General features: G+C 39.8%; 1 protein-coding gene across 3 annotated transcripts; it reads right to left on the minus strand.

The window, feature by feature from the left end:
* Positions 1–33,898: 33,898 nt before the first annotated feature.
* Positions 33,899–51,618, minus strand: MPC1 (mitochondrial pyruvate carrier 1). 3 transcript variants are annotated; one of them, XM_072643857.1, is made up of 6 exons: positions 39,570–39,653; positions 38,155–38,310; positions 37,251–37,311; positions 36,607–36,703; positions 34,797–34,929; positions 33,899–34,443 (listed from the first exon to the last, which is right to left on the minus strand). In XM_072643857.1, exons 3-6 carry the CDS (start codon positions 37,257–37,259, stop codon positions 34,419–34,421), a joined length of 264 nt encoding a protein of 87 aa, XP_072499958.1. In that variant the 5' UTR covers positions 37,260–37,311; positions 38,155–38,310; positions 39,570–39,653; the 3' UTR covers positions 33,899–34,418. The 3 variants fall into 3 exon arrangements, with proteins under 3 accessions (XP_072499958.1, XP_072499959.1, XP_072499957.1); XM_072643858.1 differs by lacking the exons at positions 37,251–37,311; positions 38,155–38,310; positions 39,570–39,653 and adding exons at positions 46,688–46,691; positions 51,422–51,618; XM_072643856.1 differs by lacking the exons at positions 37,251–37,311; positions 39,570–39,653 and having other exon boundaries at positions 37,833–38,604.
* Positions 51,619–72,089: the final 20,471 nt, after the last annotated feature.

Consider the following 72,089-nt stretch of genomic DNA (forward strand, 5'->3'; position numbering starts at 1 on the left):
CACAATGTGGAAATATATACATATTGTACATATATGGCCTATATCAGATTGCCTGCTATCTTGCAGAGAGAAGAGGGAGGAAGGAAGAAAATAATTTTCGAATTCAAAATCTTATAAAAGTAATGTTGAAAACTATATTTAATTGGAAAAAATAAAATACTATTGGGGTGTGATAAAATGCCTGACAAAAGAAACAGTTTAAATTCCATTTCCTACAAGAGGCCACTCCTACCTACCCCACTTCCCCCCGCCATTACTTCCTATCTATAGATGTATCTTGTATTTACCTTGTTGTCTCCCAGATAAGAATGAGTTGTTTGAGAATCAGTATCGTTTTTTGGACACTATCACCCCCAAAGGACACAGCCCAGGGCTCTGAACCCAAAAGCCTTGGGAGCAGGAATACTCACAGCCCTGTGTGTTCACCCATCATCCTGGGAAGCAGACCCTGTGGAAAAGCAGCCTGGCCATGCTGCAGCCATAGCCATAAAAAACCCAGAAAAGAAAGTTTTTGCCAACAAAGTCCTAGGCACTGACAGACATCAGAAACTAATCTTATTTTGTCTGTGGAGATGACACATAAGAAGCATCACGGTCTACTTGGCTGCTGTGCCCGAAGCTCCATAGGACCTTTTCATTTTATTTGTAGCTCGAACCTTCCATATGTGTTGTTTCCCCATTACAATGTGAGCTTCTTCACAACAAGGCTGTTTTGTTTTTCTATTTGTACGCCTAACACATAACACAATGCTTTGCACATACTGAGTGTTCAATAAATGCTTTCCTGATGTCTTTGAATGCATGTATATGTAGACATATAAACATATGTATGTATATGTGTATATACATATATATGTGTGTGTATATGAATGTGTGAGTATGTATCTATACACACACAGATCTGCCTGGATAGGTTACATTTTATTCCTCCCCTGGGAAAAGCTGAGACTATCCTGACCTCTGAGGGGAGAGAGGAATTCCATCAAGCCATCAGTTTTTATCTTATTTGACAGTAACTGGAGGATTCACTACAGCAGTGAGTGCTGCAGCAATGGTACAATAGTAGTTGGGGAAGGAGATAGAAGCCCCTGACAGTGTTTTGTCATGTGAGTTCAGAGACTAGAGTCTAGGCATTGCAGGCTTTGCTCCAGTGGTCAGGCTTCCAGCTCACTAGAATAAAGAACACTGATGCATGACTATGGCTAGAATGGACAGAACTTATGATTTTGTGGTTAGAAGAGTAAAGCCAGTGGGTATTCATTATAATTTCTGCATAGTTCAGAGGCAGCTAGTAGATGGAGTGCTGAAGCTGCAGTCAGGAAGATCTTGCAGTTTGGAGAAGAACCAAGAAAGTAGTGTTGCCAAAGCTAATAGAGAAGAATATTGCAGGATCAACAGTGTCAAAAACTTCAGATACATCAAATTTAAATGAAGACTGAGAAAAAGATGTTAAATTTAGCAGTAAAGAAATCATGGATGATCTTGAAGAAAGACATTTCAGTTGAGTGCTAGGAACAGAAACTGGCAAGAGATTTAGAAATGAATGGAAGAGGAGGGAATGGAGCCAATAATTGGAGATTACCATTTCTCAGAAAGGGAGAAGAGATCAACGACTTGAGAGAAATAGAAATGTCAAATGAAAGCATTTTTGGTTAGTTTTGGTTTCTTTTAGGATGGTGGACACCTCAGAGTGTTTGGAAATATTGGAATAGGTACCAGGAGATAAGGAATTATTGAGATAAGAGGAGGTGTGATCAAAAGCACAGGTGGAAGGGTTAGACTTTACAAGTAGAATGCCCACGATTGCATCAGAGACTGAAATATTATGAGGAGGGAATTGGGGATGATGAAAACGGGTTTTGAGGTCTGGGATATGGGAGAAGAAGGAATTGCCAATGAATAGCCTCCATTTTCTCAGTAAAGTAGGAATTCAGATTATGGGAAGAAGAGAGATAGAAGGAGTCGGTGTTGGATATTAGAGGAGAGACAAAAAGATTTGGTATAGTCATTGTCGAGAATATGATATTAAGCAAGTTCCTACTATGTGCTAAGCTCTTGGGATACAAATATAAAAGTATGTCAATTCTTTTCCTCCAGTAGCTTATATTCTTTTAGGGGAGAAGGAATATAATATATCCAAAGATAAGAAAACATAGCATAAGTAAACATATGCAAAATAAAAACAGATAACTGAAAACTGCTAATAACTGGGGGAATCAGAAAATTTTTCTTAAAAGGAAGTGGTACAAACTGAGAATTGAAGGGAACTAGGGTTTACAGAGGTGGAGGAAGGGAGACACTATTCCCGGAATTCTAGACAGTTTGTGCCAAGGTGCAGAGGCAGAGTTGCTGCATAAAAGGAACAGTAATTAGATCAGCTTGACAAGATTCTACCGTGTGTGAAGCAAGTAAGATATAATTAGCTTGGGAAGATAGACCAGTTTTAAAAGGGCTTTAAATGCCAAACAGGTGAGTTCATATTTTTTCCTAAGAACAAAGGAGAGACTGGGATTTTCTTGAGCAGGGGACTGCCATGTTCAGAGCTATGCCTTTGAAATATCAATTTGGCAGCTGTGTGAAGGGTAGAATGAAGAAACCAGAGAATGGATACCAGGAGACCAATTAAGAGGTTGTTGTAACAGTCCAGGGAGGAAGGTGTTTTGCCTTGGGCTAGAATAATTGTAGTATGAATATAGTGAAAAGGGATAGTTATGGGAAAAATTGAGCAAGAAATCAAATATGGAAGAATAAAAGAATTTCAACACAACAATGAGGACATATTGAGATCAGATAACATAACTTGATGGTGAACCCATTACCACAGCTGCATGACTTCCTATGTGAATTCAGTAGCATGTGAGCAGGGAATGGAGAAGTTGAATGATGATGGCTAGGAGAGGAGAACCTGTGGCCTCAAGGCCACATATGGTTCTCTACGTCCTCAAGCTGGGTCCTTTTATTAGGAGGATTTGTTCTGTGAAATTTGGATTCTGTATAAGGACCATGCTTGAGGACCAAGAGAGCCATATGTGGCCTTGTGGCTGCAGGTTCTCCACCCCTGATAAAGGATATTCAGAGTTGGGATTTGGAATATACTTAGAGTATGCCATTCAGCAGTCTAATCACACACACAAATGGCATAATCAATATAATTGTTCTTTTCTGACTGGCATTTCAAAGCAGCCCGTAAATAATGGATACCAGAAAGGTAGTCCATCAAAGCAATCTGTGGTATACCTAGTAATACTAGAGCAGACTTTCAAGGGATATATAATAAATGCTTCAAGATAAAACTTTGTATTCTTGGTATAATAAACTCCATAAACCATAACTCTTAAACTTTCAGGACAGACAAATCATAACTTTTTGTGGCAAATTGTTTTATCTCTAGACAATGTTTCTAGACATAGCCATTAACTTGATAAACATAAAACTGATAATGCAGAATAATGTAATGATTTATTTTCATTAACTTTATACTTCTAACCTGCCCCAGTATAAAATCTAAAAAATGCTTAATAAAATGAAAGTATTATTAAGATATTCTTTAAGCAATATATCACTCATATGTGTGTGTGTATGTGTGTGTGTGTGTATGTGTGAGCAACAGCTCCTATATCCTTTACCCATTCATTTACTGGCCATCTGGTCATCTACATTCTTTGCCATGGTTTCCATCTTTTATTTGGGTCCTAAAACTTCCAGCTTGACTCAAGAACTTCTGACTACTCATCTAGTAACTACTATATGTAGATATAGATATAGATATACACATATCTGTATATATATACTATATAGTAGCTCATCTGTAGATAACTGATGAATTAATTTGATTGAATATGCAGATAACTGCAATATATAACCTGAGGGGAGGATTTTTTAAAAATCTACTTTGTTTTTCCTGTATTCGAATTTAGTCCAATCACTTTCTGTGACTATGGATTACATTAAAAAAACTTCATAGTATTCTCATGCTCTAAGAAATTTGCACATCACCTGTAGGGAAAAAAGGGTATGAAACACTTTCCAATTGAATGGAATTTATCTTTCCCCTCAAAGACACCCCTCTTCTAAAATTCCCTATTAAATGTACTACCATCCTTTAGTTACCTAGGTTCTCAACCTCTCAGCCATCCTTGATTCTTCTGTCTCTTTCGCCAGACCCATATCAGGGCTATTTCCTACTTTTGTCACACATCTATCTCTTTCTAATCTACTTACATAATCACCACTCTGATTCAGGTCCTTATCACCTCTTGCCTAGACTATTACAATTGCTTCCTTGATGAACTTCCTTGATGTCTCCCTTTTGTAAGCTGCCCTCCACATGACTGCCAAACTAACCTTCTTAAGAAATAGTTCTGACCGTTTTACTCTTCAGTTCATAAATCTTCTCTAGGATGACCTCCTCAGTCCAGAATTTAAAGCCCTTAACTATATGGTTCTCACTTACATTATGAGATATTTCAAATTATTCCCCCTTATACATTCTGTGTTCCATTAAAACAACCTAATAGCTATTCCCCCAATTGACATGACATTTGCCATCTCAGTGGCTTTGTAAAAAATGTCTCCCAAGCCTGAAATGAGCACCTTCCTTACCTCTGCTTCTTAGAAACAATTCTCAGCTTCCTTCACAGCACAAATCAAGCGCCATCTCTTTAATGGAACCTTTCATGATTTTCTCCAGTTGTCAGTATTATCTTTCTCTGCTTCAGATCAAATCCTACTGTCTTCAGGTGGCCTTGTTCCTGCTGCGATTGCCTTCCCTCTGAGGTTACATCCCATTTATATGGGGTATGTATGTGTGTGTGTCAGTGTTTGTGCATGTGTGTGTATACATGCATGTGTATATGCATATGTGTAGGTATTGTGATATATACCTGTATGTGTGTATATATTATGATATATGTACATACCTATATGTACATATGCATGTATGTACTTAGTTGTTTGAATATGGTCTCTGCCATATGAACTCCCTGAGGACTCTTTTGGCCTTCCCCTCCCCCATATCTCAGCACAGTTCCTGACACATAGTAAGTCCTTAATAAATGCTTGTTAATGATAGTAATGATAATCCCGCCTCCAATCACTTTGTATTTACTTCTTCATGTATGTTTTGAGTCTGCCCTTCCACTTCCCCCCACACCTTAATAGAGTCTCAGTGCTTGAAGTTGGAGACAGATTTTTTTTCCTTTTTTTTTATCCCTGGCACCTAGCATAGTATATTACATAAAGTGAATCCCTAATACATGTTGAATTATTGAATCCCTATTATATTTGGTCTTTACAGGTGTTCTCCATGACCTTTCAAATAAGTATATATCTTTTTTATACCTTAGTATATTATTGAACAAAGTTTATCTCCATGGACTCCTCTGACATAGAATTTTGTATGATCTTGACATTTATGTATATGAGACACCTGTGTGATACAAACTTTTTAAATTGCTTTTTTTCCTACTGACCAAAATGCTTTTTTTTAAGTCAACAAATGAACATGCCTATTTGCACATCTCAATTGGTAGACTTTTATAGATAATTGTTCTTAAAAGTGTGCTTGTTCTCTTCTCATATTTTCACTAAGAATATCCTCTGCATACATAGACCATTCTTATGAAGAATTTATAAAGATCAGGAAATAAACATGAGTTCATAGGTGCTGATAAATTCTTGGTCACCCTTTTTGGTAAAAGTATTGCATATTGTCCTTGCCATTTTTTGGACCCCTCCTCTATGTCAGGTACCTTGCAAACTAGGTACTGAGTGACTTTTAAATGGTGTCAATTACCGCATGGATTTATGATCAAACAAAAAAATATGACAAATATGTATTTAATGCTTATTGTATGCAAAGCATTTTGCTATGCATTGAATTTCTTCTGTGTTTATTTGGTCAGACTCTGGCAGTTTACCTGACTTCAGTCTCCTTAAGTACATACCCACTTCACCTAGCTTATCAGAGACAACAATGCAAGGATAAATATGTACCAGTTACACCACTCCCACTGATGAGAAGAGATCACCACAGAAATGCTGGCAAATTTATTCTATTTTTTTGTATTTATTATTCTCATTTCATTTATAAATACTGTGAGGATGAACTGGTTTAGGTAGGTCTCCTATTGCTTTATATCATTTCCTAGGTTTAGAACTGGATGTCAAGTTCCTTGCAGGCTCATTTTTTTCTCTTCCTCTTTTCCTGTTTTATCAGTTTATACATCTCATAGTGTTCAATCATCTTCTGTTTTGTTTTGCAAATATCTATGTCGTCCTTGGCTGTAGAGTATCTCTCTTTGTCAAGGAGTTTATTGTCCTACGGCTGGAGTGGTTTCTGGGTTCTTTTAGCCTCTTCATCATAGTGATTGCTTTGCATCAATTAAACTTCTCTAGGTAATGGTGATAGGGTCAATGTCTTTAGTTTTGTCTTTTTCCCATTTTTTTCAAAGCTCACAGTTTATTTAAATCAGCATTTAATCCTCACAACAGCCTTTGGAAGTCCATTCTTAAAATTAAACCCTTTGCAAGACGTTAATCAAAGCTCCTCATCATAGATGAGGAAATTGAGCCTCAAGTGCATTGGACTTTTTGACTAGACTCACTTTCCACGGCAAAAGGAAGAGGAGGAAGGAGAAGGGATTAGGATTTAGTTAAATTTGAGGAGCATAATAAATTCCTTTGTGAACACCTATTGCATTCTTTAGGACAGTCCTATTCTGATGCTTTGTCAAAGCAAGGAGTTGACTCTGAGTTAGCAAAGGCTATACCAATGGAGTACAAACTGTGGCACATGGTGCCAGGTTCTGGCTATGGACTGGTGAGACCTTGTATTTTCAGACTGAGACTATCCTAGTTAAATGAAGAGAGGAATTACCATAACAAAGCTGATCGTTTGTTTCAGATTCAGTAGATGAAAACTTGCTACTAAGGTTGAGAGCAATCGTGATCTTTACCAAAACCAGAAGGAGGGGAGAGAGTACTCTGGCCAATAAAATCATGGCTCTTCTAAAGTATTAATGTATTGCAGGGATCTGTGCTAAGTACTGGGGAGGAAGAAAGCAAGGGAATACGAAAATAAGTAAAACCAATCTGTGTCCTTGGGGATATTATGGGTTATTAGGCAAGACAAGATAGACACAGAATAAAATAGCAAGGACTATACATTTTTCTCTACTCCAAATTGTGGCAATTCTGAGAAATGATTGACTTCCCCTGTTCATTCCCCTATTCTGAAGGTTTCTCTTTAGGGGAAGATTCTGGAAAATTTTAATAACCATGCCCAGTTGGAGGTGGAAGAAGAACAAGGGATAACTGAGAGGAAATTGGGATATTTTGTCATGCAGTTTTTAGAGCTTAGCAGGAAACACCCCATGCAGGAACTTGGGAAGAGGACATCAGATTGTGAATCATATTGACTCAGTGTGGTGTCAATGATAGAGATCTATTCAAAGACAAGAGAGGAGTGAGTGGCTGTGCTCTTGACTGCTGGACAGTGTGAGGCCATGGGAGTGTGTGATTGGTGATCCAAGTAAGAAGCTTCCTTGGACAGCTCCCTAACGCTGGAATATGAAATGCCCCTCTCATTCACTTGAGTCAGGCACACAAGAAATGAGAGGCTTTTCTGGGAAAAGAGTACCTGTTGGAATTGTGGGAATCCGAAGATAGAGCTACTTAAAGGAGTTATTTAGTCAAATTATCACCAGAACCTGTGGGAGGTGCAGAGCTAATCTCTCACCTCCAAGCATTTCCACTGGCCATCCCTCATGCCTGGACTTTTGTCTTCTTCCTCATCTCCTCTTCCTGACTTACGTGCCTTCCTTCCACTCTCATCTACAAATCCCACTTTCTGCAAGAAATCTTTCCTGATCCTCTTTAATGCTAGTTCTTTCCCCACTGAGATTATCTCCAATTTAGTTTGTATTATAGTCGTTTACTGCTCTGTGCCCCATTAGACCATAAGCGTCTTGAGAGTAAGGACTGTTTTAGCCTTTATATTCCCAGTTCTCATTTAGCATAGGGCCAAGCACTTAGTAGGGGTATAATAAGTGCTTCTTGACTTGACTTCAGAGAATTGCTGCAATTATGACCCATACCTGCTGTGAGGTGTGAAAACCTGCAGACACTGTGAATCTACAAAAGGCAAAACCAATTGAAAATTCTCCCTAGTATGTGAATATAAACGATGGAAATCTCTGGGGAGGGTTTGGTCACTGTCAGTGACAGGTTTGTTTGTCTGTTTTTTAAATCTCTGAGCTCTGATTAAAAACTCTATCTTTTCTTTGACTGGCAAATGACTCATCTTTCCCCTTAGAGCTTTATGAACTCTGTGCTTGGAAAGGGAGTTGGTGGCAATACGTTGGCTGCTGTGATACATTAAAATTTCTAGATTGTCTGTGTGGTGGCAAGGAGTCAAAGATGTGAGAAATCCCTTAAAGTGTACCTAAGCTTTTGGTGACCTATGAGAATCTCTGACACTAATATTTTAAATAAAAAAATAACAGCTAATATTTATATCATACCTTAAGGTGTTAAAGTACTTTACATATTTATTGCCGTTTGATCACAAAATCTTTGTGAAGTAACATTGTTAGCCCCATTTACAGATGAGGAAAATGTGGCTGAGAGAGATTCCCTGACTTAGCTAGGGTTATAAATCTAGAAAGTGTCTGAGGAGAGATTCAAAATCAAACTTTCTTGAGTTTGCCACACTTGCCAACTGGAACATCATAAAGGCCGTATATACTAAAGATTTTATGCTTTATATTGCCTCAGGAGAAGAAATTGTGTAAAACCACGGGAATTTTGCAAAATCATCGAGTAAATTATTAACAAACAGAAATAGTTCCTTTTTCTTTGAGTTTGCATTATAAAAGATATTTACTCATTCTTTTATTTCAGTGCAATTCAATATACATTTAGTAAGCATAAAATTACATGCAAGTTAGTAAGCTAGTAACTACAAGATGAAAAATAACTTAATTTCTATGTGTTTTATGAAGAGGAATAAGACATGTATGTTAATAAGTTAGCACAACCACAATTAATAACTCACATTTAGGTCAAACAGGGACCTAGGTGGAATAATAGATAAGAGTGCTGCTGGACTTGGAGTCTTTCTGACCCTGAGTTCAAATCCTGCCTCAGACATTTACCACCTGTGTGATCCTGGGCAAATCATTTAATCTCTCTCAGTCTCAGATTCCTCATCTGTAAAATAAGGGTGGTTGGGAAAATCAAGTGAAATAATGTGTATAAATGTATGTAATCTAGGCTGCTGTTATTAGGGAGCAATTCTAGGTGAAGGGACAAAGGAAGGCCTCATAGAAAAATAGCTCCAGATATGAGCATTTAAGGAAGACAAGGTTTCAAAGGTGGAGATAGGGCAGAAGATATTTCAGGCAAGTGAGACAAGTGGAATTGTCAATCTGTTTGGTTTTCTCCTGTGTGAATTGTTTGAACAATGACTTATTTTGAGTCTTCATAGATCTCATGAAAGATACTATGGTAGTCCAGGAGTGCATACAGTCAATGAAATATCTTTTGCAAACAGATACATCTGGAGAACCCCAATATCTTTAGGTAATCTCTCTTCTATCCGGACCCTGTAAAGAATGTTTCATGACAGTGGAGTTAACCTTAGGTTCCCAGAGGCTATTCTATTAGAATACAAATTCTAGGTCTTTCCAAGCTGGGAATATTTAGAGAATAGGACCAATGATGGATTGTGTGTAATGTCTCAGAACCATCCCAGTTAACTTTAGAGAGACTCATTGCTAGAAGACTGGACACTAAGTGATGGATTTTGAGGGGCTGTACCAATTCTTAAGAAGTTTTAAATTGTGAAAGTACATGGAGTACCCCAATTCTCACTGCCCTTCCCCCCTACACTGTTGGAATGATAGCTTTTCTAAGTCATTCAAAGTAAAAACAAAATCGGTAGACCTCTGATAGCAGATTTTTTACATTTATTTTTCCAATCCCTATAATTTTATATTTACTTGTAGAGGGCTCTCTTAACTGACATATTTAAAGATAAGCCAAAGGTAAGGAATTATACAGGAACTTGGCTGTCACCTTGTACGACTAAAAATACAGAAGAATTGGTTTAGTATGAATTAGAGAATTTTCAACCCTTGTCCTAAACAGTTATTATTAGGTATAAGATTGTCCAAATTGCTTTGTTGGACATGATTACAAATCTTGATACAAGAGTACACAACCACTACCCTTACTTCAGTCCTATCTGCCCCAGATAGGCTCGTGAGTGAACAGAGGACCATTAGCAGATCTGTTGCCATAGTTACCAGACAGCTACCTTGGAAATAAGAGAGATGGGCTGGGGAGAGGAGGTAGAGATGGATTAGTTAGGTGAGGAAGAAGAAATCATGGATGCCTGCTCTGACAAAGTTGGAGACAAACAAGAAGACACAGATCAATAATTTTGGAAACCCACAACCTCCCACCTAATTGTAATCACTGCTATGCCAACGTCATCTAAATCCAGTCTACTTTTTGCAGCGTTTATAGGGCTTCTTTTATGGAAGTTATTTTTATGGATGGTTACTATAGAAACACAGTGAGGTACAATACCAAGTCTTACAGCATCTTCCAAGGTGGTGTGGGATGGAACTGGTGGCGGGTCCAGTGACAACAAGCATAAGCTATTGTTATTACAGAAGCCTGAGAAGTTCTGAGAAGTATCTGAGAAGTTCAGGGTATTGCATATTCTCTTATGCTCACCCCATTTCACTTACAGGGACCCTAAGATGTATCTTTTCTCCATTTACACATAGGGTCAGTTGCAAAGGTAGGATTAAAATGAGGCCTTCTGAGACTTGCTCCTTTTTCATTACTACTTGACAGACTCACAGAATTTCTTAGCTAGGGTGAAGGGAAAACATGATTTTTAAATGAGCAAAATCTAATATTTCATGTAATATTCCACAGCTTGAAGGAACCTGAAAAACTATCTATTCCAACTTTCTGTTTTTAAAGATAAGGACCCCTAGTGAATGAGTAACTTGTCCAATTACATATATGGCTAATAAAAGAGTTAGAACTAACCCCAGTGATTCTTGGGGTTCAATCCAGCCTTCTTGCCTAATATAACTCCCTCTGAAGGGAATATAGTACAATCTTTTCAGGTACTCACTTAAAGTGAGGCCTTAGGCTAAAAGGGCCAGGGTCTCCCATTGCCTCCTGGGCCATCTCTAGTCGTCCTGATAACTATCTGGCTATTGGAGGAGAAAGTGAAGCTGGTGAATTTGCACAGCCCTCCCTTACTCAAATCCATCAACTGCAAGTCAAGTCATCATTTCCCTGATGTCATGGTCCTCTTCAAAACAAAGGACAAACATCACCTGTGAGTACAGCAATGTTAGTTGAGGGTGGAAACTAGGGCAAAGGTCATCAACCCTAGCAGCTCCACACAGACCTTTTCAGTTTTCCTGGAGAGTTTATGTTCCTGGCAAGTAGGGGCATTATTGAGGGTGGGGTGGTGGTGTGTTCCGGAAGGGACCCTTTCGTCCCAGTTCCACCCAACTTCCTTGTAATGTTGCTAAATGGGATCTTTAGTATGATTTCAAAGAAACCCAGGGATAGGATAGGAATTAAAAGGAACTTTATAGACTGTCATTTACACAATAATATTATCTAAGGGGGTTCCCAACAGCTGCAAGAAGAAACGAGTTCAAAAGGCAGACTTTAAAATGCTTGAGTTTTTCTCTAGCAAGCTGGAGAGGGGCAGCTGGCAAGGATCATGAATATCATGAATGAGTCCAAAAAATGACCATTGTGCCTTATCAAGCTAAGGACCTGCCAGATCCCCTGCCATAATATTGTGGTTTCATGGTGTGTTGTGGGGTTGTTTTGAAAGAATTCACAGACTTTGGCACAGAAGCCAAAGACCAGAAGATATTAGCAGAAAGTACAGGCAGCAGAAGTACCCAGAAAATAGGAATGTGAGCAGGAAAACAGAATAAAGTAGAAGTCTAGCCACACAGAGAAAGCAGCTTTTCTGAGAATAGCACCTGAGGATGTTGGGCAGTTTTGTAGGGTCGGAAGCATGTGTTCACAGCTCTGTGCACAGATGGAGGGGAAATTGCAATAGTCCTTTGTGTGTTGTCTGACCAGACATAATATGTCTCCACTCTGAATTGTCTGGGTTCTTGGAAGATTCTGAAAAAAAATCAAACTTTCCATAGGTTACACAAAAATCAACAATAAATATTCACCCAGACTCCACTTGGAGATATCTGGTGACAAAGAACGGAAAACTGACTGATTCTGGAGGCAGCCCCATTCAATTTTTGAATAGTACGAATAGTGAGTGGGATTTAAAAAAAAAAAAATCAAAATCTGCCTCCCTCTAACTTCCACTCGTTGGTCCTAGTTCAATGCCTCCTAGGGCTGTGGCTGCTGCTGCTGCTGCTAGCTCACATTTATATAGTGCCTAATATTTGCCAGGTGCTATCTCATTTGAGACTCATAGTAACCTATTCTTTTCCCCATTTTACAGATGAGGAAATGGAAGCAGAGGGTAAGTGACTTATCACACAGCTGCTAAGTTTCTGAGGCCTGATTTGAACTTAGGTCTTCCTGACTCCAAGTTTGTGACATCTACCTGCCTACTTCCCTTTAGATATTTGAAAGCATCTATTATATCATTCCCTAAGAATTCTTCTTCAGGATAAGCATCTCTAGCTCCGTCAGTAGATCCTAGTAGGAAATGGTTTTGATTGGCCTTCCCATCTTAATCATCTTCCTCTGGAATCATTCTACATTGTGCTGAGATTGCCCTGAGGGACCATGGTGTTATCAATGGGGCACTGGACTTGGCCTGGCAAGACCTGGGTCTAAATCCCAGTTCAGATGCTTACTAGATACGTGACCCTGGGCAAGTCACTGAACTCCACTGTCTCCGAGGTCCCATTCAGCTCTCATTCTTCAATCCTGTGATCAAAACTCCTGTGCTACTTTTTGAAGCACAAAACATAATTTTCTCATGGAAAGATTATTTTATAAACATATAGGTGTATGTATGTATTCCCTGAAGGAATGATAAAATCAGAAAGTGCTATAGTAAGTCTTTAACATCAGCTCTCCAGAAAAACAAATATATACACATATTTTAAAATTTAATCTGAATTATTAACATTTTCTCCATTACTTTCTTAAGTCTAGATAATCAATGAAATAATAAAACAAGCCCTGGCTTGTCGTGTTTGCTGATTTCTGAGGTGTAAATGATCTAATTGAAAATTTGGCAGTTGGGCTTTCTTGGGCTGGTAGGAGCAGGTTCTAGCATACCTCTGGGTAAAATCCTAATTTATGGATTGACTGTAGTTTTATAACTTTTTTTTTTTAACCAGGAAGAAATTGGGTTATCTTGGTTGATCATGAACATCTATCTGTAAAAGAAGTTTGGTATAAATTCTGCACACCTGCATTCTCTGTCTCAATACTCTTTTATATTTTGCCACATGAATCACCTGCTGTCTCTTCTCCAGAACAATTTTAGAATCAGTAAACACTCTAGCAGCAGATGTATTCTACATTCTAGTGTAGGACACACCAAACACACATCACAATTATTAAGCCTCTTTTTTTTCATTTCCAGGAAAATGAGTGCAACTTTCAAAGCACTTTAAGAAGAACCTTTTTATGTTCTGTTATATATGATAAATTCTAATCAAATAGATTAGAAGAAATTGATGGGCATAAACATTTTTGAAGAGTCATTTGGTAAACTATCCTAGCTAAGTGAAGATGCATGTTTTCTATTTACCTTAGCTCTACAAGGAATGGAATAATTTATTACTTTGCATCTTGTTACAGAAATGAGCATCACCCAAGACTGGCTAGGATTATGTTCTAAATTGTTTTTTTTTTTAATCCTATAACAATAATATAATAATGCAAAGAGCACAAAGGACTTTGAATGAGATTAGGTTTTCTGTTTGTTTGTTTGCTTCTGAACTTTACCAGTCATTCTGTTGAGTATTTGTTTACAATGACTGGATGGACTTATTTATACCTTCCAAGAAAGACAAACAACACAACAAAGAATTTCTTCTCAAAAAAGAAAAACAAAAACAAAAAACACTCTCCTAGAAAGCACTTCAGTTGAGTCTTTAACCAGCAGTTACATAAATTAAAGCTACATAAAAGTCTTATAACAACTTAGCATATTGGTTTGTAAAGTCTCAGCTTTCTAAATTTCTGAAAGTATTGTCCATACTTAGCTGAAAATCATGAACATAGATCACAAAATATTAAAACTAGAAAGGACTTCAGAGTTCAAAGAATCCAAATTCCCCACTTCACAGATGAGAAAACCAAATCCAGGGGGTAAGTAGGCCATAGTTTCCTCAACTGTAAAATGAGAGGCTTAGATCAGATGGTCTCTGAAATCCACTCCAACTCTCAAGCTCTGAGCCTACAACTTGTCCAAGATCATACATGTGTAATTGTCAGAGAGAGGGCTCAAACTCAGGCCTTCTGTCTCTATAGTCTGGATTCTTTCTTCTACTTCATGTTTAACTGGAAATGCAGAATAATAAAATCAGAGGCCATCTGGTTCAACCCATTCATTTTACAGTTGAGGAAGCTTATTACCCAGGGAAATTAAATAACTTGCCAAGGGCCGCACAAGTAGTAAACATCAGGGGTAGGGTTTGAACCCAGGTCCTTTGACTTCAGAACCAGTATATATTCTCTTACACCATACTGTCTCTCCCATGAAACCTTTGAGCTGGGAAAAAACCTTTAGAAGTTATATAAGTCAACCTCCTACCCAGTGTGGGAATGTCCTCCATACTTTCCCTAAGAAGTGGTCATCCACTTTCTACTTGAACACTTTGAGTGACAAGAAACTCACTAAAAATTTTAGTGACTAGGGCAAGCTTCAGAAGTAACATAACCTGTTTGGGCAGCTCAAGTTGTTAGAAAGTTCTCCCTTGTGTTGAGTTATCATCTGCTTCCCTTAACATCAACTAGTCCTACTTCTGAGTTGTGTGTGTGTGTGTGTATGTCTAATTGACAGTCTGTTTAAAAATTTTTCTGCCCAAGGAGAACATCCCAAATTTCTATTGCCTTCATAAGACGTGACTTCAAGAGCCCTCATTATCTTTGTCATTGGGGCTGTATTTGTGTCGGGAGGGGATGTTTTTTTAACATTATAAATCTTCTCTCCCTATGACATAGGTGATTTACTTTTACCTTTATGAATGTGGCTATTATGTTCTTGTCAAATCTCTGATAATACATGAAGAAAAAGCCCTTAGAAAGAAACAAGAAGCTGGACAGTCTTTAGTTTGTCAATGTGTTTTACAGCAGGGTACTAGAAACTCAGGGCTATAGGGTGTGTTCAGGGAGGACCAGTACCTTTGGTATGATAGCGGCCGAGCTCTTTCCACCTTCTGTGTTCACCTGTTCCACCCAACTCTTACCTGTGGCTCCATGAAGCTGCAGCATGCGCAGCGGCCACACCCCAGCAAACCATTTTGGCAGACTGACCAAACCTCGTTGATGGTAACCAAGGGGTCTCAAACCCATTGGTGAGTTAGGGGAGCATCTACCTCAAGCATGTGAAGACTTCCCCTGATGGAATGAGCTGATGAGAACAATTTGTTCCAATGGCCATGAAGGCAGATGAAGTAGGCAATGTAGAGCACTCAGAGCTTGGTTAGACATCAAAGATGCCAAGGTCATGCACTGCAACCTGAGCCCTCACCAGACATCTTGACTCTGTTCTGCCACTGGACTATGATGCCTGTAGAAAAGAATGAGACTGATGACTTCGTGCAACTCTGCCTTGCTTAAATCCAATTTACGCATGAACCAAAAGACATCGCCCATACCATTTCACTATTATGCCTCAAAGTCCTGTGGTGACAGGCAAGTGATGAAGCAGTAGGTGCAGATACATTGAGAGCTGTAGTCACAACCCTGCACACAGGTTGCCCAGGCCATAGGGTCATTTCTCACTGGAAGCAGCAGTGGGACTCGGCAGCCCCCTGGGTGTCTGAGCAGCCTTTTAAGGATTGCACCGCTCACCTCTTGTTGTGAAGAAGGGAGCTAGAAAAGGTGCCCTAAACATTGTCTGCTTACCCAACCCTGGCCTGATTCCAGTGGCAGGCAGGGAATCCTACTATGAGGTCAAAACACAAAAAAAATGTACAAAGTGTATGAAAACATCTGCAAAGATGATTTCACACCATTGGCATGTGGAATGTGGGCACACTAATAGATGACACAAAATCCAATAGACCTGAAAGAAGAACTGCTCTTGTTGCAAGGGAACTCAATAGGTATCATATCCAAATAGCAGCCCTGAATGAAACAAGGTTGGCAAATGAAGGTCAGCTTAATGAAGTTGAAGCTGGATACACCTTTTTTCTGGAGTGGGTGCAGTGAAGGGAGTGCTGTAAAGCTGGCATGGGTTTTGCAATCAAACTAATCTAGTCAGCAAGATGGTATGCCTGCCAAAAGGAGTGAATGACAGACTCACAACAATGCGATTGCCACTCGCAGAAAAACACCATGCCATCATCATGAGTGCCTATGGCTCCCACCATGACAAACCCTGATTAAGTCAAAGAAAAATTTTATGAAGACCTAGAGATCCTTATTATCAGTGTGCCAAAAGAGGCCAAGCTTATAATTCTGGGTGACTTTAATACTAGAGTAGGCTCAGACTACCAGACTTGGCAGGGAGTCCTAGGGAGGAATGGAGTTGGAAACAGCAACAGCAGTGGTCATTTACTGCTGAAGACTTGTGCACCGCATGAGCTTGTCATCACCAACACTGTCTTCCATTTACCTAAACGCAATAAACTTCATGGATGCACCCTCTCAGCAAACATTGGCATCTAATAGACTATGTGATTATAAGGAGAAAAGACAGATAAGATGTGAGAGTGACAAAGGCAATGTGTGGTGCAGAGTGCTGGACTGATCACACACTTATCCTTTCCAAGCTAAATATTCGCATTCATCAAAAGCACCACCCCCAAAGCAAAATGACTACCAGAAGAATTAATGTCAGTAAATTAGAGCTCTTCTCTGAGCCTGAACAGTTTGTTGCTTTGAGGGAAAACTTTGAGGGAAAGTTGAGTCAACACACAGTTGGCAGCAGTGGAACAGAAAAGGAGTGGGCAGCTTTCAGAGATTTGGTGTACAGCACTGCATTTGCTCATCTGGGTCAGAACACTTGCAAACACCAAGACTGGTTTGATGAAAATGATGGGGAAATTCAGAAGCTGCTAAATGAAAAACGAGAACTCCACAGGATTTGCCAGCAGGATAGTTCATCCACCTCTAAGAAGGCAGCACATAATTCCATGAAAAGCAAAGTACAAGCAAAGCTCAGAGAGGTACAGGATTCCTGGCTCAATAAGAAGGCAGATGAAATTCAGTTTTCTGCTGATAGTAACAATCCAAAGCATTTTTATGATTTCCTGAAAGCTATTTATGGACCAAAAACCTATGTGATGCACAACTACTCAGTGCTGATGGAGCCACATTGATTAGTGATAAGGACATGATCCTAGAGATAGGTTGAACACTTCCACAGCGTTCTCAACAGACCATCATCAGTCAATGCTGAGCCCATTGACCATTTACCTCAGGTTGAGGTCAATCCCTCCTTAGCTGAACTTCCAACTGAAGAAGAGGTTTTGAGGGCCATTAGGCTCCTTGTATGTGGCAAAGCACCTGGTGCTGATTCTATTCCAGCTGAGATTTACAAGGTAGGGGGACCATTGCTCATACAAAAGCACACTGAAATTTTCCAGGTTATATGGCAAGAGTAGCTTATCCCTCAGGAGTTCAAGGATGCCTCCACTGTCCGTGTCTATAAAGGTAGAGGGAATAGATTGCCCTGCGACAATCACAGGCAATCTCTCTCTTAGTCATTGCTGGCAAAATTCTTGCTAGAGTCCTTCTTAATAGGTTGATCCTTCACTTGGAAGATGGTTATCTACCTGAGAGCCAGCGTGGCTTCAGAAAGGATCAAGAAACAGTCAATATGGTGTTTGCTGCCCGACAACTCCAGGAGAAATGCCAGGAGCAGAACAGAGGTCTGTAGACAACATTGGTGGATCTGACGAAGGCCTTTGATACCGTTAGTCATGAGGGCTTATGGAAAATTATGTCAAAATTTGGTTGCCCAGAGAAGTTCATCAGTATTGTACCTCAATTTCATGATGGCATGTTTGCCCGGGTTCTAGATAATGGACAACATTCTCGTACTTTCCCAGTCACCAGTGGAGGGCTGTGTGCTTGCTCCCATGCTTTTTAGCATGATGTTTTCAGCCACGTTGACAAATGCTTTCAATGATGATAAACAAGGCATCAAGGCCAACTACCATACTGATGGTAAGTTCTTCAATTTGAAAAGGCTGTACAAACCAAGACCAAAGTGGAGGGAGTGCTGGTGCATGATTTTCTGTTTGCAGATGATTGTGCACTCAGTGCAGCCTCTGAAGCTGAGATGCCACAAAGTATGGATCAATTTTCTGCTGCCTGTGCTAATTTTGGCCTAATAATTAACACCATGAAAACACAGGTGCTCCATTAGTCACCACCACACCATCCATACGTGGACCCATCGGTTACAACAAATGGAGAAGTTTTGAATGCTGTGGATAAGTTCACTTACCTTGGTAGTGTACTTTCCAGGGATGTACACATTGACAATGAGGTTGATGCATGCATTGCCAGAGCTAACTCGGTGTTTGGGAGACTCTGAAGAAAAGTTTGGGAGACAAGAGGTATTAGACTGACTACCAAACTGAAGGTCTACAGAGCTGTTGTGCTGACCTCATTATTATACGCTTGTGAAACATGGACAGTCTACCAGTGCCATGGCAGGAAACTGAATCACTTCCATTTGAACTATCTTAGGAAGATTCTGAGGATCACCTGGCAGGATAAGGTACCAGATACTGAAGGCCTTGCTCAAGTATTCAAACTATGCTTCAGAGAGCACAACTCTGATGGGCTGGCCACATTCTTCGAATGCAAAATGTATGCTTGCCAAAAAGCCTATTTTATGGAGAACTCGCATGGGGCAGGCAATCACATGGTGGCCAGAAGAAATGATACAAGGACACTCTCAAGGTCTCCCTCAAGAACTTTGGATTTGACTGTGCAACATGGGAGACACTGGCACAGGACTGTTCAGTATGGTGAGCCCACATCAAAAAGGGTGCTGTGTTCTCTGAGCAAAGCAGAATTAGACAGCACAAAATAAATGCAGGATGTGCAAATTTGAGATATCCACCCCAAATATTCACACAGACTATCTGTGCCCAACATGTGGTAGAGCATTCCAAGCTCATATTGGTCTGATCAGCCACAGTCGGCCACACTAAAATTTCACTTTATGATGGTGATGTCATTTTGGTCCTCTTTGAAGATGAAGGACAACAACCAACCATACCAGGAACTCAATATAATATCTCAGGTGTGACCTGTCCACTGAATAATACTGCATCACTATTACTCACCTCAGTATGGATCTTACTTGCATTAGACTTTGAGCCAACACTAGCAATTTTGGGGTCCATCACAAAAACGAACTTTAAAAAATAAATTCATGGGTAGTGAAAACTGGGCATAGACCAGTGCCTGACACCGTGCACAAGAATAAAGTCTAAATGCATACCTGATCTAGTATAAAGACTGATACTATAAACAAATTAGGGGAACAAGGAATAGTGTGTTTGTCAGATTTATGGAGAATGGAGAAATTTTTGACCAAACAAGAGACAGAGAACATTATGATATGAAAAATGGATAATTTTGATTACATTAAATTGAAAAGTTTTTGCACAAACAAACCCAATGCAACCAAGGTTAGGAGGAAAGTAGAAAACTGGGAAAGAATTTTTGCAACTAGTATCTGTGACAAAAGCCTCATTTCTAAAATATATAGAGAACTGAGTCAAATGTACAAGAATACAAGTAATTCCCCAATTGATAAATGGTCAAAGGATATGAACAGGCACTTTACAGAGTAAGAAATTAAAGCTATCTTACAGTCATATGAAAAAATGCTCTAAATCACTATTGATTAGAGAGATGTAAATCAAAACAACTCTGAGGTACCAAATCACACCTGTAAGATTGACTAACATGACAAAACAGGAAGATGATAAATGTTGGAGAAGACGTGGGAGAGTTGGAACACTAATTCATCATTGGTGGAGCCATGAGCTGATCCAACCATTCTGGAGAGCAATTTGGAACTATGCCCAAAGGACCACAAAAATGTGCATACCCTTTGACCCAGAAATATTGCTTCTAGGACTATATCCCAAAGAGATCATAAAAATGGGAAAGGGTCCTACATGTACAAAAATATTTATAGCAGCTCTCTTTGTGGTGGCCAAAAACTGGAAATTAAGGGGATGCCCACCAACTGGGGAATGGCTGAACAAGTTGTGGTATATGAATGTAATGGAATACTATTGTGCTATAAGAAATGATGAACAGGAAGACTTCAGAGAGACCTGGAAGGACTTATATGAACTGATGCTGAATGACAGGAGCAGAACCAGGGGAACTTTGTACATAGCAACAACTACAGAGTGTGAGGAATTTTTCTGGTAGACTTAGTCCTTTACAGCAATGCAAGGACCTAAAAAATTCCCAATGGACTCTTAAGGCAAAATGCCTTCCACATCCAGAGAAAGAACTATGGAATTGGACAGCAGGATGAAGCAGATCATTTTCTCTTGTGTTACGTTTTGTTTTGTTTTATGGTTACTCCCTCTCATTTTAATTCTTCTATGCAACATGACTAAGGTGAAAATGTATTTAATAGGAATGTATGTGTAGAACCTATATAAGACTGCATGCTCTTGTGGGAGGGAGGGGTAAAAAATGTAAGATACATGGAAGTGATTACAGAAAACTGAAAACAAAATAATTAATTTTAAAAAAGAAATAAAAAAATTAAATTCATGGGTAGCTAGGTGGCAAAATGGACAGAGTATCACCAGCCCTGGAGTCAGGAGGACCCAAGTTCAAATCTATTCTCAGATACTTGACATTTATTAGCTGTGTGACTGTGGGCAACTCACTTAACCTCAATTGCCTTGCCAAAAAATAATAATAAATCTTTCTTTGTGGAAATATGTTTAATATGATTGTACATGTACAACCTATATCAGATTGCATGTCATCTTGGGAAGTGGGGAGAGAGAAAAGAGGGCAAAATTTGGAACTCAAGATCTTATAAAAGTGAATGTTGAAAACTAAAGATAAGTAAATAAGTTACAGAGAAGAGAGACCCTGTGACAGAAGGCACCATAAGAGTAGTGGACTCTGGGATACCTAGAGACAGCTTAGGTTGGGGGAGCAGGTGGGACTGGACTAGGGAGAGCTCACCCAGGGTGTGGTCATGCTAGAGGAAAGAAGCATGATCTGGTAACTTCCTATTTTAACTAATTAATTGTTAATTCAGTACTAGGCTCATTTGTAGTTGAAGGAGCTAACTGCTATCAGAGTATAATAATCAATCACTGAATAAGAAACATTTATTAAATGTCTACTATATGTCAGGCACTGTTCTAGGAGTTGAGAATACAAATACAATGAATGAAACAATTCCTCTTCAAAAGGAGTTTATGTTCTTTGAGGGAAAAATTGCCTAAATTTTGGTGCCCTAGGAACCAAACTCCCCTGCCCTACTCATATCTATTATTTTTTCTTAGCCACATCACCTTTGGCTCATTGAGCTTGTAGTCAATTTAAAGTCTCCGTTCTTTTTCACAAAAAATTCTACTGTGCAATAGATTTTTTTCTGTTATGCTTCTTTTTTAAATTATACTTTAACAAAAATTTCCTTTTCTCCCTGCCACTTCCTTCTTTTGCCACTTAATAGTATTTTGCTTTTTTTCAATTACATGTAAAGATAGTTTCCAACATTCACTTTTATAAGATTTTGAGTTCCAAATTTTTCTTCCTTCTTCCCTTCCTTCCCTCCTCCCCAAGACAGCAAGCAATTTGATACAGGCTGTAAACGTACAATCATATTAAACATATTTCCACATTAGTCACGTTGTGAAAGAAGAATCAGAACAAAAGGGGAAAACCATGAGAAAGAAAAAACAAAAGAAAAAGAGAAAATAATGAGTCTTTTGGAATGGTCTTAGATCGTTGTGTTGCTGAGAACTAAGTCTATCAAAGTTGGATATCGCACCTTGTTGCCATCACTATATAGCATGTTCTTCTGACTGCTCACTTCACTCAGCATCAGTTCATGTAAGTCTTTGCAGGTTTTTCTGAAATTGCCCTGCTCATCATTTTTTATTAAGTGATATATTAAGTGATCTGAAATACTGTACTTGGAAAGCCTCTGGAGTTCTGACTTCCATTATGATTTTATAAAATGTGATTCTCTTCCTTGCAGGTCGCAGTCTGCACATGAATCCACAAGGTGGTGATATTTCCCCACAAACTGGGCCACGAAATTTGCACGTACCAAGGAGTAAAATCTAAGCCTGCATGGGAAGCTCATAGGAGCCCGTCAGCCAATAAATATGCGCCGATGTGCAGTAAAGATTAGACAAGGAGTTGTGGGTCTCAGCAAGTAAAACAGATATAAATAACACGAAGATGTTCAGACTCTTCAGTTCCATGTTCTTCACCCCTAGAGTTTACCAGACTGGTTGGCAAATGGATAAATACCATCACTGTTGCTTCATGTGGATGTCTCTGAATACTGCTAAGGAAGGAATTATGGTCACGTGTGGCCTTCTAGGTCCTTGGGTACAGCCTTTTGACAGTCTAAGTTTTACGAACAAATCCTTTTATTAAGGGGATTTGTTCTGTGAAGTCTGGATTCAGCTAAAGTTACTTAAAGACCTAGAGGACCACGTGGAGCCTTGGGGCTATAGGTTTCCCACCTCTGAGCTACGGTAGAGTAGATAGAAAGTTGGTCTCATAACTAAGAGGGCCTGGATTCAAGTCTTGTCTCTGACACATACTGGTTTGTATGACCTTGGGCAGTTCTAAGCTAAGAAATCTATCTGCCCTTCATATAGTTCTCCCCACAGGTGAAACCATGGGTCTGATTTTGCTCCGTTCACATCCTAACTCCCAGGAGTGTGCCCAAACTAGGTCAAACAGCTCATTAAATTTTCAGTATGAACATTTAGTTTGGAAATCAGCAAATGCTACAAATCAGGGCTTGATGTATTATTATTCTGTTGATTGTCTAGACTTTAAGAAAGTAATAGAGAAAAAATAATGCAGATTAAACTTAAAAGTGTGCCCTGTGGACAGGTGTTTTTTTTCCTGGACAGCTGATGGTTAAACATTTAGCAGAACACCCTTGTTCTATTCTCTCCTCAAAAAGGTTAGCAGAGACTCATACCCTATATATCAAAAGCAAAATGTCCCAAGTATTACTGGGAAGACTATATAGGCAATCATATAACCACACTCACTGAGTGCTCTTGGCCTACTTTTGGGAGGTTCCAGATCTGTGATTTAATTGATGTAGAGATTTACCAATGTAAATACTCCTTCTACTTTTATATCCCCCTATAACTTAAAGTCAAAGTTGGGGCTCTGAAAAGTTATATGACTTATAATTTGGTTACTTGGTCATACAGTTAATATGTGTTAGAGATGAGACCTGAACCTAGATCTTTCTGACTCCAAGCCAGGTCTTTTATTGTCAAGAACTGGCTACCTCTTATGCACATGAGCTATATGTTCAGAAAATTTCTTTCCAGAATCCAGGATCAAAATTCCTAAAACATTATCATCATGCTTCTAGCCATACTTGGGCTTTGAGTCACTTTAAATTACCATCATCACCTTCAAAAATCTTTTACTAAGGCTAAGCACTTATCTGTACATGGCACAGAGTTAAACTAGCAGGTCTGGTTTTCCACAGGCTTATAATAATCTAAGACAGCAACAGCATTCACAAATACACATGTACCTAGCCCTTTTCCAGCTTTGCTTCAATTTTACTCCTTCAGACAAAGGAATTTAGTCAAATTCACTTAACATTTATTAATTAAGCACTTACTATGGCTAAGTAATTGTGCAGGGTGATGGAAATGTGTTACATTAATCTAAATTATAAAGTTTTTCCTTTTGTGTTGAAGTACTTTTTGGAACTTGGATCCTAAAAGTCACTCTTGGTTTTTGTTTTTGTTTTGAAATTTCAGTCTTTTTCTTCATATGATCAGGTTTCAAACCTTGGCCTTCAGATATTAAGGGTCATTTGACTTAGGTTCATGGACCCTAAATTATTAAAAAATTACTTTCTGCCCTAATGGCTTCAAATTGAAAATCACAATAAAGATATTTAAGTGGAAAAAAATAAACTTGGACTCTTGTAATCCTGGATTAGGCGGCCTATCAGGAAGGACAGAGTGGGAATTGATTTTGTTCAAATCAAAGGAAATCTAGTGTGCACTGGCAGCTGAGCATAACATGATGTTTTCCATGCTTCTATTTGTTTATAAAACAACCACTGTGCCAGACACAGTTAGGAAAGCACTCAGTATGCCCAAGAGGAATGTTACCGGATGCTTTTTTTGTGTATTCTACCAAGTTCAGTGCTGCCATTACCGCCTTCTGAGACAGGCCACACAGTAGGGGCCTGATGCTGCACACTTCTGAATTTCAGTTATCTCTTTAACCTTCTTTTCTTTTGTATCAATGATACCTTAAAGAAGATGGTAACCTGGGGGACTGACAAATTTGAATTTTCTTATTTCTTCATAACTATCATCTGCTTTTCTACCTGTCACCTTTATCTACTAAATCCACGTAAAGCTGGTCCTTTGAAAAGAATTATCACTCTCGTTAACAAAAAAAAATGAACACATTTCAATAGCCATGTAAGTTGCCCAGGACCATAGAAATAAGGAGAAAAACACACAGGAGGTTTATTACTCCTGCGTACAGTGGATGCTTCTAGTTTCTATGACAACTCTGCTTTATTTTCAAAAAGGAAAAGATATTACTATCACATTACCAACTAGTTTCCTTTTTTATCATTTTTTTCTCAATTACATGTAAAAAAAATCTAGCTTTTTTTAAGTTTTAGTTCCAAATTCTCTTCCTCCCCTCCCTCCTCCTTGATAAATAATTTGATATAAATTAAACATGTTCATTCAGACAAAACATTTCCATATTACTCATATAATAAAAAAGATCAAAAAAGGACAAAGAGAGTAAAAAAATATGCTTCAACCTGCATTGACTCCATCAGTTCTTTCTCTGGAGGCGGATAAAAATTGTCTTACTACCAACAAGTTTCTAAGGATTTTAATAAACCTTTAGGATGTCATAGCTTTTGGATTTTTCACCAATTCTCACTTTACTTCTTATAAATTCTCCATATAAAATATTCAAGTTTGAGAGGCGCAGAGAAATTTGCAAGGAAAATAAGGAAGCACCTACAACCTGTGCTTTGTACATACTAGGAATAAAGATTTGTTTCACTGAATTAAAAAGCAAATAACCTTACCAATTTGAAAGTGAAGCAGGATAGATTGCCTTTATAGATCAGGTGGGAAAAGTGCTAGAAGGAGGCAATCTGTTCCCACAGAAAGAACACTAGCTTTGAAGCCAGAGAACCAGGGTTCAAATCCTGGCTCTGACATTTACTACGTCTATGACCTTGGACAATTAACTTAGATCTCTCTGGGCTTTGCTTTTCTCATTTGTTAAAAATGAGAAAGTTGGACCAGCATGGTGGAGCATCCCTGTAATCCCCTACTGCTGGGGAGGCTGAGGCTGGGTAATCACTTGAGCTAGAGATTTGAGCAACACTAGTCAAAGCTGATGGGATGTTCATACTAAGTTGGACTTCAACATGGTGCACTCCAGGGAACAGAGAGCCATGCATAAGGAGGGCTGAATTGGCTGGGATCAGAATTGGAGCAGGTCAGAGGATCTGTGCCAGTCAGCAGTGGACTTGGGCTGTAAGCAGCTGCTGCCCTTGCAGTCTGGGTCAGATAAGGAGACCCAATCTCAGTGACCAACAAAATGTGAAGGTTGTAATAGATGACCTCTAAAGTTCTGTTTCCCTACACCAGTTCTAAAGATAAGATTATCTAACCCTAATCCAGTGAGATAAAATGCTGGACAAAAGTCAATCAACGCGCATCTAAGCAAAAGAAGATGACAAAACAAAGTTCATTCATTTCACAACTCTTTGCTTAATTCTGGCCATGCAGGAAGCCTGAGGCCTTGTAGCCCAGAGTTCAGAGATCTAGGCAGGCACACTTTTTAGCTGTGTAGGAAGTCATACACAATTGGCACCAATTTCACAAAGTCCTCTTTCATGGATCTTGTGACATTACAGGGAAAGGAAACTACCTTTATAGGTGAAATCAAACTCCAGTGTTGAATAATTATCATACATCTTGTTTTGGAAACGACTAAGAACTTGCCTGATTTTTTTTTTCCAGTTTTGTGGATTTTTTAAAGGGTGAAGTTTTTTTAAATTGAAAGTGTGCAGTTTTTTCTAATTGAAAGAAAAATACTAAAGCAGCTTTTTTTAAATTCAAGGGAAAAAATACTTAATTCTAGCTAGGAAGGATGTATATATGTAGTTAGTAATTAGCAAATTTGACATACAATACTGCTAGCATTTTAAAAGGACATTTAAAAATTAATTTTGCACCAACCCTAACTGTGACATTTTAGTAAGGGGTTTTGAAAGCATGCACTCTAGTTCCTAGTACATATAATTGCTGCTATCAGTGTTCTTTATTAAGCTTATTGGATACCAGAGCAGTAACAGGCTGAGAATATACTGAGAAAACTTGTTCAAGATACTGACCCATACTTTAGGGTAGTTTTGATCTCCAGCTTTTGAAGGATCATAGCTCTAGAATTGGAAGAGACTTCAGAAGTCATCTTGTTCAATCCACTTATTTTATAGAAAGTGAAGCATCAAGAGGTTTAATGAGTAACTGCTCAAGCCACCCGTACTAGGAGGTGGCAGAAGAGGGAACTGATTCTGGATATCAACTGCAAAGTACTTTAGAGGCCACTAGTCCAATGGGTTCATTTTACAGAAAAGGAAACTGAGGTCCCAAAAGTTCGAAGGATTTGCCTTAGGTCATCCAGGCAGTAAGTGTTGGAAAGAGGATTAGTACTCTGACTCCTGTTTTCCTTCCATGCCTCTTGGTTTAGATATACATGGAAATGTCTCCATTAATTAAAGTATAATGTTCTTGGGTAAGTGTACAAAGCACTGATATACAGGTTCCTTTGACACCACATGTGTGAGATGGTATTTGCAGGGTCCTTAGGGCTGATTTTTGCCTGAGCTCTACATACCTGGCTAAGAGTCACAGGGCCCCACAGTAGAGAATTTGAGTAATTTTTGTTTCTGGTTATCTCCAACACAGTACAGTGATATCTTTAGTTAAGGTCTCATTTCAACTAGGATATTTGTAAATATCTGAATATCCATCAGTGTTAAAGGCTCTAGGAGGGAGGAAAGAAGGGAGAACCATTTTATATGACGCTTAATATTTGCCAGAATTGCACTAAGCACGTTTTCCAAATGTCATTTCTTCATGACAACCTTGGAATGTAGGTCTATTATTATCCCTATTTTACATTTGAGGAAACTGATGCAAACAGAGGTTAAGTGACTTGTCCAGGGTCACATTTAAAGATGAGTCTTTCTGCTTCCAAGACCAGAGTTCTATCCATTTCACTACCCTGCCACCCTCTTCAGCTTTTGTGTTAGATTAGATTGTGAATTCACATTAAATTGTGAGCTCCCTGAGGGCAGGAGTTATCTTTTGCCATTCTTTATATCCCCAGTGCTTAACATAACTGGCACAGAGTAGGCACTTAAAAAAATGCTTATCAATTCTGACTTCCTGTTTCTACAAATAGCTTTCTATCCACCATGCCATCCTACTTCTTGGAAGAAACTGCTTATTTACCCCAAATTGCCGTCCCTTCCCAAATACCTTGACCCCATAAATGATTTTGATTCTAACTTAGTTGGGGGTGGGAGGAGGGTAATGCTATATAAAGAATAACACAATTGAAGCTCCTTCATGAGCTCCATCTGGTGTTGTTTCCTAATCTCAAGTGAACGAGCATCCATCCTGAGATGGATGTATCTAGCTTTGGAAATTCTCTTGGGAATTTGAGTTTGAGAGATACTGGGTCCAAGAGTTAAAGGTGGTGGAGGGAGGAGAGTCCCCAACAACTACTGTAGTGCAGGAGAATAAACCCAAACCCTGGACCCAGCTTGCCAAAAGACAATTGCCATGATAGGGGAAGGCAGAGGTGACAAGAAATATGGGATGCCTCTTCCTTAAGACTCACACACTGCCTCACGTTCTGATTTTATGATCTGACTTCCCAACAGATTTGTGACCACGCTTACGTACTGCTTTTTGTGGTTGTGAAGTTGTGCCCTACTCTTTATGACCCCATTCAGGGTTTTCCTGGCAAAGATATTGGACTGGTTTGCTATTTCCTTCTCTAGCTCATTTTACAGATAAAGAAATTGAAGCGGGGGAGGAGCCAAGATGGCAGAGTAGAAAGATACACATACGGTAGCTCCAAACCCACAGCCCATAAGATATCTGTAAAGAACTCCCAACAAATTCTGGAGCAGCAGAAGCCACAGAACAACGGAGCAGACGAGATATCTGTTCCAGAGACCCCTGAAAAACCGACGAGAAAGGTCTGTCGCACACCGCACCGAGCCCAGCCCTGCGTTGGCCGCGTGCCGCCGAGGGGAGCAGATCTGAGCAGGCTTCAGGGACAGAAATCTCCAGCAACCACGCAGGTCCCTCCACCCACAGGCACCGGGGGTGAGTCTTTTTGGCTTGTTGAGAGGGGAGTAGGGTGTTTCCATAACTCAGGCCCCCTCGGGAGGCAGCAGCGGGGGCGGTGACAGATGGGGGCTCCCCAAGCAGGCAGGAGCCTGGATCCACTGTTGAAGGTCTCCACATAAACCCCCTGAGGGAACTGAGCCCCATGTGGTGGCCCCGCCCCCACATGAGCACCTGAACTTAATCTCACACTGAATAGCATCCTCGCCCAAAGCCCTGAAGCTGGGAAGCAGCATTTGAATCTCAGACCCCAAGCGCTGGCTAGGTGGATCTGGAGGCATGGTGGGTGTGGAAAGAAAACTCGGAAGGCAAGTCACTGGCTGGGAAAATGCCCAGAAAAGGGAAAAAAAATAAGACTATAGGTTACTTTCTTGGTGAACAGATAATTACTCCCTTCCTTTCTGATGAGGAAGAACAATGCTTACCATCAGGGAAAGACACAGAAGTCAAGGCTTCTGTATCCCACACATCCAAAATAAATATGCCATGGGCTCAGGCCATGGAAGAGCTCAAAAAGGATTTTGAAAATCAAGTAAGAGAGGTGGAGGAAAAACTGGGAAGAGAAATGAGAGAGATGAAAGAAAAGTATGAGAAGCTGGTCAACATCTTGCTAAAGGAGACCCAAAAAAATGCTGAAGAAAATAACACCTTGAAAAATAGGCTAACTCAATTGGCAAAAGAGGTTCAAAAAGCCAATGAGGAGAAGAATGCTTTCAAAAGCAGAATTAGGAGAATATTCAGAAGTCAAGTCACTGGCTGGGAAAATGCCCAGAAAAGGGAAAAGAAATAAGACTATTGAAGGCTACTTTCTTGGAGAACAGACATTTCCTCCCTTCCTTTCTGATGAGGAAGAACAATGCTTACCATCAGGCAAAGACACAGAAATCAAGGCTTCTGTGTCCCAGCCCACCCAATGGGCTCAGGCCATGGAAGAGCTCAAAAAGAATTTTGAAAATCAAGTTAGAGAGGTGGAGGAAAAACTGGGAAGAGAAACGAGAGAGATGAAAGAAAAGCATGAAAAACAGATCAGCTCCCTGCTAAAGGAGAACCAAAAACATGTTGAAGAAATTAACACCTTGAAAACTAGCCTAACTCAATTGGCAAAAGAGGTTCAAAAAGCCAATGAGGAGAAGAATGCTTTCAAAAGCAGAATTAGCCAAATGGAAAAGGAGATTCAAAAGCTCACTGAAGAAAAAAGTTCTTTCAAAACTAGAATGGCACAGATGGATGCTAAGGACTTTGTGAAAAAGACAGATATCACAGAATATAGCGAGAAGATTAGAAAAATGGAAGATAATGTGAAATATCTTATTGGAAAAACAACTGACCTGGAAAATAGATTCAGGAGAGACAATGTAAAAATTCTGGGACTACCTGAAAACCATGATCAAAAGAAGAGCCTAGAAATCATCTTCCATGAAATTATCAAGGAAAACTGCCCTGAGATTCTAGAACCAGAGGGCAAAATAAATATTCAAGGAATCCACAGAACACCGCCTGAAAGAGATCCAAAAAGAGAAACTCCTAGGAGCATTGTGGCCAAATTCCAGAATGCCCAAGTGAAAGAGAAAATATTGCAAGCAGCTAGAAAGAAACAATTCAAGTATTGTGGAAATACAATCAGGATAACACAAGATCTAGCACCCTCTACATTAAGGGATCGAAGGGAATGGAATAGGATATTCCAGAAGTCAAAGGAACTAGGACTAAAACCAAGAATCACCTACCCAGCAAAACTGAGTATAATACTTCAGGAGAAAAAATGGTCTTTCAATGAAATAGAGGATTTTCAAATTTTCCTGATGAAAAGACCAGAGCTGAAAAGAAAATTTGACTTTCAAACACAAGAATGAAGAGAACCATGAAAAGGTGAACAGCAAAGAGAAGTCATAAGGGACTTACTAAAGCTGAACTGTTTACATTCCTACATGGAAAGACAATATTTGTAAATCTTGAAACATTTCAGTATCTGGGTACTGGGTGGGAGTACACACACACACATGCACACACACACATACATAGAGACAGAGTGCACAGAGTGAATTGAAGAGGATGGGATCATATCTTAAAAAAAAAAATGAAATCAAGCAGTGAGAGAGAAATATATTGGGAGGAGGAAGGGAGAAATTGAATGGGGCAAATTATCTCTCATAAAAGAGGCAAGCAAAAGACTCATTAGTGGAGGGATAAAGAGGGGAGGTGAGAGAAAAACATGAAGTCTACTCTCATCACATTCCACTAAAGGAAAGAATAAAATGCACACTCATTTTGGTAGGAAAACCTATCTCACAATACAGGAAAGTGGGGGACAAGGGGACAAGCAGGGTGGGGAGGATGATAGAAGGGAGGGCATGGGGAGGAGAATGCAATCCGAGGTCGACATTCATGGGGAGGGATAGGATCAAAAGGGAATAGAAGTAATGGGGAACAGGATAGGATGGAGGGAAATATAGTTAGTCCTATACAACACAACTATTATGGAAGTCATTTGCAAAACTACACAGATTTGGCCTATATTGAATTGCTTGCCTTCCAAAGGGAAGGGGTGGAGAGGGAGGGAGGTAAAGAAGTTGGAACTCAAAGTGTTAGGATCAACTGTAATGTTCTTACCACTAGGAAATAAGAAATACAGGTAAAGGGGTAAAGAAAGCTATCTGGCCCTACAGGACAAAAGAGAAGACGGAGACAAGGGCAGAGAGGGATGATAGAGGAGAGAGCAGATTGGTCACAGGGGCAATTAGAATGCTTGGGTTTGGGGGGGGGAGGGGATAAAAGGGGAGAAAATTTGTTACCCAAAATTTTGTGAAAATGAATGTTAAAAGTTAAATAAATAAAAAAAAATAATAGCCATGAAAAAGAAAAAGAAAAAAAAGAAAAAAAAAAAAAAAGCAGAATTAGCCAAATGGAAAAGGAGGTTCAAAAGCTCACTGAAGAAAATAGTTTTCAAAATTAGAATGGAACAGATGGAGGCTAATGACTTTGTGAGAAACCAAAAGAAATTGAAGCAAACAGAGTTAAGTGACTTGCCGAGGGTGTCAAGCTAGATTGGAACTCATCTTGAGTCTGTTTGAACTCATCTTGAGTCTTCCTGACTCCAGGCCTAGCACTCTCAACTGTGCCACCTAGCTGCCTTATTGATTGCTTAATTCTTGTCAATGAACAAGAATGGGAGAATTGCCTGTTCTCCCAATTGATTCAGTTTTTTGTCTTAGCATTTCTTTGGTGTAGAGGAAATAAAATAAATTCCTGTTTCATACCCAATATGGACTGTACACTCAGTCTTCTACTCACCTTTTTGGGGAGACACAAGCCAAAACCTAAACCTTAAAACATTCTCCAGCAGTAGGACCAAAGCATGAGTTGGGATCCATCATGTCCATGGATCCCACTGAGCAGAGGTGTCTTTTAGTGGAGAAAGGAGAGGGTCTATTACTTCATTCCTCTGGACCAAGCAGCAACCAAGCAGCAGCTCTGTTACATAAAACTGAACATCTTTTCTACAAGATAACATTTTAGCCACAAGCTATAACAGAAGCATGATGTTAAAAAAGACCAAGTTTGGTATTGAAGCATCTGGGTTCAAATTCTAACCCCACTTGGCCATTTCTTCATTTGTAAAGTGATGGTGTGGAATGAAATCATCTTGGGAATTTTTTGATTCTAAATCACAGCCCAGTTGAGAACTCAAATCACCTGATTCCTAGGCTAGATAGAGCTCTCTCTCCATTATGACAATTCACTACTTCACTCCAGAAGAAAAGGCTTCTACCACTGTATCTTTCTCAGTTTGTATCGGAAAGAGTTTTGATGCATAAAAAGCTTATGAGGGCAGTTTTCACTGATCACAAATCCTAGCAACAACTTAGATCTATTTCTAGAAATGATATTTGATGTGATTCTTGAATAACCTTTTTCCCAACATCTCTACTCCATGACTTGCTCGTGTCAAATTCTACCATCAGTCACTTCTTTGAGCTGACACTTTCTCCCTAAGTAGCATGTGGAAGTATCTCTTTATGTACACATTTGATTTAAAAACCCAACTATATTTATTAAGTACAAGGTGCTGGGGCCAGGTAAAATTCAGAGGAAGGGTGGGGAAGGATATGAATATAGGTAATTAAAAGGCAGAGAATGTAGGAGATGAGACACAGGAGACAGAGATCCATGAATAGTCCTCTAGGAAAATTTGAGAGATTATTTTTAACCAGAAGGAAATGGGACAAGAATGGATTCATGGAGGCTGAACCTTGACAAAAAAGAATTTTGAAAGATAAGGATGCAATAGTACATTTCAGGAATGGGGGACAGCTTTTGAGAATATATTGAGATTGGGGGAAAAGTAGTCCAGGTTTTTTGGGACATAAGTGTATATAAAAGACAGTAAAATAAAACAAGGTTGGAAAGGTAGATTGGAATCTGATTTTGGACAGTCTTAAGTGCCAAACTGAGGAATTTACATTTTATCCTACAGGTAATAGGGAGTCCCTGAAGGTTTTAGAGCAGGAGAGTGCTATGATCAAATGTGAGCTTTGTGTAAGTTTTTTTGACAGCTGTGTGATGGACTAAAAATGGGTGAGAGGCTGGAGACAACAATTTGGAAGCAATTCCAATAGTACAGTTTAGAGGTAATGAGGACCTGAATACAAATGGTGGCACTATGACTGATGAGAAAGGGACAGAAGTTATAGAAGCAGAGGTAACAAGGGGCTGCAAGCCCAGTCAAGGGTGGCCTCCTTCAGGTGGCCTCCTGACCAAGGCTACCTTCCATTTTCCTGATTACATATCTATCTTGTAGGTGTCTGTTTTGTTCACACACCTTCTGTTCCAGCAAAAATGGAGCCCATTCTCCCCATCTTCCTGGACCTTGCTTCTCCCACCTCTGTGCATGCACATGGAATGTATTACTTCATCCCTACCTTTCTGAATATCACCCTCAAGATTTAGCTCAGGTACTACACCATTCAAAAGTGCTGAATGTTTCAAAACACTCAAGGAGAATCAGGACGGAGAAATTAATAAGTTCATATCCTCAGAGGAAATTTAATATTTCAGTGATTTATTGCAATTAAGTTACAGCATTTTGATCGTACATACTGCATGGAAGTTACCCAGATAACTGATTCAAACAATTTACTTCATTGGAAATAAATTTTTTGTATATGGCCAACTACCACAAGCTGACCTGTTACTATTATAGAACAAACCAAATCTGTGTACCAAAGTGCTCAAAGTTACAAGCTTTGCTCTCTTCAGTTTTTTATAAGATAAATTTCATGACTGAGAGCTAATATACATATTATGAAAATTAAAACTATCATTGAGACCATTAAATGAGTTGCATAATTTGAACTATTCTTTAAAAAGAGAAAATATGTTAAGTATTTGTAAGGCAGCAAAGAGTTATTTTAGGTACTCTTAGCTCTTTCTAAAGAAATAAGTCTGGCTAATGAAAAGATGCTGTTATCTTCCTCAGCAAGACCATGTGGGATGGAATCTGTGACCCAGCTGCTGCTGCTGGAAATGCTGTCCCTACAGCAGATATGACCCCTCCTCCCATTGTTACACGGAGGTTTTTTTACTCATCCTGTAAAGAAAAAGAAAATCAGTGAGCATCAAGATCACATGGCAATCATCTAATATTTGGGTCCAATTCAGACCCAAACAAGAATATTTGTTAAAATTTCCAAATTAATAAAAATACAGAATGACTGAGCTGTTTAAAAAAAATGACTTTACAAAGCTAATGCACCATAAAAAAAAAACCTGGCTTCATCGTTTGCCAAGCTTTAAATGAAATTCTCTCAGCACTTACGACAGGCCCTGTCTCCTGCCAGTGGAAGGGCCCTATTACAGCTGGCAAACATCTAACCATGCCTGCCACAGGCCGTCGGTTCAGGGTTCAGACTCTTTCTTCTCCCTCCTAAACCAATGGCTTACTTGTGTTTGATGAGCCGTCCTCCCTGGATGAGCTGGGCTACTTCATTCGTGGCGTGGCATGCAAAGAGGAGCCAATTCCGAGGCTGCACTTTGTAGGCGAATCTCATGAATGTTAAAGAATAACAACAAAGAGCTGTGCAAAAAAGCAGCCACAGAGAACCGTGAGTCAGCCAGATGGCAGACAGCAACCCACAAGTATCTCCTACTGAGGGTCATCTGCCCTCAGCTTACATACCTCCAGTGATGGGCAAGTCACTACCTTGAGGATCAAGGTGGCCAACACTGACTAGTGTACTTCTCAATAATACTTAGAAAAATTTGGTGGTGGGCACAATGTAAAATTAGTTCTATTAATGATCACTACAAATGTTTGGAGACCAAGGTCTTCTTAGATAGTTTATGCACGTTGTTAGTAAATACAGAATGTCAACATAAGCTTCCTAAACATGAGTATCTATCAGTCAATAGAGAGAAATAGATACTCATGCCCAGGAAGTTTATGTTGGCATTCTGTATTTACTAACTACATGGTCTTGGGCAAGTCACTCAACCCCTCTGGGCTTCACTTTCTTCAATGGTAAAATGAAGTTAGACTAGAGGACACTGATGGCCCCTCCACATTCAAAGCAGGAATTCTTCACCACAACTAGGTGACACAGTAGATAAGAGTGTCAAGACTGGAGTCAGGCAAACTCATGTTCCTAAATTCAAATCTGGCCTCAGATACTCATAATCTATGTGACCCTGGGCAAGTAACTTAAACTTATTTACCTCAGTTTCCTCATCTGTAAAATGAGCTGGAGAAGGAAACAGCAAACTACTTCAGTATCTTTTGTCATGGAAACCCCAAATAAGAATCTGAAACAACTAAACAACAAACCCCCTCCCCACTCTGGCTGTCTAGGGAAGCTCATGGACCTCTTCTCAGAATGTTTTTAAAAATACAAAATGTCCAGAATGTGTTTAAAAATATAAAATATGCAAGAATACAAAGGAAACCAATTATATTGAAATAAGGTTATCAAAATACTTTTTAAAAAAACCAAGTTCACAGACTCCAGGTTCAGAACTTCTGTTCTAATGCTATAATTCTATGAAAATGGGGTTAACAGTTAGTGTGGTAGAGTGGAAAGAACTCTGAAATTGTCTTCAGAACCAAGAACTTCCACTTAATGGTTATGTGACTATGGCTAAGTCACTTAACCTTTGAGTCTCAGAATGGCCTTTTAAGGTGTCTTCCAACTCAAAATCAGATCCTGTGATCATAGTTTTAAATAATTTTCAATTATCTGTAACATTTTCAAACTTATGGCAAAGATGAAGTGTATAACATGTGATAAAAGGCAGTATGAGTATAATAAAGACCCATTTATCATTTCAATATACTGGATGTTTGAGCCACTTTAGTTCTTAAAAGCATATTAAGGGAGGAAAATGGAATTAAAATGTTTCGAATAGGAGTCAAATGTCTCCCCTGTGTCAGTACTATTTCTGTACCATTCTCTACTCTAATAATGACTGCAATGTTAGACCTTAACAAAATACTACAAAGTAAACTAAATAGCAAGATACCCTTTGAAAGATGTCAAAATAAACTTTAAGAAAGACTGATAATTTTTAGCCAATATTCTTTTCTTCTCCTTTTACACATCACAATCCCCTCCCTTCCCGAGCAAAAACAAAACAAAAAAACCAAACAAAAACAAAACCTGAACGTAAAAATTGTATTTCTAACACTGTAGTATAAAACAGGCTGAAAACCTTAATAAAGCACGTCAATTTTCTAATTACTCAAATGTCACATTCTTACCAAATGTCATTCTGCCACTAATGATCTCTGGAGATTTCTTCATATCATTGATGGCTGCAATGGGGAGCCCCCAGTTGGCTACTGGTCCCCAAAAGTGCTACAAAACAATGAAGAAATAAAAACGGGGAACAAGAATCAAGTCAAAACTATGAAATGTCAAATTATTTCCTATTTTCAAAAGTAACATTAATATTAAAATGTCCCTCCTACTTTGTAAAAGTAACATTAGTATTAAAGTGTCTCGTTACATCTAATCTATCTTCCTTCATTACTAGCATTACTTCAATAGTGTTCAAAATTTAGACATTGAGTTGCTAAAGTACATAAATATAGGCTTGAAGTTTTTATATATTTAATCTAGGACTGGAAGGGGCTCTAGGCAGACCACCAATCTTTAGACAGACCCACTAGACCATCCTTAACCACCCCATTTAAAAATTGGGAAGGAATAAAGATTCGTCAACCTCTTAACTAATGCATTCAGTCTCATCTTTGGGAAAAACATAACATACCTCTTTAACCTAGCCTTATGAGGGTTCACTCACATATTTATCCTGATATCTACTTAAATGCATAGCCCAAAGTGGACATACTTTCTTAAGTAGTAGCCTAAACAAGAAAATAAATTATTTTCCAGCTCTTACATGTGACATTCCTGATATTCCACAAACTTAAAGTAGTACCTCCAACACCTCCAGTTGTCAACTATACAAAAAAAAAAAATGTAATTGTTTCTAAAATAATAAAAATAATTTGCTTACTATTTGGACCAATGATATTTTTTCAACTTGAAGCACAAAGCTCTTTAGGAGCTTTTTAGAGATCTGGTCAAAGTAATGATGGATATTTTACTTTCAGTTAGCATAATTTTTGATCCTATTTTTACCAATACAGAAATAACTAGCAAATTTAAGGGAAAAAACCCTAAAAAGACCCAAGCACCTAAAAACTTAATTTTAAGACCACTATTTATGACAGTGAAAAGAATCTATGAAAAGACACATTTGGATTAAAAATAACCATTTGTCATAAAACCTTTGATGGAAGGGAATCTGACAGGTTACCTGGTCACACACTTTATGTGGCAAGATATTATTGTCTCATGAGACTTAATGCTAAAATTCCTTATGTCTGCATGAGCATCCTCTGTTCATCTCTTCTTTTTCTCCTTCCACCTCCCTCCAAAGCCCCCCCCAACCTATCTAAGCTTTCTCTTTCCAACTCACTTTTTCCCCCCACATCTTTTTTTGGCCATTCTTTTTTTCCAACTCTCATTCTGTTTTCCTTTTTGTCATCATGCCTTCCTCCACCTGGGATATTTTATTTTCCTCTTTTTTCTGCCGCATCTCTCTTCCTCTGCTACATTCTTTACTGACTCTCCAAGTGGCCAGTTTGTTCAGGAACTCAGGGATACTAGAAGACCTAGTGAGCCTGCCTAGGCAGAGGCTGCCAGCGCTGTCGGCCTTCTCTGGGGTGTGCTGCTGATTCGCCTCTTGCCACAGACACTGCTGTTAAGACAGAAAAGGCCAACGGCATCTGGCTCTACACCTTGATCTCCCTTGAGATATCTGAAGTCAGGGGCTGGCGAAGGCTTTGAAAATAGCTGCATCACACTGTGCTGGGGGTTCTGGCGGCGTGGGGCAGAGATGGCCCAAGATTTTTTTTTTAAGCTGATGTTTCCAAGATTTATGGTTGATAAAATAGCTACAATGGAGGAGAAAGAAAAGTCTGTAAAACTTACTGCTGATTTAAAGTTGTCTGCCTATTTTTCTTGTATAGACAAAGCAAGTACTGCCCCCAGTCATGTAAACGTAGACAAATACAGTTAGCATTAACTTTTACCTACCAGTGAGTGTGAGGAAAAAAACTACACAGGATTTCCACAATTCATTTTACAAAACTGCTCAGTGTCTAAGTTTTTTGGTACTCAAGTTGATCATCTATGATATAATTTCTGGAAACCTACTTTGCAAATACTTTTTGTTTATGTACATATGCATGTTATACACATACACACATATAATTTAATGGGAGAAGGCAGTGAAAGAACTTAATTTCTACATGCTAAAAATAAAAGGTCTCAACACTGCTCTATTTGTGACTTTTGTCACAAAGTGACTTTGTAACTTCTTTCTACTTCATATCACTCTCTAGATGTTTCCATTCTAAGGAATAGTAGTAAATAGTTCACAGTTATACTTTAACTAAATCGATGAAACTGAGTAGATGGAAGACACAGACAGATAGACAGATAGATAGATGAATGGATATATATCTATACACACACACACGTATATATATATATATATATATATACACACACTGTCATAAATATGTGTATATATATATATATATATATATATATATATATATATATATATATATATATATATATATATATATATATATATTTTTTACCAGTAAGCTAAATTAAAGGTAAAAGCAATCTCATTTATGGACCCCTAAATCATCTAACCATTTAGTTTTATTATGCATGGTTTCTTTCTAGCAAAATACTGTATCTGAATTCTTTTCTTACTATATGTAACATCTATGCTCAGTCAGAAAAACAAGGAATTTTATAATTAGCATTAAGAACAGAAATGGCTATTTTAAGATCAAAAAACCTTGTGTAATCATAGCTGTGGAGCAGATATCTGTGTTAAAACAGCTGATGCTGTAATATATGGCACAATGTTTTGGATGATGATTCTCAAGTATAGTCATGGCAATACCTCTGTGGAGAAAGAAGTACCTCCTACTTTTGCTGCCTTTTGCCTGATCTTACTGGTTGGGGAGTTCAGTTAACTGGTAAAAATGGAAACTATTATAAGCTCTCTGTACATAAACAGGAGTAGGAGAAAAGCTGCTATATGGGAATCACTTCTCCTTAGAAGTCAGGACAGAATGGACTTAAAAAAGAAAAGAGGTAAAACTGGGGACAAATTTATTCTATAACTCACCAGTCAAGGTGGTTTAGATATGCTATCTCAGACAAAGGGAGCCAGGTCAGGTGTCCATAACTTTGAAAATGAAGTTACTCTGTAAGGCCCTGAAATGAAGTACAAACAGTTTTCTTACCGTACTATTTTATGAGTGGCCATCGAGGTTCAAACAGGGAAACATAGGGAAAAAAAAAAAAAAAAATAGTTCAGTTGCTTTCATGAAAAATACTGGATCTATGAGTTAATCCTAACCTCACAGGTGTATCTGGACCATTGTTCTAAGTCATTCGGCCTTAAATATGTCAAGCATTCTTTTACTTTTTTTGGAAGGTTCTTTAAAAAGTTCATGATGATTATTATCTAAAGGTAATATCTGTTAAAATATTACTATTTTATATATGTGGAATACTTATGAAAAGTTATACCATAAAAGCAGATTATGATAGCCTTATAATCATACTAATTATATTTCAGTGTTCAGTAACAAACCAACCTAATTTCTGCTAACTTAGTAACAAGATGATGGAAATGCCCAAAGTTCAACATTTAGAACAAATTCTAAATTTCATACTGAATTGACTTCTATTTCTGCACTAACTGCTTGTTGCAATTTTGTACCTCCCACTCCCCCTCAACATTTCTGTGGTTACAGCAAAGGCATAAAGAACAAGTAAATTGATACTTAGAAGATTCTCAGTAATATGTTCCCAACCCATTCAATTTTCTATAATTTTTGTTTATCAGAAGTATTAGATATCAATAGTTATAAATTCTCATGTGAAAAGTGTTAACTGACTGTGTTAGTAGCATTTAAAAGTACATTTCACATATATAGCCTGTATCAGAATGCATGCTGTCTTGGGGATGGGGAAGCAAAGAGAACGGGGAAAATTTAGTATGCAAAATCTTACAAAACCAAATGTTGAAAACTAAAAGTAAATAAATAAATAAATTTAGGGGGGAAAGAACATTTCAAACAGCGTTCCTATTTTCACAGTAGAAGGGACCTTGAAGGTCACCTAGCTCCTACTTTACAGATGAGGGAACTGAGGCTCAGAGAAGTGAAGAAGTGACTTGCCCAAAGTCACCCAGGTAGGAAAAGACAAAACTAGGATTTGAACCCTCATCCAATTATTCCAAGGTCAGGAGTCTTTCCACTAAACCACTTTGATTTTCCAGTATATCAAGTGCACCAGAACAAGCAGGCAAACCACATTATTTAGGGAGACAGAACAACCTGAAATGACAAAAATTCTGTTTCCCAACAAATTCAAACATAGCATGCTGTCCTGCCGGTGAGATGGAGCCAGTTAGAGTATAATACCCTACAAGATGCCCTAGCACAGAACTCCTTGTTACTACTGCTCACTCCTCAATGATGTCTGACACATTGTGACCTCACTGGGGGCTTTCTTGGCAAATATACTGAAGTGGTTTACCATTTCCTTCTCCAGTTCATTTTACAGATGAGGAAACTGAGGCAGACAGGGTTAAGTATCTTGCCCAGGGTCACACAATAAGTATCTGAGGCTGGACTTGAACTCACAAAGATGTGTCCAGGTCTGGGGCTCTGTCCACTGTGCCATATAGCTGCCTGTCTAGCCAGAACAAGGAACCATTATAACACAATAATCCAAATATCCTTGTTCAGGATCTAAAGCCATGTTTTCCACATAGCCATAAATTATAGGGGGAAGATGGGAGGAATAAGATATGTGTTTTACGGCTACATGGAAAGTGTGCTTTTATACACAGAACCTGATCAAGTGTGTTATAGTGCTGGACCTTCCTGGCTCGGGAATCAATCCCTTCTCAGCTGCAAGATAATATGCTAATAAGCTTGTACCTGCTCTTAAGCAGAATTTTTGTAACTTCAAATTTGCAACTTTTAGGAACTTTGGTAACTGCCACTTTGAGAAGTGCAAGTAAAGCCACCGTGGCCATATAAATATATCAGGGTTCCCTGGACTCAGGGTCTGAAGATTTGGGCACCAGTCCCTCTTCTGCCATTAATATGCTGCTTGCCTTTGAACTAGAGACTTTAAACTGTGAAGAAACTAATACTTCTGCCAATTTTAGTGGACTGTTGCAAATATCAAGTTAATGTGAATTACACATATAAGTATATTTTTACACATACATGTGCTTCGAAAATTGTATTCATTTTCAGTTACACAAAACCAATACAACTTGGCAAGTATTTGCTAAGCATCTGGCATGTACGAAACAGCATCTAGTCTTCAATAACACTATATGCCGGGAACTGTGAACTTGAACACAAGAGTGAAATAGTCCCTGACCTCAATTAGTTTATATTCTACTTGAGGGATGGTGGTGATAGAATGTGTGTTCGTCCTTCGTTACTGAAGAAGACCATGCCATCAGAGAAATGGTGACATGACTTGCAGTTGACTTTGTTTTGAGGGAGGGCTATGCAGGTCACCAGCCTCACTTCTCCTCTAGAGCCATCTGAATCCAGTGATGAGATATTTATTAGGATGACTGGAGATAATCCAGGATGAGGCAACTGGGGTTAAGTGACTTGCCCAAGGTCACACAGCTAGTGGGTGTCAAGTGTCTGAAGTGAGATTTGAGCTCAGGTCCTCCTGACTCCTGCACTGGTGCTCTACCCACTGCACCACCTAGCTGCCCCTCGGTGACAGAATACAGCACACCTATAAATAAGTAAACACAAGCTAATTTGAGGGGGAAGAATACACTGACTGATGAACATGTAAGTATATATATATAAAAATTACATGACACGTGACTTTGAGTCATCTAAATAAAAACACAGAACAGAAATTAGCTAGGAATCTGGAAAATGTGAATACATTCCTTTTATACCACGCCTATTCTACTAATCCTTAATAGTCAACTGGGGAAGAGAAAACAACTCACAGCAAAGGTCAGAATTACTACATGAAAAAATGGTGAGAAGTATCCAGGCATATTTTACAGGGTCAGCATGAAAAATTAAAATAACGTTTATTTGTCATGATCATTTAATATGTGCACGTGAGTCATCTTAGAGAAGGGCCTCCAAATTTTTTCTCCTTTAGACTGCAATTTCTCTCTCAAAAAGAACTAAAATAAATACTACCAGTTAAAAAAAAAACAAACAGCATTATCTGTATATAGTGATGATTACAACAGTACAAAAACAAGTTTTCATCTCTATGACTGTCTATCATCTCCGTATGGGGAGTTTCAGGATACTTACAGGGGATAGTATAGTTCCCACTTATTCTACCCTGAGATTCCCAGGAAGGAAAGCTCTTCTTTTGGACCTAGCAAATGACCACGTTCATCTTCTGGGTGGTGTCACTGCTAGAAGCCACTAACACTTGCTGCTGCGTCAGGGGCCTATTTCTAGAGAAAGGCAACATGATATAGTGCAAAGAACATTACACAAGGTCTGGATACTTGGGTTCTACTAATTGCTGTCCCAGCTACTAATTAGTAGTATGACCACTTTTGGGGTCCTTAGCCTACATTTCCTTCCCCTTGGTAAAATAAGGGGTATGGGTATGTGTGGGGAGGGAACCTGTCCAAGGTTTTTTCCAGCTCAGATATCCTGATTCTTTCTGACCACACCCACACCCAGTCACATAAACACACATGCCTACCGTTTGAACAAAAAATTGGTAACATAAATTTTTCTAAAAATCAAAATCTGCAGATCTTTGAACCATATTTTGGATAGCAAAATGAAGTGGGGGATTACTGTCTTAGCACCCTAGCAATGTGGAGTAAGTTCAGAATATTCTGAGAACTTGAAGTTTGGGGTTTCAAAAGAAATTTTTAGACAGTAAATGATATAGCAGTTTAAGATTTAGCCTCTTTTCCAGAAATAATTTGTTATATTCTACCAAAGAAGCAATTTATAAAATGACTATTATCTGTACAGGATTAGGCTAGAAACTGGAATAGTTTAGATGACATATAGACTTTGTCCTCAGCAAATTTACAATCTGTGATGGAAATATACTACATACACAAATAAGGACACTCAATCCTCAACTTTCTCAAGGGGAATGTTCCTAGAAAATGGGGTAAAAATCAAAACCACAAATAATGATGTATTGAACTTATAGGAAAGAGGGAGTTAGGTTCACATAACCACAGAAAATTATAATCCTTTCCTAGATATCGCTGAAAATACACTTTTCTGCATGTAATTCTTTATAACAAAACAATACTTCTGTAATTTGCAGTTTTCCTAACACAGTAAAATGCAGGGGAGAGAAGAGCCTGAGGGAGAGGAAGAAGAGCTGAAATGCCAGAAGCCTGAGGTAAAAAAGGGAAAGGGGGAACCAGCCATCTCTAATCTCCCCTTTGTCTTGGTGTTTGAACTGTTTGTTACCCAATGGAAAGCACATCCCTTGGGGTGAGTCTCAAGGCCCCACTTGGGCAGAGGCAGTGGGAGAGGCAGTATGCTTGGCAATCTAAAAATGAAAAAGAAGTTACTAATAAAAATCACAACTTGAAGTTGCAAAAGTTAAACGAATGTTGCAGACTGACTGTATATACAGAAAACTAAAATATCAACTCGTATATAAGTGCATCAAAAGTACCAAGTTCTATGGGGGAATGAAGGTTATCATTGACTGGGGAAAAAAAAAATCATACAAAGCTTAATGGAAGAGTCTACCTTCAATATGGCCTTTCAAGGATGGTAGGAATTCAACAAGCAAAAAAAGCAGGGCAGAGGAAGAATGGTGAAGAGCAAACATGATTAAATGGTGAATAGTACAACTTGGCTGGAGCACAGAGTACATGGCAGGAGAAGTATGAAATAGTAGGAAAAATAATGGTAGAGGAAGACTGTAAAAGTCATTAAGAGGTCATTAAGGAGTGATGACAATTCTACTTGCAAATAACAAAGGATCATTGGAAGGTTTTAAGAAAACATATGACGTGACCAATCTGTCCATAAAAGATTATTTTGACAGTGGCATAAAGGCTAAACTGGAGTGAGGAAGAAAGATATGAAAACTTGTAAAGATGGTTTTCCAATATTCTGATAGGTTCTGAAGAGGCCCTAGCCTGGGGTGGTAGTAGAGGGGCTAAAGAAAAAGAAGTAGATCCAAAAGTCACTGTAATAGTAAAATGAACAAAATTTGATAACTGATTAGATGTTAGAAGGGAGGGAGTATATTCCATTCAGGTTTTTCAGTTAAAATAAAATAAAGAAACTAGTCTAATATTAAGGGTAAGTAGATTTCAGCTCTTTAACAGTAAATTATATCTCTGGTCTCAGCAATTTGAAAGTTCCCACAATGAGGCAGATTGCAATCTATCCATCTCTCATCATGATCAGCCTATCATTTCTTCCAATTCCAAGGGAATTCTGAACTATGGTGAAACAGTTCAAAACAGTTGAAAGGACAAGCTTCAAATTCCCACCTCTTATAGTAAAATGTAAAGCATGAGAGTGCAAGAGACAGAATCTGTATGAGGGAGGGGGCAGTAGAAATGAGGAGGGAAAGATGAAAGAAGTATATGATACTTGGCCTTTGGTTCTTTAAGCAGAAAAAGGTAGCTTAGTTACATAATACTTGACGGTTTGAAAATAATTTTCTCCACAAGAATAAGGCTCAGAGAGATGAAATTATTTGTCCATATTCATCTAGATGGAGGCAGCTGGGTGGCACAGCGGATAGAGCGCCAGGTCTTCCTGACTTCAAAAATCTGGCCTCAGACACTTACTAGCTGTGAGACCCTCGGCAAGTCATTTAACCCTGTTTGTCTCAGTTTCCTCATCTGTAAAATGAGCTGGAGAAGGAAAACAGCAAATCACTCAGTATCTTTGTCAAGAATCTCCCAAACTGGGTCATAAAGAGTCAGATACAATTGAACAATTCACACAGCCAGTAATTTTTGAAGCCAGGACTCAAATCTGGACCTTCTGATTGCAAGTTGATTGTTTCTTTTCACTACACTGCCTGTTTTGTTACCCATCTACACTGCACATCCTTTTTATCTTTAATGCCCTTGCTGATATTAGAAAGGTCTCAGAATCTCCCTTAGGTCTCTCATTATTCTATCCTGACCTCTAGTCTAGAACACAGCAATAAGTTCTTGAGGATACTGTGGAAACTTGGCAGCTAAAATTAGCACAGCTCATTAACTCGAGTGCTGAAATCACCCACCACATTCATTTCAGATTTATTTATAGATATGGAATACAAAGAATTATTTGATCTATAATACATATTACATGATCTGGCCCTACCAAAGAAAGCCTGTCTCTGGAACCTCATTGAATATCAAGGGTTCAAATTTTCATGTCGGAATTCCAAAGCACCAAAACCAGGGTATCTACATTAAGTGAGTAAACAAATAGACAATCACTAACCTCACAGAGTTGGAGCAATTTACCCATGGGAATAACTACTTCAATTTCTCTTTATCGTCATTCTCATTTCTTAATCAAAAACAGAATAGGAAAAGGGAAGAAAGAATGACTGTTCTTTTCTCTCTTCTTAATGGGTATAAGCAGTGTGTGAAAAGAAATGCTCAAAGGTGGAATTTTCGAAAAAAGACAATCAGATCAGCAACCTAAAATTAATCTACTTGATTTAGGTTCTTCAAAATTATGGGCTACAAGAAAGTGGGATGGGAGAAAATATAAAGGACAGAATACTAAGAAACCCAAGAAACTAAGGATACTGTGTTCTAAAAGTCCTGTCCAACATTTGCCATTGTAGTTCAGCCATGGCCTACTCTTGGGTGACTCTACGGACCACAGCATACCAGTGTTGTCCGTGAGGTTTTCTTGGTAAATATACTATAGTGGTTTGCCATTTCCTTCACCAGTGGATTAAGGCAAACTGGGGTTAAGTGACTTGCCCAGGGTTACACAGCTAGTAAGTGTCTGAGGCCAGAATTAACCTCAGGTCTTCCTGACTCCTGGTTCAGCACTCTATTCATGAGCCACCTGGCTGCCTCTAATATCTATCTCTCATAAACTCAGAAAATATCGGCAGTTGGCCTTTCCTTAAGGCTCTGCCCACAACAATCTTATATGGAATTTGGTACCAGTACTGTCATTTCCAATTTACAGAAGAAACCAAGTGTTTGCCCTTAGTCAGATGTCAGAGTCAGAATTCCAAACCTTTTTTCTTCTATACTGTGCTGATTCTTGCAATGTAAATTAAAAGGTTTCTTTACTAATATATAACAACTCCAAGGATTTTTAGATTCAACAAACATTTATCCAACTTGTACTACTACGTGAGACGCTGTGAGAGAATGACATGGCACACAGAAGCACTGGGTTAAAAATACTACCTCTGAGACTTATTACCTATGCATGTCTGCATATGCCACCTAAACCTCTTGGTTTCAGTTTCCTCATCTATAACATGAGAAAAATGACAGCACTTATTTTACAAGGTTGTGAATATAAAATGAGATGATGTACGCAAAGGCTTTTCAAATCCTAAACAACTATATGCCATCTATTATTAATGGCTGCTACTACCAAAATAAAACCTAAACAGTTCCAGCTCTGAAGGAGTTACAATCTACTGGGGAAATACAACCTGTGCACATATATAAAAGTAAAAGTATAAAGTAACTCCAGGAGGTATTTGTTATCAAATAAGAGAGACTAAGAAAGGCCCAGGTTGGAAGTAGCCCTAGGAGCAGGGTTTTGAAGGAAGATAGAAATTAGAAGAAGCAGTGATAAGGACAAAGCCCAGCGTCGGGGGAAGGAGCACAAGAATGGTGTAAAGCTGAGGAAAAGGGAGCTGCTAGTGCTTCCTACCGGTGTTATGCTAATAACCTAAAAACTTCAGGAGGGAGGGCCATTTAATTTCTTTCTTTGTATCCAAAGTGCCTAGCACAGTGCCTATGCATAAAAGGAACTAAATGCTCATGTGATATGGCATCCTGAATTCAGGAATTAGTAGTAATCCAATTCTGGGTTGGAATACAGAACATATGAAATGAAGCATTATGGACTCTATCTTGAAAACTAGGTGGGAACCAGGACAAGAAAAGCTTCAAACATCAGAACATCTGTATTTCATCACAGAAACAAAAGGGAACAACCAAAAATTTTTAAGTAGAGGAATGACATGATCAGGCCTGTTTTAGGAAAACTATTTTGGCAGGTAGTGGAGGTTGGATTATGGAGGGTAAGACTAGGGATAAGGAAATCCAATAGTAGGTTTTGCAACAATCCAGGAAAGAGGTGATGAGGGCCAGAACTTCATTTTTGCCATCGGAACACCAAGGCCTAGCAGTGTGGACATCTCATCAACTGCCACACTGCTGCATGCACTTTTCTCTCCCATCTTTCACCCAGAATCCCAATAACTCAGACTAACTAGGCCAAAGCTCCCTTTCTTGGGCACCATCTCTGATTCCTTCACATCCATTTATATCAATCCTATCCATCCCTTTTCATGGAGCATGCCTGCCTTTTTTTTGGCTAGTTACATAAGACTCCCTCTGTCATGTACTCCATGCTTCAGCCAAACAAGCCTACTTGCCAAGATATCTCCCAGCTCTAAAATTATTAGTTTTAGTTAAAGCATTAAATAGAATTATATGATCCTCTAGTAGCAGAAATAAGTAGAATCTAAAGGAATGGGACAGCTGGGTGGCTCAGTGTGTAGAGAGGCTGGGCCTGGAGTCAGGCAGATGAATCTTCCTGAGTTCAAATCTGGCCTCAGACACTAGCTGTACCCAACTGAACAACAACAAAGGAATGGAAAATAATTTAAATGATATCCATTTAATAAACTTCCTCCACTATTAAAAAAAACTTGTTATATGTCACCTTTTCAATATACTTAATAAATGCCTCATTTTATTAGCAGAAAAAAAAAACTATGGTAGTAAACAGCTAAAGTAGCACTCAAGGCCTTAAGTTATTTCAAAACAGACATCTGTCTGCTTTACTTCTCCCTTCCTTCCATTACGTTGTCTGCTTCCTCCAAAAAGGACTACTGATTTTTTTTTAATTTAAAACAAAACAAAATCTCCCACTACCAAAATCATTCTTGGACATTTTTTCTTCTTCTTCATCTGAGGACATGGAAGTATTGACAAGTCAACAGCTTTTGTTCCCCAGTTCACTGTTCCACAAGAGAGGGTGCATTATATTTCTTAGAGATCTACTAGGATTTCAAATCCATATAGTTTTTCCCAATGAAATATAAAATACAAAACTGACATTTACTGAATTGTATAAATACAATATACATCTGTAAAGTGCCCTTGGGGGTGAGATGAGTGCCAAGGCAGAGTTCACTAAAGTTCTCTCACCAATTTACATGTTTTTGTATAAAAAATCAGTTAAGTAAAGAAAGCCTGCTTTAACCTAGTTTATCAGCCAAATTTGTATATATTAGTTATGCTTCAAATGCCTCCCCATCCTTTTAAATAGTAATTTCAAAATGAGTTGTGCTAGAAATGTCAAAAGGAAAAGCTTGGAAATGAAAGTTAAATGGGTGCTGAAAATACATACGGTCAAATGGGGCTTTTCATCTTGAATATCCTTTCACTGTAACTTAAAGGAAACGTAAAAGATGGAGAAAAGGATTTTAAAAAAGAGTGGTGTACGGTTCTTCTAAATTACATCATATACAAATGCTCAGTTTATATAGTATAAAGACTGTTTAGCTATTTAACATAAAATAACGCTACCCCCATTTTAATGTGAAGTTCTTCCATTAAATAAAGAGTAGACTTGTAAAACAATCACACTGTTTGGTCACATTTTACCATAAGGGTCATGTTGGTGTCCATACCTGCTTTTCTCAAACCCCTCATCAGCTGGGACCTGAGAAGTGCAAGGTGAACAGAAGGTGACTTTCCTTGTGACTTTTTATAGTACTAAAAAAGTCCAGTCATATATCCTGATGTAGTCACCTGTGTGCCAGGTGAACAAAGAATGTATAATTGGCAGCTGGCCAGTTCCATCTCCATGGAGAGCCTCCAGTCACCTCCAGGTCTGTTGATCTGGTTGGGAAACCTGACCTCCCTACAGTATGTATTCCATAAGCAGTACGTATTCCATAAGCACCTATGGTGTGTGAGGCTTAAGGGACAAAAAGACCAAAAAAAAAAAGTAGGGCTTTTACTGAGGAGATACAACTGTGTACACCAAGAAATACATTACTGCATCCTGGGCCATGTCCAGTCATCCTGATGAATATTAGGCCACTGGACCCAGACGGCTCAGAAGAAAGTGAGGCTGGTGACCTTGCACAGCCCTCCCTTACCCAGATCAAAGTCAACTGCAAGCCATGTCATCATCTAGCTGTCAGGATCCTCTTTGAGAAAGAAGGACAAACACAACAACAAATGTGAAGTACACACAAAACGAATACAAAGTAAGATGGAAAGGGAAATACCACCCACTCCCGGAAGAGAGGTCAGTAAAGTCCTCAGATCGGAGGCCACCACAATGCTAAAAGTAATGGGCTTCCAGGTCCGGTTCATAACAAGTTAGTGACCTGGTACTAAGTCAATTTACATTTTCAGGACCTCAGTGGTAAAATGGACAGAGAACAATTCCTCGTGTTTCACAGGGCTGTTGTAAGGCCAACATGACAATGTATACAAAATGTAACCTATTATTACAGATAAACTGCAAATCAGTTAACAAGCAGGTAAATATACATCTTAAATTTTTAGTGCTTTGCCTAGCAAAAATAACACTTAGGACAACATGGCCTTCAGGCCAGCACACAAAAGTTTTCTTTCCCAATGTCTAAATGATAAACAGGTTCAAAGTCATTTTAGTTCTGAACCCTAGGGGGAGGCTGGGCAGACCACGAAATTCCTCACTAAAGGAATATCCTACTAGACATCGATCACCCTTGCTCCAGGCTCCTAAACTGCCTGCAAAGTTGTCCAGTCAAAAGCCCCAAGGCCATGACCTGGGCTGCCCCAGACCTGAACCTTTCAGGGAGATGAGGAAGGACTGACATGAACAATCAGCACCGGATCTTCACCCCCTCTCCTTCCCCAAGCTGGGTCAGTCACTCCTGACACTCATGGTCCATTAGAAGAGGGCACTGGGGCTTCGGTGGGGTCAGAAGAACTGGGTTCACATCCTGCCTCAAACACCTAACTGGCTTTGTGGCTCGGTGCAAGTCACTTAATCCTATGCATATCTCAGTTTCCTTTTGTGTAAAATGAGCAGGTTTAACTCCTGGCCTCTAAAGTACTTTCCAGGATCAAATCCTGCCTCAGGCATGCACTAGTGGTGTAAGGACACATCACTTTAACCTCTGTGCCTCAGCTTCCTTTTTTATAAAAGGGTCGGGTTGGACTCAGGGGCTCTGAAGTACTTTCTAGGTCACTATCGTCCAGCTCTTACCAGAGGTGTGACCCAGGACAAGTCCCTTGGCCCCTGGACGCAAACACTTAGCTGCGTGAGCCCGGGCACTTCAGGTGAGCCCTCAGTGCCTCAGTTTCCCGGTCTGTAAAAGGAGAGTGGTGGGTGCGCAGTCTCCAGAGCGCATTCCAGCTCTAATTTAAGACCTATTTTATTCAAGCGGCAGCCAAGCCCGGACCCGGCTCCCCCCGACCACCGCAAACCCTCCGCCTCGGCGCCCAAGCTCGAGTCCCCGCTCCGACTCTTCCGTGACAGGCCAGCCGCAGCCCGTGAGCCTCAGTTTCCTCGTCTGTAAAGCGAAGCCGCGAGGGCGAGGAGGCCGGACCCTGGCTGCGGAGCTCAGCGCGCCGGGCTGGGTCCGGAGGAAAAGGCTCCCCCTCGCCTCCGGGCCGCCAGCCCGAGCGGAACCGAGCCTGGGCAGGTGCGGCCGCCGCTCAGGTCTCCCGCCGAGGACGGACCGGGAGACCGGGGGCTTCCTCTCCCCCTCCCGCGGACCCTCCGTCGTCACCTCATCAAGTAGTCCCGGAAATCCTTGCTCCGGACATAGTCAGCCGCTTTCCGTACCAGCGCCCCCGCCATGGCTGCCGACGCCGCTGCCGCCTCGGCTCTACCCCAATGACAAGCCAGCCGACCCGGCCCGGGCGGGCAGGAAGTTCCCCTTCACCACCCCCAACCGTAGCGGCTTCACCGCGGCGCCACCCGCGCTTTACGGCGGCCTCCCTCTCCCTCCCCCCTTCCTCAGTCTCCCGGGTGATTAGCCCCAGGGGGAAGGAGCGGGCGACTGATTGGTTCCGCATAGGCTGCACACCCCTTTCCCTCCCCTCCGTTGGTGGGGTAGGGGAGGGGGCCGTAAAGCACCGCCGAACCCACTTGGAAGGTTGCTAAGAGATACCAGTTCCCCCGTCCGGAGGAGAGGAGGAAAAGGGGGCGGGGCGAGAACCGGGGCGGGCTCCTCGGGGTTGGCTGAACCAGGAGGTCCCCACCCATTGGCCGACTGCGGCGCTGTCTGCTCCCCAATTAGCGAGCGGCTAGGTGGCCCCGCTGTCCCGCCCCGCTATTGTTCCGGTCGTCTTCCCTCAAGGGCGCCCTTGCGGAGCTCCTGAGGCTGCTCACACTCCCCGCCCCCAACCTGAGTGACCTCACGCCGGTCGTCACGCGGATGCCCTGCGCTCCTGTTCCGAGCGGCGTGGTTTTCACCTTGCCTTCGTGAACCGTAAAAGCTGAACCCACGGGCTACCACGGACCCCCCACGTCCTCCTCCCTCTATATGGGGTGCGTGGGGAGGGGGGAGGGCGGAGGACGGTCTCAGCTTCAACGTTAATGACAAACAAGCTCCCGTTTTAAAGACGGTTTATGACAAACCGCGAAAGCCAGCCTGAAGCGTGATTCCTGGGGTTTGAAAGGACCGCTTCTCAAAGATACTTTTATATAAAACGCTTATAGAAGCCGTGTGCCAGGCCCTGGGCACCTTTATGTCACCGCATCCTACCACAACCCTGGCAGGGAGGGGCTGCTCTTACCCTCCTTTTACAGATGGGGTAACTGAGGCAGCTCGCGTCACTTGCCCAGGGGCGGGAATCTCGAACTCCCTGGGTGTCGCAGCCCGGCTGCGGGGCTGGCACTCGTGGTGCCCAAGCCCGGCTCCTACCTACTGAGCCACCTGAACCCCCAGGTTAGCCCTTCGTCCGTTTAACCAACACTCGTTATAGACCAGGTCCTCTTAGGCCCCGGGGGGTAGAGATGAGCGCCCCAACCCTTCCTTGGCTAACACCAGCGAAGGCGGCCGCGTGGATGGAAGGGATTTCTAGCTAGCCAGGGGCTCCTGGCGGAGACTGGCTGGAGGCTTTGTGGTCTCGGGGGCTTTTAGTCTGATTTTTAGGTGGAGATGCCCTGATCTGAGCCAGCCCTGCGTCAGCGCCTAGGAGTCCTGGTTCGCGATCGGCGCTGCGGGATGATGTGTAACGGGGGACCTGCCGTCCCCCATTCTGCAGCTGGATTAATGAATTTGTCATAACCTCAAGCTAAAATGCCCCCTTGCAAAGCAAGTAGCCTGTCTCATAGGAGGCGTTTAATGTAATAATTTAATAATAAAAAGAAGAAATAATAATAAATATTTCTTGACTTCCCTTGCAATTTTTCACTCACTGCTCCTAGTTCTTTTTTTTTCTGGGGACAAGCAGAACAAGCTGTAAAGCTTCTGACGCTAATAACCCTTTACTTATTTAAAGACAAGTATTAAGCACTCCACCACTTCCTGGGTTCAAAGCCAGTCTCAGACCCTGTAGGAACCATAATGATGGGGTTCAGACTGTGGGAACTTTCTTGAGCTCCCTGGAATCTTCCCACTTAATCTGGCCTTTCTTACTCAAATCTAATCTTCCCATTTGTTCCAGCAGTCTCAGGAAGCCCATGGGCTTTTTATTATCATTCTACTCAGGTCTCTGTTGCACCCCCCCCCCCCACCCCATTCCCCTGGCTGCCCGCCACTCCCATCAAGATCTGTATCCATTCCCATACTGCTCCTATCAAGATCTCTGGATTGCCCCACCTGCTTCCCACCCAAACCTCCATTGTCTGATATCTCCTGATAGCCTCCAGCTGTTTCCAGCCTTTGTCCCTCTTTGGATTCCCTCCTTGGTCTTCTCCTCAAGACCCTTCCTAAACTCCTCCTCCCATCACCCTGGACTACCAGACCACCACCCCCAGACCCCTCCTATACTCTTTTCTGTACAAGTTCCATTTTGCCTCCATGAGGGCGCTCAGATGTAATCCACTCAGACTCTGTGTAGCTGGGATTCTATCTGGCCCGCTTGTGAATACAAGCGTTACAAATGCTTAGGCTCCTTAAGAGGCAACCCAATTAGATGAATCCTTAATAAACTTTGTTTTCTTTGGCTTTAAGAAGGTTTGATCGAATTCATTCGAGCACGTATTTTGCGGTCCCCTTCACCCCTGAACCTCTTCAATATCCTGAGTAAGTCACTTAACCTCCTCCTCAATTACCTCAACTGTAAAATGGGGATCATAGCAGCACCCATCTGCCCAGAAACCTGCTCTAGCACCCACCTAGCAAAGCCTGAATTGTGTGCTGGTTGTCCCACAGAGAAGACTCACCATCCAAGTTCAGGAAGAACAGTTGTAGTGAGGATCAAATTAGATAATATTTGTAAAGCACATAGCAAAGTGGCTGGCACAGAGTAGGTACTTAAGAAATGGGTGCTTCTTTTCCTTTAGGTATGAAATATTTTACAAGGTTATAATTTCTTAGCTCTAATAAAAAAAGTGGCCGTATCATTTCTTATTAGCACTACCCTTTTGTAAATGTTTTTCATTACATGAATATTAAATCAGAAAAAGCAAACAAATATATGGATTTGTTTCTCTTTAGGAACTGATTATGGTTAATTTCTGAAACTTGATATTAGCAGTTTTGGCACAGGCTCAGGAATCTTAGGACTTGCCATGGGATGAGTATTTTCAGCCCCAGCAATTCAAAAGCCCCTCTGGTGAAGTGTGGAGGGGTTGTGGTATGCACTGACGGAGAAAATGCTCTCACATCTGAAATCATAAGTTTTCAAAGCATTTATCTTTAGCCTAATCATTTTAAATTATCTTTTTTTTTGCCATAGTAATAATAGCTGACACATAGCACTTTAACGTTTGTAAAGTATTTTATTCAGAATAAATCTGGGCAGTGGACTGTACGTATTTCAATATCTCCATTCGCTGTATTAATTCTCTTAGTGAAAACTCTCAAGAACTTGAGATGGGTCCTGCTATGCCAGTATCAGATTAAAGTCCTTAGGGCTTTTTGCTGAAACTCCTCATCCCCCAATAAAAATGTCAGTCCTCTCCCTGGAATCTTAACAGCAACGGGTATATAATACTTAGCCCAACATACTTTGAGCTAATATAATAACAGTTGTGGAACTAAATTAGTAAAGCTGTGCATGCATTTCCTAGTACTATTCATGAAAAGTTAAGTGCATGCTTTGTTTTGTAAAACTTGGTAAAAAGGAAGCAGAGTTCCACCTAAATTTGTGCTGCTGTATTAAAGCCTACGTAAGGTATTTTGGAAATGCATTCAACTGAATTAAAGTCACCTGACTGGTCATGCGTTTTGTTTCAAGTTTCAAATTCATAGTATTATTTATGATGTTTCATAAATATGCTGTCAGGAATATAGATTCTCTTCTAATCTGGATGTTGCTAAATTATGAATAAACTGTTAAAATAGGAAAATGTTTGAAAATTGTTAATATTCTGAAGTTCTGTAATTTAAGAAACGGGAAACTTCCAGGTTTGCCTACAGTAATCTGATATTTGATCTGAAATTAGCTTTCACTTATAAAAGTTTTGCAACTCTGTGAAAGAATTTGTTCATTGTTCAACTCAGAAAAACTGAATTCCCCTCCCCCATTGCAAACATTTCTTGATGGGGGGAGTAAGTAGGAATTTGTTTATAATATAGGATGGTTTATTGTGAATTATGAAGTTAAATAGGGAATAGGCTATGTTGATATTATGTCTTTAACCAATTTAATCTTAATAGACTAGAGTCTTAGAAATATATTTTTGCTTTAGAGGGTTTTAACTTTGTTAAATTCTAATAAATGCCTTATTATACCACATTGAATTTTAAGCTGTATTTGAGAAAGGGGATTATTAGAAGAAAAAAATATAACACAAAATCTTTGTAAAAGACCTTTTTATTTGCTGCCTAATTTATTGCAACAGTTTGATATTGAAAACAATTGTTATCAACCCCGCTGTGGTTAGTGAGATTTTGCTGTCTGAGGTGAAAGCTTTTGAGGTTATGAATTTTCTTTTGAAGTTTCATTTTTCTGATTTTTGTGTGTCCTTGAGCCAGTGTTTCACTGCTTCACGGAAAATGCTAGCAGCTCAATGGGAGTTAAGCCTGTGGCCTACAATCAATGGATATCTGTCCCTGTGAAAAAAGTTGGGGGGAGGGGGGAAGGTGATCTTGGGAAGCTAAGGTAGGACCCTCTTGATTTAGCTTCCCATACAAAAAATTCTTGTCACCTGATTAAACCTGAGCCTTACTTTGGTATCTTGTCATACACTTGCTTGCTTATGCTATTTTCAACTGAAATCAGTTGGAACTAAGGAAGCTTTAATTGCTTTGTGCCCTTGGGTTTCAGTCTGAAGGGGGCTATATTGGTCCCAAAATCTCTACAACCAGGGTAAGTCCTTTCTCATATAATTGTTGCAATACTTTAGTGCTGATGGGGTTCAAGACTCTAGGAACTTCCTTGAGCTCCCCTGGAATCTCTTCACTTAACCTGGCTTTTCGTACTCAGATTGAGCTCTCCCTGTCTCTCCTCACAGAATCTGGCTTTTCATACTCAAATCTGTGACCATTGTCTGTTATCTCTTGATTGCCCCACCTGCTTCCCACCCAAACCTCCATTGTCTGATATCTCCTGATAGCCTCCAGCTGTTTCCAGCCTTTGACCCTTCTTGGATTCCCTCCTTGGATTTCTCCTCAAGACGCTTCCTAAACCCCTCCTCCCATCACCCTGGACTACCATACCACCCCCACCCCCACCACCCCCACCCCGACCCCTCCTATACTCTTTTCTGTATTTAAGTTACATCTTGACTCCATGAAGGCGCTCAGATTCAATCCAGCTCAGACTCTGTCTAGCTGGGATTGTGTCTGGCCAGCTTGTGAATACAAGCGTTACAAAGCTTAGGCTCCTTAAGAGGCAACCCAATTTGGCGAATCTTTAATAAACTTTGTTTTCTTTGGCTTTAAGAAGGCTTGAGTCGAATTCATTCGAGCACGACCCGGACTGTCGGTATTTTGGGGTCCCCTTCACCCCTAAGCCTCTTCAGTGCCACCTGCTGTTTTCAATCTGAGATTCCATACTCTGAACGACCAAGTAAATGATGCTTTGACCTTGTCATCTGCTTGTTTATAGTTATATATTCATGTGTGGGATAAGGTTCTTAAATTTTTCTAAACGTTATGGGAATAATTAGACAATGATGAGTGTGTGGAATCAGAATATGTGTGTATGTAATATACATACATATAAATACATATATATGTATATATATGTGAAACATCTTCAGTTTTGTTTTAGAGAAAAGGATTAACCTTAAAGGAGAGTAACTTATTGGAATATCCTGTGCTACCTCAAAGAGAATTCCAATTTTTTACTTAGGTATATTACTTAATGTGGGATTAACACTTGCATTTAGAACATGTTCTGAAATGCAAGCAAATTGTACAGAGGTTTAAAGAAGATTTGAGAGCAGTGATCTCCATGGGTGTAACGTCCAGTTCATTTGAGCATAGTAAGTAACAACATGTTTTACTATACACAACTCATTTGATACAATCTAGAATTATTTACTTACTCTATTCAGACGCTCAATCACAGCCCTTTGTTTAAAAAAAAAAAAAAGCATCTTTGGAGTGGATTCCTTTGTCTGACCATTAAATTTAGGCATACGAGCCACCTACTTTTACAAAGGTTGCTGTTGTTACAGCCTTAGCATCTCATCATCCTAAGGGAGAGTGAGTTGTTAATATTTTTTTCCTGTACGTTTTATAGACATTTTGAGTTTACATGCTCTTGGAATTAAAAATTATGATGGTTCTGTGTATTTGATACTTCTTCATTGATATGTTTGAGCAAGCACTTTGATTAAAAAAAAATGTGTTTTATCATCTAGGATGGCCATCTTGCACAGGTTCTTAGATCTGTTTTACTAAAAGGAAAGCAACTTTTGAGGGGTCAACAATCTTTAGTTATGTATACCAAAAGAGAAAATACAAGCAGAGAAATAAAGACCACCAGATGGGACTTCTGTCTGACCACAAGCAATGCATAAATCACAGATTAAACAGATCCAACTGTCTTATCACATACATATATAGTTACCAGAGAGAGAAGCACCAACATCTGGGTTTTTAAAGAAGGGGCTCTCCTTAATGGCTACCCGGAATCTCATCTGGCACACTAACATTCTTCCAAAGAGTAAGCCCCCAAAACAAAACCTCAACTCAGAGCATATATATACACTTTTCAGAGAGGACATCATTACCCTCCTGACCCAGTGCCTCATTAGCAATTAACAAAAGGTGTGGGTGGGCCTTCCTATAAAACAAGCCTTCCCTAATCTGAGGCCCATGAATGGATAGGAAAGATCTTTATATTACACTTGCCCAGAGTCACACAGCTAATAAGTATCTGAGGCCAGATTTGAACTCAGGAAGAAGTCTTCCTGAGTCCAGGCCTGATCGTCTATCCACTGAACTACTTAACTACCCAAAGATTTAAGGGTCACAAAAATATTTCAACTGATATTGAAACTTTAAGTCCATAATGCTACATGCCTATTCTTGCTGATAGCATGGGTCAGTGAGTTCTTCACTGAGTGCCTAGCAATAATTTAAAATCAAATGTAAGGTACTGTTACACGGTGGAGTTCAATTTTTCATATACACGTAGGAGCCAAAACCTAAATAGTCATCTTCCTTTTGAGAATTAGGTTGTAGATTTACCACCCTGAGAAATTATATGTATATTTTGCTGCTCTTCCTTGTCACATAGATGATTCAAGATGCTTTTTAAGTTTACAGTAGTTACAGCATTGCCAAATCATTCAAATATTTTCATAGAAAATATAAAATGCCAAGTGCCAGACAGTGCCCACGCGTTCTTTCCAAGACACTGTGACCATGGACAGTAGAATTTTAATTTCCTAAAAGAGAGATCTCCCAGATATCACCTAATCTCCCCTGACTTTTATAAGAAGGGAGCTCAGCTAGTGGGGAAAAACAAGGAAATTTATGACTGGAGGTTTATATCTCTAGGTTGATTTATATCTCTAGGTTATAGCTAGTCAGCTGCTGCGCATCCCTCAGATTCTGGCTTTCCTAACCTCCTTACATTACTCTCTGCCTTTGTAACCAAGTTTCACTAGTATATGTGACTCCTTAATGTTTCCCCTAATTATGGAATTCTATCTGGACCAAAAGAGGGGAATGTTGAATGATTACCTGATGGTACTTGAAACCAATTAAAAGGAGATTATCAAAACCAGTTAAAAAAGAGGAGGGGGAGGGCAGATGGAGGCTCCCAGGCTTTTTCCCTTTGAGTTGTTATGCAAAACAACCTCCATAACAGCTTCTGGAGGCCTCCCATGAAACTCCCTCAAGGCTGAAAAGTAATTAATCTTGCCTCCTTCTGCCCCCCCCACCCCGTCAGCACTCCAGAACTTATGTACTGCATGGTGCCCTGCATTGCAATTCTCTTGCCTCAATGAAAGATCCTAGGTTTTGCTACTTTGGAAGTCTTTATTTCAGGTTGAAAATATCCACCTGTGTGGGATGGCTCAGGTCCCTACATAAATCAATTACTCAGAGACCTCTCAAAGTGATGACAGAAAAGTGATTTATTCGATTCTCGAGAAGCGGGGCTAACCTGTAGGAGTAGGAAAAGCCCGAAGACAAAGAAAAGGGCAGTGATTTATATAGACCCTAATGCAAGTCCCTCCTCCCCCACTGACCATTATCCTCATTAGCTGAGAATATGATCTTACATTCTAGACACGAAATCTAACCAATCCCTTTTGAAATGAAGACATCGAGGAATTATGTAAGTTTTATCCAGTCATTGAGACCCTAATACACTACACAGTTTTATATCCTTATGAAGAGGTTTGGGGTGATAGTGAACCCCAAAATACCAACGGTCCGGGTCATGCTCGAATGAATTTGACTCAAGCCTTCTTAAAGACAAAGAAAACAAAGTTTATTAAGGATTCACCTAATTGGGTTGCCTCTTAAGTAGCCTAAGCATTTGTAACGCTTGTATTCACAAGCGGGACAGACACAATCCCAGCTAGACAGAATCTGAGCTGGATTGAATCTGAGTGCCTTCATGGAGGCAAGGTGGGACTTAAATACAGAAAAGAGTAGAGGAGGGATGGGGGGGGGGGGTGGTATGGTAGTCCAGGGTGATGGGAGGAGGGGTTTAGGAAGGGTCTTGAGGAATAGTCCAAGGAGGGTCAAAGACTGGAAACACCTGGAGGCTATCAGGAGATAGACAGTGGAGGGTTTGGGTGGGAAGCAGGTGGGGCAATCAAGGGATAACAGACAATGATCAGAGATTTGTGTATGAAAGGCCAGATTCTGTGAGGAGATACAGGAAGAGATCAATTTGAGTATGAAAGGTCAGATTCTGTGAGGAGAAGCAAAGAGAACTCAATTTGAGTATGAAAGGTCAGATTCTGTGAGGAGATACAGGAAGAGATCAATTTGAGTATGAAAGGCCAGATTCTGTGAGGAGAAGCAAAGAGAGCTCAATTTGAGTATGAAAAGCCAGGTTCAGTGAGGAAATTCCAGGGGAGCTCAAGGAAGTTCCCAGAGTCTGAACCCCATCACTTCCACTTTTAGCCTCAAATGTCCTTGGGATGATTTTCTTTAGTTGGATCTCTTGTCCAGCTTTCTTAAAAATGATTTTGCCTTCCATAGCTTCTCTCTGTTTCATGAGGAAACACTGCCCTTGACTTTCCACCACCTTTCCCTGTAAGATTTGATAATTGAATTTTATTAAAAACTTGTGTTATTTTTGGCTTCTGCATCTATCTACCTGTCAAGAAAGTCAATTGTTTGCTAATAAGCAGCCTTAGGCTCTTTTCATTTCCTTACTATGGCAACTAGTTTACACTGTTGAAACTTTTCTATGACATTAGCTTAGTATCTGTATTTTGTTGTTGTTCACCCTTCATTTTGGAAGAAGACCAGTGCCATCAGGTGGATGATGTCTTGACTTGCCAATGAACTGGACTTAAATGAGGCTGGGCTGTGCAAAGTCATCAGCCTCACTCTCTCCTCCAGAGTCATTGGAATCCAGTGGCAAGACATAGGTCTGGACGACTGACCTATCTATGTTTATCTTCTCTCCAGATCCCGTTTTCATCATCATTAACCTTTTTGCAAAGATCAGGACACAGACACACAATCATTGTACATCATGGAAGGAATCATAGATTTTGACCTAGAAAGAATCTTAAAGGTCATCTAGTCCAATCCTCTCATTGTACAGATAAGGACACTGAGGACAGAGAAGCTAAGTGACTTGTCCAAAGTCTCATAGTAATGAATAGCTAAGGTAGCAATATTTGGACTTCAGATTCTCTGAATCTAAATTCATCTTTCTATTTTAATACATCCCTCTTTATTTTTTTCTCATTTATTTCTCTGACTTTGTATTAATTTTCATCTTTTTTTCTAACAATGCAATGGTCTGACTATATAAAAACAGCTGATGATACATATCTGTACTGTCCTTCCTGCTTCCAGACCATATGTCCTTCCTAGTTTACTGAAACGAGAAAGAAAAAAATGTCTTCATCTGAATAGAAAATTTTCCCCAAATACCATTCTCCATCAAATCTTAGCAAAAAGATACCAGCCAGGAGATTCAAATTGTAACCTGTCCTTTAGCTATAATATCTGGTCTTCTTTAGTCCTTTCCCAGCTTTGTTTAGGCCTCTGCTTCATCTGTCTTCATGGCCGTTGTAACAAATTGTTCTCATCCACCCATTCCAGTTCTACCAGAGGGAGTCTTCACATTCTGGGAAGACACCCTTCTCCCCCACACCCAACTCACCAATGGGTTTGAGAACTCTTGGTTACCTTCAACCTGAGTTAGCCCCTCTGCTGAAATAGTTTATCAGGGTGGTGGCCGCTGCACATGCTGCAGCTTCTTGGAACCACAGGTGAGAGTTAGGTGGAACAGGTGGACACCTAAAGTGGAAAGAGCCCTGAAAAGGTCTCAGCAGCCATCACACCAAAGGTACATACCCTACACCCCAACAATTCTCTGCCTGTGCTAATTTGGCCTAATAATTTAAACCAAGAAAACAGGTGCTTCGTCAGCCACCACCATACCATCCATCCATAGAACCATCTGTTACAACTAATGGAGAAGTTTTGAATGCTGTGGATAAGTTCACTTACCTTGGTAGTGTACTTTCCAGGGATGTACACATTGACAATGAGGTTGATGCATGCATTGCCACAGCTAGCTCAGTGTTTGGGAAACTGAAGAAAAGTTTGGGAGAGAAGAGGTATTAGACTGACTAAGAAACTGAAGGTCTACAGAGCTGTTGTGCTGACCTCATTGTTATATGCTTGTGAAACATGGACAGTCTACCAGCGCCATGCCAGGAAACTGAATCACTTCCATTTGAACTATCTTAGGAAGATTCTGAAGATCACCTGGCAATATAAGGTAGCAGATAGTGAAGTCCTTGCTCGAACTGAACTGCCAAGTATTCAAACTATGCTTCAGAGAGCACAACTCTGATGGGTTGGCCACATTGTTCGAATGCAAAATGTATGCTTGCCAAAAAGACTATTTTATGGAGAACTTGCATGGGGCAGACAATCACACGGTGGCCAGAAGAAATGATACAAGGACACTCTCAAGGTCTCTCTCAAGAGCTTTGGATTTGACTGTGCAACATGGGAGACACTGGCACAGGACTGTTCAGTATGAGGAGCCCACATCAGAAAGGGTGCTGTACTCTTTGAGCAAAGCAGAATTGAGACAGCACAAAGTAAATGCAGGAGGTGCAAATTTGGGATATCTACCCCAAACATTCACACAGACTATCTGTGCCCAACCTGTGGTAGAGCATTCCGAGCTCATATTGGTCTGATCAGCCACAGTCAGACACTGAAATTTCACTTAATCATGGTGATGTCATTTTGGTCCTCTTCAAAGATAAAGGACAACAACCACCACCAGGTATATGTATATGCATACAATAACCTCCACTTAATGGCTGGTTTAGAGTGATTATCAATAGTAACAGTTTTTCCTCCTGCCCCCCCCCCCCCCCATTTAGTTATTTTTTTCTTTTGCTCATTTAAAGGGCCATTCCCTGACTACTTCTTAAAGAGGCCTATTCACTGAATGGGTGTTACCTCCTTCGAAGTGATTATGTCAAAAGGTCTAGCCTAAAAAGGCCAAGGTCTCCCATTGCATCCTGGGCCATCTCCAGTCATCCTGATGAAGATCTGGTCACCAGATCCAGATGGCGCAGGAGAAGAAAGTGAGGCTGACCCTGCACAGCCCTCCCTCCTCAAAACAAAGTCAAGTGCAAGTCTTTGGAACTGTTTGTTTGGCCAGATGAGGCTCTGGGCAGCCACTAAGGAGCCTCTCCCCCCACTCCCCTTTGAAAATGCAGATATTGGGGCTTCCTTCTCTGGTAACTATGTTTTTATGTAATGGTTAGACAGGTGGATCTGTCTGTTGATCTATGATGTATGTATTGCTTATGTCAGACAGTTGGAAGCATGTCTGTTCATTTTGATTTCTCTATATTTTCTCTGAAGTTCAGGTTGCTGATTTTCCTCCTAAACTAAGTGAATGATACGTGTGCTTGATTAAAGAGATTGTTGACTCCTCAAAAGTTGCCTTTCCTTTTAGAAAAGCAGATCAAAGAACATGTGATAGCAGGCCCCACTGTGTATGTTGGAGTGCTTGCTTTTACACTGGCTGGCCCCAGCCCATCTAGATCACCTAATTAGACTACTTGATGTTCCTTTCACGGTGGCACCTGGCCTATACCAGACTACTTACCACTCCTTAATTCTATCCAGATTCTTTCACTATCCTTTTTGTATGTAAGCATCCGTCTCACCCCTCATTAAGTGACAGATTCCCTAAGAATCTCAGCACTATAGGTGTTACAATAAACCTTCTCATTTGACTGGAAGGTTTGAGTTTCATGAATTGATCCCAGGTGGACACTGCCCTATACCCTGACACTTCCAGGTTCCCAGCAACCTTAAAACACATCAGACATTAGGTGTCTTGCTCATGTTACAGTGGTACTAAGTTCCAGAACTCAAGTCTTCTGACTCTGAATATAATGGAAGCTGGTCTTTGAGAGAAATCAATATTCTACTATATTAATAACTAATTATTAATTTGTGATCCACCCTTTCCCATCTATTTCTATTAAGATCCAACTCCTGAAAAGATTAGGCCTGGCTTAGTGATAGATTACTCCTAGCCCCCAAAGTACATGTTCCTTAACTAGGTTGAGGATACCCCACCCAACTGGGAAACCTAATTTCTGTTTAGAGTATAAATGGAATCCAGTCTGGGCAAGACTCTTGCCTGGAGAAGGAACCCTTGAACCCCTTTGTGATCCCAGCTGTGTGACTCTGGATAAGTCATTTATTTACCCCTGATTGCCCTTCTCCCCACCCCCAAAAAACCAAAGAGTTTAGGGTGACCCAACTTACGAGGGAGGAAAACTAGCCAGAGAAGTCCATATAGAAATGACTTCCCTTGCCCAAATGCCTTAAGGCTACTAAGTTTCATGATCAAGCCACATTGTTAGCATGAAGAGCTGAAGACTTTTAGCCCACCTCCTCATTAAATATCTGCCAATCAAGATTGTTGAGTTTTACTTTGTCTGAGAGTTGTTTGTCAGAAGGTACACATCTGATTTAAGGCTTTTTTGAGTCTCCTTTGGCATCTTTGGTTAATGAGAGACTGACCATTGATAATGTTTAATATAAAATTTTGGAATAATCTCTTTGTTCTCTCTGAAGCAAACTCAGAGAATGCCTCTTCCTATGTCAACAAAAGCCTGCCAGGGCTGACTTAACATTCCTTAAGAGACTTTTAACCTAAGACACTATCTTGAATAACGGGACGTTTTCCATATCTTAATATTTGTAGACATATACTATGTTATGGCAGGTTAATGGTAAAGAAAACACAGATATCTTGGGTGGTAATTTCTATGTGAAACTTTATCAAACTCTGTTATCTTATTGTATTTACAACCTATGCAATTAAGAAATTCCTTTACTAATGGTCTAGTTAGTCACTTATGGAGATCATAAATCTGAAGGACACAGAACACTTCTTTGTCCTAAAACATATTTAAGGCTGCCCAATTCTTTGTATCGGTAGCCAGAACATTTCTGGCTCCATAATGCATTATGTTACCGTTGTCTTTAATAGGGAATTGATTAATTAATTAATTAAATCATGAAATGTATGCATTTAGCCTATTGCCTTTTCTTTAACCAGGTTTTCAGGTCAACACCATCAATTTATTGACTAGAGGCTAGACTAATTAATAAATGGATTGTTGATTATTTCAAAACTCTTGTTTCTTGGGGGTTTTCATTAATAGCATCAGGTAGGTAGTTAGACTACCCACATGCTGAGATTTGGAATATCCTAGGAAGGCCTACAGGGCAAAAATATCTTTCATTTGTTTTCCATGTTTATTGAAATGCTGCCATTAAAGATTAATTTCTTTAGGTCACCATATAATCTACCCCTGCATCTTTTTGGGTCTGTGGCTGTGATTTCCTTAATGTAAGGAGATTTAGTAGGATGGGGAGGCTAATGAAGTCCTTACATACTAGAATCTGGGTTATCTTGACCCTGAGGCCAGCTCCCTACTCACTAAGCCACATTGCTTCTGCATGTATGTATATGTGCCCATAAATAGGCTCTCTTTCTCTCTACACACACACACACACACACACACACACACACACACACACACACACACACACACACACACCCATGTCAAACATACAAAACTGTGTGTGTATATCCATATTCACTATATGCTTATGGGGCTTCATTCCCTAAAACTATAATTTTCAAATCCTCACTGGTATATTTATCTTATATGTAGTTATCCAAAAGATATAATATCTCCCCATAAATCTGGGATTCACCCACCTACAAAATATACAGTATTAGTGGCAAGAATGGACATGGAGTTCAAAAATAGAAAGGCCTTCATCCATGTTGGGAGCATATGTGGCCATGTGAGGAAGCAGGAATGCCAAGCTGCTGAGGCCTTCTCACCGTTTTTATTATCCTGGCTCTCAGTTTGCCTTGGACGTTGCTTCATTGCTTGGTTATAGTCTCTATCACTTCCAGCTTCTGGGTCTGTTGAAATTCTGGCCTTGTCTACTATTTTGCCCTTACTCAGATAGAGCAGAACCTTACCCTAGGATATGTAGAAGTCTGCTAGTTTTACCCTCTTCAGAGTCCCAGCTTTAGGGTCTATGATGTGGATACAAACAGTGCCCTAAGATTTAAAAATAATTTTAAGAATTGACTTTGTGAAGTCCCTGGTATATTTTCTAACCTGAAGGCACCCCAAAGTCTCCCCTAACCACAAAACTTCTCCTTTTCCTGAACCATGAAATTCCTTGTCCCTACCCCATCCTGGGGAAAGGGATTTCCTGTCTCCCTTATCTTGTGTCATTCATCATCCTCATCCTGTGTCTTTATCATGCAAGACTTTTGTTATCTTGCATGACTTACCCTAGATCTCCAACCTGCCTAAGGAAATCCTAAAATCATTGTATGTAAGTTTGACCCTTTTCCTATTTCACTGCTTTTGTTTAACTCCTTGCTAAATCTCAGGCTGCTGCTTTTGTGTCAATAAAGCTCCCTTTTGGCTAAAGAGAAGGTCTAAGTGAATTCTTTCACATCTGAACTAGCTCTTCCACCTCTCTCTCTTCAACAGCAGGGTCCCAGACCTCAGAACCAGACTTTTTCTGTCACAGCTCACCCAACTTGTTACCATCACTAGACTTTGTTCCACTGGATGCTGCCAAGGTCATAGGGAAGGAGAAGATAAAAATCCATCCCTTCTTGCCAAAATTCTTCCAGAAACACTCCTCAAGCCTGGAGGTCTCAATTCTTTCTCTAATTTGATTGGTCATCTCTCCTGCTTTTAAATTTTTAGTCCTTCTCATTCACCCAAGTTAGGAAATGGACAGAAAAAAAGGGCACTAGATCAGGTCCATTTTCTGTGCTAATTCTCAAATGGGCCACTCAAGGTCTGATGTCTTTTACAAGGTATGAATGAGCCACTTGAAAGTCTAAAGCCTTGAAACTATGCAGAAGAGTCACTTAACATTTGAAAGGAACACACACTTTTGCAAATTGTAAAAAATTCTCCTATTATCTCAACAAGATGATTGAGGTGAGAGAATGTGATTGTTCAAGAATCTACTAGTTACAAATATATCTGTAATTCATATCCATATATCTATACACAAACATAATGTATTGTCAACCTTAACCAGAGGTTTGGTCTAAAAAACAAATGGATCAGGTTACCCCCTAATCAGAAGTTTGCTCAAAAAGAACAAACAGAATGGGATTCACCCTTAACAGAGGCTTGATCTAAAGAAACAAACAGAATCACATTGTACATGTGCTATGCATGCTATTTTTTCTCTGTAAGCCAGAGAATCATGCATACATGGGAGGTCAGACTTATTCTGAACTCCAGAAAAAGCCAACTGAAGGAGAATTTTTATCCCCTTAGGGCAATACACTCCCTTCCTGACTCAGGATTCCTTGGCAAAAGAATGTTCTAGTCAGTAAAACCTAGCCAGAGAGTTTGGGTTTACTTAGAGAGCAAAACATGTCTGTTATGTCAACCAGGGTGCCTTTTCTGATTGGTTAGTTCAGGTTTGGGGCTAGTTCAGGAGAAGGGGGCTCAAGCTGATTTACAGTATATGCCAATAATTATATATTTTGTGTACATGTATATATATATATATAATATGTGTGTGTGTCACTTTATAATAAAAAAATAATCACCACTTGGGATTAGATAGTGTAAATATTATTAGTCTTATTTTAGAGATGAGGAAAATCAGATTTGGGAAAGTGTCTCATTCAGTTCACATGGTTTATAATTGATAGTGTCAAAATTTGAACAAAAGTTTTCTGACCCTAAGTTCTGGGATCTTTGTAATATATCACAGCTGCTTTTCATTAGCAGTCTTTCATCATTGAATCATATATTTAGAGTTGGAAGGAATTTTAGATGTCATTCAACCTAACGCTCTCTTTTGGCAGATAAGGAAACTACATCCCAGAAAACTAAAATGAGCTACCCTGGGTCACACATCTGGTAAATGTCTGAGGTGGGATTTGAATACAGTACTTTTTGACTCCAGTGATGTTTTAATGTGAATTCATCAGATCACATTTCTCTGTGACAATTGGCTGAGAACTGGGGATGGAGAAGGCAAAATTTTGATTTGGGGTAAGAAGAGAGGGTAATAATCTTAAGGGAATGGCACTAGAGGTTGTCTGTAGATAGGTAGTGGGGGTGGGGATGGTATAAGAGCACTAGGCACCTGAAGGAGGATTATTAGGAAGAGGAAGAGGATACAGAAAGGATTTTAAGACAAAATTTATCTATTATCTCAAAATTTTGCTGAGGGCCATTCATGGCTATCATAGTATTGGCCAAACTCTGCCTCAATTCAAATCCTACAGATTTGTATATATTAGCTGGAATTCTAAAAGGTAACTTGAAGATTTATTCAACTGATGAAGGTACTTTTCATCAGTCTTTTCTGAACTAAGTATCTTTGATCTAATTTTCTCTCCTAGTAATGTTTAACTGGCTGGTAAATGTTTAACTGGCTCCTGAGGGAGGGGGGGGGCGGAGCGGAAGAATGTTAGTGTGACACACTTTCAAAGTTTCATGTTCATTTATCACTTTCTTAAAATCTAGACAGTCAATAAAACAATAAATCAAGCCGTGATATAAAATGTATAAAAAAGCATTCACTTTTCTGAGGTGTAAGTACTTACAGAAGACTTACTTGAACTGATTCCAGCACACCTATCCTGACTGGGTTTCTCCAGTTGTATTATAGTTCACGAGTTGCTTCTAATCCTGCTTAGATACATTTTAGACCCAGTCATTTAACATAATGGAAACTTTAAAGACTAGGAAAAAATGTGTGATCTGGATATGTGATGCGAGTATGATACATTTTCTAAAAAAATGAGGGTTTTATTTTTCTGTAAAAAGAAATCAAAGCTAATTGCTCTTCTTTTTTCTTTGAGGCACAATTAATTTTTCGAATGATTCATCCAAAGTTCCTTCTTGGTTGTGTTACCAAATCATCAGTATCAAACTCAAATAGGAATGGGAGCCACTATCCATACATGAGAATCCCTGCAGGATAGGATGTATATTCATTTAGTTTTAAAATGTAAAATTATCTATGTTTTGGTGCATTTTTATTTATTTTGTTAAATATTTTCTAATTACATTTTAATCTGATTTGGACCCACCATGGGTGTGTTACAGACCACATGTATCTCAATAGATCATGTGATTGACATTTCTGGTCTAAAGAACAATTAGAATTTGCTGCTAATCTTCCACAATTATCTCTTTTTATTTACATGAAACAGATATAGAAAGTCGGAATTTCAAGCTTATAGGGACTCTGTTTTGTACATATATTAATGACTGAGGTTAACTATTCAGGAAGATATAAAAAAAATAAACCTTCAGCGAATCATAGATTGTATACTGCTTGCCATTATACAGCCCAAAAATCAGTAGGAGACTGATGGATTTTTCAGCCTTGAGTCTTCAGAATCTCATTTACCTAAGAAGTGAAAATGAGTTAAAAAAATAGTTTACTTATCTCAGAAAAAGTGTTATGAATACTATGAGTGAGAGAGAAATTCTGATTCTAATCCCCAAGGAATGTCTGACTAAGTTAATATTTGAGTGACCCAAAGCCAGAACCTTTGTTCTCCTGACACACAGAGAAAAGAGAATGTGTATATTTCAAAAATCCTAGAATAATAAACTTTAGTGTCCTTGTATGATTAACCTGAAATGAACTTTGATTTTAGTCCCAGGAAAAGTTACCCAGATTAGACTTTGACTGACTTTTGGTATAATGGTCAAGTTTTTTAGATAATGAACCATGTCAGGTTGTTGTCCTTCCTTTTGAAGAGGACAGATGGTATCACACAGAGTGATGTCTTGACTTGCTCATGAATTGTATTTAAGTGAGGCAGAGCTGCACAAAGTCCTCAGCCTCACTCTCTCTTCCCGAAGTCATCCAAGTACAGTGGCAAGACAAAAGTCAAGATGACTGTGGATGAGTCTGGCATCTTTGATGTCTGACCAAGCTCTAATCAGTCTACTATGCCTGCTTCAGCTGCTTTCATGGCCGCTGGAACAAATTGTTCTCATCCACCCATGTCACTGGGGGAAGTTTTCACATGGTTGGGATAGACATCCCTCTAACTCACTGATAGATTTGAGGCTTGTAGTTTACCTTCAACCTGGTTTAGCCCATCTGCTGAGAAGGTTTATGTGTTGTGGCCATGAGAGGCACAGCTTCTTGGAGCCAAATGACAGTTTGGTGATAGGTGGACAACAAAGTTAGATGAGCAGCCCTGAAAAGAGGTTGGCAAACCCTCACACCAGAGGTGCTAGTCCTTTCTAAATACCCCATACAACTCATGTCAGTAAACACAAATATAAAGGAGACATTGTGTATAACTCAAAGACTTTAGACTCTATTGGGTACATTAAGATATGCTCACAAATACATTCTTTTGGAGATAGAAGAACCATGGAATTAGCAGAATTTCAAAGTTAGGAAGGACCTCAGAGGCCATTTAATCTAACATCCATAAGTAAATAGGAATCTCTGTACAACATGTTCAGTGAGGAGTTCTGGCTAGGGAGAACACACTGTTTTCCTAGCCAGCCTATTTCACTTTTGGATAACTTTAATTTTAAAATATTTTTAATTAACAAGAGTTTATTATTTTTAATTTTTCTCCCTATTCCCTGTACCCACAAAAAAAAGAAAAAAGAACTCTTTTATTACATAAGCATAGTTAAGCAAAACAATTTCCTCCTTTGACCACATCTGAGTGGTATTTTTTATTCTGAATATTAATCCATCGTCTTTGTCATGAAGTGGTTAGCATTTATTTTTATTAGAACTCTTTGTGGAAGCATATTTAAAAACTCATTTTAAAAATTATTATTTATTTTCAGTTTTCTACAATCACTTCTATAAGTCTTACATTTTTCTCTCCCTTCCTGCCCTCTCTCTCCCTGAGACTGCATGTAATCTTACATGGGTTCTACACATACATTCTTATTAAATACATTTTCACATTAGTCATGTTGCATAGAAGAATTAAAATGAATGAGGAAAAACAAAACAAAACAAAACACAAGAAAAAAAATTTCTTTATTCTGTTTTCCAATTCCATAGTTCTTTCTCTGGATGTGGATGGCATTTTGCCTCAAGAGTCCTTTGGGAATGTTTTAGGTCCTTGCATTGCTATGAAGAGCTAAGTCTGATGGGGTTCAGACTCTGGGAGCCTCCTTGAGCTCCCCTTGAATCTTCCCACTTAATCGGGCCTTTCTTACTCAAATCTAATCTTCCCATTTGTTCAAGCAGTCGCTAGAAGCTCATCAAGATCACTATTCATTCCTATACTGCTTCTATCAAGATCTCTGGTTTGCCCCACCTGCTTCCCACCCAAACCCTCCATTGTCTGACATCTCCTTTTAGCCTCCAGCTGTTTCCAGCCTTTGACCCTCCTTGGATTCCCTCCTTGGACTTCTCCTCAAGACCCTTCCTAAACCCCTCCTCCCATCACCCTGGACTACTAGACACTCCCCCCCCCCCCCCCCCCCCCCCCCGCCCCAGATCCCTCCTATACTCTTTTCTGTATTTAAGCTCCATCTTGCCTCCATGAAGGCGTTCAGATTCAATCCAGCTCAGACTCTGTCTAGATGAGATTCTATCTGGCCTGCTTGTGAATACAAGCGTCACAAATGCTTAGGTTCCTTAAGAGACAACCCAATTTGGCAAATCTTTAATAAACTTTGTTTTCTTTGGCTTTAAGAAGGCTTGAGTCGAATTCATTCGAGCACAACCCAGACTGTCAGTATTTTGGGGTCCACCATCACCCCTCAACCTCATCAAGTCTACCAGAAAAATTCCTTGTACACTGTGGTTGTTACTGTGTGCAATGTTCTCCTGGTTTTGCTCCTTTCCACAACTTGTTCAGCCATTCCCCAGTTTTTGGCCACCACAAAGAGCTGCTATAAATATTTTTGTACATGTGGAACCCTTTCTCATTTCTATGATCTCTTTTGAGATACGGTCCCAGAAGCAATATTGCTGGGCCAAAGGGTATAGTTCCAGATTGCTCTCCGGAATGGCTGGATCAGCTCACAGCTCTCCACCAACAATGAATTAGTGTCCCAACTCTTCTCCAACATTTATCATCTTCCTATTTTGTCATGTTAGACAATCTGGT

This window comes from Notamacropus eugenii, chromosome 2, assembly GCF_028372415.1.
Source record: "Notamacropus eugenii isolate mMacEug1 chromosome 2, mMacEug1.pri_v2, whole genome shotgun sequence".
Taxonomy (NCBI): domain Eukaryota; kingdom Metazoa; phylum Chordata; class Mammalia; order Diprotodontia; family Macropodidae; genus Notamacropus; species Notamacropus eugenii.

What these genes read in the sequence shown, in the direction of transcription:
- MPC1 (XM_072643858.1), bottom strand. Translation starts at nt 51,492, where the DNA reads ATGGCGGGGGCGCTGGTACGGAAAGCGGCTGACTATGTCCGGAGCAAG. An exon ending in TAGTGGCAGAATGACATTTG is followed by an intron (nt 34,930 to 36,606) that starts GTAAGAATGTGA and finishes TTTTTTGCACAG; the next exon opens with CTCTTTGTTGTTATTCTTTA. An exon ending in GGACGGCTCATCAAACACAA is followed by an intron (nt 34,444 to 34,796) that starts GTAAGCCATTGG and finishes TTTTCTTTACAG; the next exon opens with GATGAGTAAAAAAACCTCCG.